The sequence below is a fragment of the Rhinopithecus roxellana genome, chromosome 19 (genome assembly GCF_007565055.1).
Source record: "Rhinopithecus roxellana isolate Shanxi Qingling chromosome 19, ASM756505v1, whole genome shotgun sequence".
NCBI lineage: Eukaryota > Metazoa > Chordata > Mammalia > Primates > Cercopithecidae > Rhinopithecus > Rhinopithecus roxellana.
The window spans coordinates 37159935-37220859 of record NC_044567.1 but is presented as its reverse complement, the minus strand read 5'-3'; the positions used below and the strand labels follow the sequence as shown (position 1 = coordinate 37220859).

Sequence of the window (60925 nt, the reverse complement as noted above, 5' to 3'; positions counted from 1 at the left end):
ACTGATCTGCCCCTGAGCTGAACATCCACCCCCTCAACCACCATTTTAATCCTCCCGTCATGTGAGGGAGGATGGGAGTCTGTGTGAACGTCTTTCTCACTCATGTTCAAAGATCATATCTGCCTGTCTCATCTGTCAAGAGTGTAGATTTTGTTGTGATGGTGGATTCAAAATAGAGGAAAAGTGTGGTCATTGCACTTGGCAAACAGCTTTTCATGTCAGGATGCTTCCGCCCCCGGCTCAGAGGTGGTCCAACTGTGTGAGGAATGCAGCTCAGTGCAGATGCCCGGTCTGCCACCCTCAGCCCTGCAGCTGCAGTGTTAGAATAGCCGTGCCATGGGCACACAGCATCGGTGATGTGGGTAATATGGAATAATAAATACTTAATTCACATGTACTTATAGAAAAAACTTTATACAATAAAAATAACCAATTGTTAGATTTACATCTTTTTCTGTCACTATATTTAAAAGGAATCAAGAATTTTCATGCAGCTTCCAGGTATTCTTGAGACTGGTAAATCGTTTCTTTTTGAAAAGTGCATTATTGCATAACAACACCTAGTTAAATATATTTTTATATTTTTATGTATTTATAAGCATATTTTAGCTGAAAAATATCAATAGTATACATAGCTTATAGCAGTTTGGAAATTGTTGATATATATGGTAATAATGCATTTTTAGGGATGATTTAAAATTATATTAGGATATTAGGAGCCCAAGATAGTGATCTAAATTGAGATCCTCTTGTCTAGTATCCTTTAAAATGGCAAAACATCAAATCTAGAAAACAGATAAGAAATGAATTTTAAAATAAAGATACAACAGACTTTCTATTTTTACAAAAATCATTATCGATTTTCAAAAATATAATTTGGAATTCAAGCTGTTAATTTAAAAAGTACTTATTTCATAATACAGTGAACAAAACTGGCTGTTAGAGAAAATGCCTCGTCTTGCTGTCCCCAAATCTTGCAGCTTTTCAAAGTTTCAGAATTTTGTAAACTGTTTTGAACAGCCCAGACTTTCTGAAAATGGGTATAGCCTTTCAAAGAATTAGAACTGACAAGCTTTTAAATGCCAATCTTATTTTATAAAGTGTTGACTTCTCACTGTAGACTAATAGCAAACAGTTTGTAAAGAAATGTAAATTAAAAATGTAAATAAATAAAATAGGTTTATTAGTTTTCAAAAAATTTATTTAAGAGGAAGGGGCAAGGTTGATTGGAGTAAGGAAGTATTTGAAAATGTATTTTGTGAAAGAAATCAATGCACGCGCGCACGCACACACACACACGGCCCTCAAAAGCAAAACTCCAACAATGCAGCTGTTGCTCCTTTGCAGCAACATTTACCTCACTTTGAGTGAGGGCCATACTGCTTGAAAGTGCAGTAACTTAAACACCTTGCCTATGTCTAGTGATTAAAAACTAAGTTCTACTCAGCTCATGTAATGCCCCTGAGCCCCACCAGACAGAGATTCTAGGTTATTCCTTGTGGGCAAATGTGTCCATGGATCACTGGATCAGAGACTGTTGAATCAGATGTGTGTCCCTCTCTACATGTCATGGTTCGTAGAGATCAAAGTTTTCCCTGAGAACTCCCTGGGGGATGTCATCTCCAGCTATGAGCTCCAGGGCAATGCTGTCTCGGATGAGGGTCTGGGGTAACCTGAGCTCCTGGAGAAAGCTGGGTGTACTTAAGAGCTCTATGAAGACTGTATGTGGTGGCAATGCTGTTGGGGTACCCCATGGGTAGCCTAGAAAAGAAGTACCATGTCCCATTGCAGGTGAAGGTGAATTAGGGCAGAGAGGCAATTGAAGTAGGCACTGAACAGAACATGATAGCTGAATCTGTTACAGCAAAATCTTTACCAGCTGTTGATTGGATGGGATCAGTAAGTTCTTTAATACTGGGTATTGGGTATACGGGCCTTAATGAAAGGATTACAATGCTAAGGTTGTAGGAATCCACTGTGAAGCACCATTTATTTCTTCCAGGCTTAAGCACAGGCAAGACTGAGCTGTCAAATGGAGAAACAGTGGAGAGAATCACCCTTTTATTAATTAGGTTTTACATATTAAATTTTAAACTTGAAGGTCCTGTACATCTGAATTGTGTCTCTCCCAAAATTACGTATTGAAGCCCTTACCCCCCATACCTCAGAATGTGCCCATATTTACAGATACAGTCTTTAAAGGGTGTAAGTTAAAATGAGACCATTAAGGTGGGCCCTAATCCAACATGACAGGTGTCGCTATAAAAGAAGACATTTGGAGACATAAAGAGACCTCAGTGCTGGGTGTGCTCATAGGAAGGGTCATCTCAGGTCAGGAGAGAGGCATCAGAGAAACCATATGCCCCACACCTCAGTCTTGGAATTCCAGCCTCCAGAACAGTGAGGAAATACTTTCGTATTGTTAAAGTCACCCAGGCTCTGGTAGCCCTAGCAAACTAACACATCTGGCTATAACTTACAGAGTCATATTAACTGTTTTAACTGGGGATCTGCAAGGTCCAATTTGTCTCATAGTCATAGTCATGTTAACTATTTTAACTGGGGACCTCCAAGGTCCAAGCCAATTTATAAGTGCCAAAGACTTAATTGAATCATATTTATTATTCAATGTGTTAGAGCATATTTTAGGGCAATGAGTATTATGCCTATGTGAACTTTAGGCAAAGCTACAGTTAAAATAAAGCATGTCCCTTTCTCCTCTATAGTTATTTTGCCAGGATTACAGGCATTGCAGTGTTTAGCCCAGGTATAACTGTAACTTGAGTCCCAGCATTGACTAAGTTCATGAAGCTTTATCAATTGGTGCAGTTTAGCATTTGTTAATCTGGAGCCCATGCTGTACAGGCACAAAAGACAATCAGGGCCCCTTTTATCGCTTTGTTATATAAATCCTTATAGCAAATTTTGTGTTTCCAATTGGATCAAGTTATGGACTTTTGTTTCATTACATATGTATGTTACTGGGAAGGGGTCCTGATCCAGACCCCAACAGAGAATTCTTGGATCTCGTGCAAGAAAGAATTTGAGGCAAATCCATAAAATGAAAGCAAGTTTATTAGAGAAAGTAAAGGAATAAAAGAATGGCCACTCCATAGGCAGAGCAGTGGCATGCGGTGCTCAACTGCTTGTACTTATTGTTACTTTTTGATTACATACTAAACAAGGGGTGGATTATCCATGCATCTTCCAGGAAAGGTGTGGGCAATTCCTGGAATTGAGGGTTCGTCCCCCTTTTAGACCATATAGGGTAACTTCCTGACATTGCCATGGCATTCCTAAACTGTCATGATGCTGGTGGGAGTGTCTTTTAGCATTCTAATACATCATAATTAGCGTACAATGAGCAGTGAGGAGAACCAGACATCACTTTCATCACCATCTTGGTTGTGGCTGGCTTCTTTACCACAACCTGTTTTATCAGCAAGGTCTTTGTGACCTGTATCTTGTGCTGACCTGCTATCTCATCCTGTGACTTAGAATGCCTACCTTCCTAGGAATGCAGCCCAGTAGGTCTCAGCCTCATTCAAGATTCTCCAGGCTTAAGGGTGGGGCCTAAATTACCCAGGACCTATTCAAGATGGAGTTGCTCTGGTTCAAACACCTCTGGTATTTATATTAAAATATATAGACTTTTATTTTGGTGTCTAGGCCTGCCCTCTCCCTCATTTCTGGGTGTCTGGCTGCCCAAAGCCGAGGTTTTGAGTTACTGTCTCTGGCTGACAACTCAAAGTGTGGACCTCCTAAGGGATTACAGGAGGCAGGGTGTGGGGTGGGGGTAACAGGCAGCTCAGCCTCTTTCCCAGGCTCTCCCATCCCCTCCCAGGGAGCCCTGGCAAATTGAGCTCATGTTGTCCATGGCTTGTGAGTGAGACCAGATCCAGGACTCGCTGATGGGCCACTTAACTGAACCTGGGCTGTATGCAAACATCCCAACGTGGAGGGCTCCAGCATCACAGTGAAGCCCCTGCCTTCGGCTGATCCCACCACCATCTGCAATCCTTCCCTTTTCTGCATGACGCAGCCTAGGGTCTCTGCTAATCCAAAGCACAGGTTTCAGCCATTCCCACCTTTAATTCCTCCTGGAAGAGCAGCAGCCCAGAAAATCAGCAACCTGGGGAGGACCAGGGTCAGCCAAGAGGCCACAAGGACAGCCAAGTTGCCTGCCAGTTCTTACCTAACGTGGAGATGAAAACCACCAATTCCAGAATAGCCCCCTGTGTGGCCCTGTGGCTCCCCCATGGCATCAGCAGCAGTGTGGGCACCATGAGAAGCCAGTGGCCACCAGGGCACATCCTCCAAGGAAACATCCTCCCCAGGCAGCTCCATCAGGTGTGACACCAGCAGAATTTGCCTGAATGTGTGACCTCAGCCACTTCCTCCTACCAACACCCATGCTTCAGGCCAGCCCGAAAGACCCGGCATGAGCTCAAAGCAGAGTGGGGGTGAAGAAGCCTCACAGGTGGACAGGTGAGGGGCAGGATTAAAATGAAGGATGTATGTGTGGGTGTGGGGGGTCAAGTGTGTCCCAGTGCTTCCCATGGAGCATGCAGTCCCCGAGTTACATGGAGCACACAGACCCCGAGTACCACAGAGCACAAGGACCCTGAGTTCCATGGAGCACAAAGGCCCTGAGTTCCACGGAGCCAGGAGAACTCAAGTTCCACAGAGTAAGAAGACTTTGATTTCCATGGAAAATGAAGACCGTGAGTTCCATGGAGCAAGAAGACCCTGAGTTCCACAGAGCATGCAGACTGCGGAGTTCAATGGAGCTCAACAAGATGATGCAGGAGATCAGCCAGGAGCAGGACACAAAGAGCTGCTGTGTGTGCACAGCATGTTTGGTGTTGGGAGCCTTTGGCGGTGGAGGTTGAAGGGGCATAAAACGCGGAGGCATTTGCTCAACAGGTTTTCAAAGAAGAGGGCATACAGCACTTCCGCACACTCAAAAGCACGCCGGGCAGAAGGTTATATGACAGCCTGCAGCTAGCTGGGCAACCAGAGGAGAGGCTTGCTGGCCTGTGCCCACCTGGGCGAAGTTTCAGACACTGGATAACCTTTTTCTGGAGCACTTCTCCCCTCCTCTTCTGTGGTGCTTCTCTTGTCTTTTCTTTCATGTTTGTGGGGCAGGGGAGATGATTCTGAAGAAATAAACAAAGATAAGAAAACTTAATGGCCAGGCATTTAACATCTTACTTTCTGAGCTTCTGCTAAAGATAGGTTGTGACTACTGACTTGAGTGATTCTTATTACGTTCATCTTAGAGAACACAGGATCATCACTTCCTAGAGCAAGTTACATAACAATGATATTAACACCAACAGGCACCACCACGCCTGGTTAATTTTTAAATTTATTTTGTAGAGACGAGGTCTCATTATATTGCCCAGGCTGGTCATGAACTCCTGGGCTCAAGCAATCCTTCCACCTCAACCTCCCAAAGTGCCGGGATTACAGACATGAGTTACTGTCCTGGCCTGGCAGTTCCTTATAAAGCTAAGTATACCCTTATATATAAACTGACAACTTATATTCACACAAAAACTTCCACGTAAATGTTTATCACAGCTTTATTCATAATTGCTAAAACTTGGAGGCAATCAAGATGCCTTTCAGTAGGTGAATGGATAAACTGCTGTGGATTCACACAATAAATTATTATTCCTTGATTTAAAACTGAGCTCACAAGCCATGAAAAGACACACAGGAAACTTAAATGCATATTATTAAGTGAAAGGAGCCCACTTGAATGCTATGTAGTATAGAATTCCAACCATATGATATTCTGTAAAATTCCATATGATATTCTATGGAAACAGTAAAGAGAGCAGTAGTTATCAGGGTTGTGGGAAGGGGAGGGTGAAAGAAAGGAACAAATAACTGAGGCACAAGGGATATTTTAAGACAGTGAAACTATTCTGTATGCTGCATTAATGATGGATACATGTCATATCATTACACATTTCTCAAAACTATAGAAGGTACAACACAGAGAGTGACCTCTAATGAATTTTAGTTAATAATAATGTTTCTACATTGTTCATCAACTGTAACAAATGTACCACAAGGCAAGGCTGTAAGGGTAGCAACAGGGCATTTGGGCAGGAGACTGGGTATATGGGAACTCCCTGTACTTTCCACTCATTTTTTCATGTATATCTAAAGCTCCTCTAACAAAAAGTCCAATAATTAAAATCCAAAGGACCATTAAGGGTAGAATGGATAAATAAATTACAGTATGTTTACACAATTGAATAAAATGAATAAACTTGCAAGTTAAATGTAATACCCATGGTGACACACACATACACACACACACATACACACACACTATAGAATATATACAAAAGGAAATGAGGAAATTAAAACATTTCATTACCAAAAATCAATTAAATACAAAAGAAGACAGTATGCAGGAAATGAAGAACACAAAAGCTGTAAGGCATATAAACAACAAACAGTATATGACAGAAATAAATCCCTCCTTATCAGTAAATACACAAAACCAAAAGTTGGTTTTTGAAAAGATGAACAAAACTGACAAAACTTTAGCTAGATTGACTAAGAAAAAGAGACTCAAAGCCAAAAATAAATTGGGACATTATTATGAATTCTACAGAAATAAAGAATTATAAGAGGTGTACTATAAAAAACTGTTTGCCAACAAATAGGACAGTCTAGATAAAACAGACAAATTCTTAGGTATACAAAACCTACCAGGACTGTATCATGAAAAAAACAGAAAATTAGAATAGACCCCATAACTATTAAGATTGAATCAGTCATCAAAAACTTTCTGACAAAGAAAGGCCCTGAACCAGATGGCTTCACTGGTGAATCTTACCAAACATTTAAATAACACTAATCCAACTCATCTAAAAAATTGAAAATGAGAGAACATTTCTAAACTCATTCTGTGAGGTCAGAATTACTCTGATACCAAAGCCACAAAAAAAAAGTAGACAAGAAAACTAGAGATCCATATCACTTCCCTGATGCATACCAATGCAGAAATCCTCAACAAAATACCAACAAACTAAATTCAGCAGCATATTAAAATAATTATACACTATGACCAAGTAGAATTTATTCCTGGAATACAAGGATGGTTGAACATTCAAACATCACTGCATTAACAGAATGGAGTGGCAAATCATGATTATCTCAACTGATGTAGAAAAAGTGTCCCTACAGGTTTTATTCTATGTAAATTTAAAAATCAACAAAGATGGTGAGGGGGTGAGATGGAATGCAGTGGGTGACAAATGAATCTTACTGCATTACAAATTATGAGTAACCCATATTGAAGAGTGTGGGGGGAAAAAGTCTTCACCTAAGTAACCTTGGAAAATATTGTTTTGACTGCATACTGTAAGACTCCAGAACTGTACACAAACATACTGTTGGCAAATTTGTTTCAGCATATGGGTTAGCAATTCTGAAACGATTTTCCCTGTTAGCAAATATATTTTAGGGGGCAGATCCTTCAGGAATGGCTTGGTGCTGTCCTGGTGGTAGTGAGTGAGTTCTTGCTCTATGAAACATGACAGCTGGTTGTTTGAAAGTGTGTGGCACCCACCTCTTTTCTTTCTTGCTCCACTTCCCCTTCCAACATGACTGGAGGCTTCCTAGGATCCTCACCAGAAACAGATGGTGGTGCCAGGCTGGTACAGCTTGCAGAATGATAAGCCAAATTAACCTCTTTTCTTCATAAATTACCCAGTCTCAGGTGTTCTTTTATAGCAACACAAAATAGACTAATACAGACATCAATGTGAATATTTAATATTGGAAATTTTTTTCATTCTCTATTTTGTCTGTATAGATAACATTAAAGAAGCCAAAGATATAGAATGCTACATCTCAGATACTGCATTTTCTAAAAAACATGAAGGTAAAAACTTCATTTTTTCAAGTACTAATCAATGATAGTTGTACTTTGCCCATTCTATGCAGAATACAGTTCCATGAACCATGGGGAGATGGAAAATAACCATGCCCCAGCCTTCCAGGGACTCATTCCACATTGTATTTTTGAGAGCCTTCTATGTTTTAAATAGTTTCCTGTTCAATTCTATGTATTGCTTATATTGCCCAGGCTGGTCTCTAACTCCTAGCTCAAGCTATCTGCCCACCTCAACCTCCCAAAGTGCTGGGATTACCGGTGTGAGCCACTATGCCTGGCAAGAGTTTTCAAACTGTGGTAAAATTCAAGTTACAGAGACCTTTGGGAAACTCCTCATTCTAGGTATTTGAAACTTCCAGATAGCTAAGATTAAAAATTTTTATGTACTAACTTGTTTCTAAGTGTATGCTTTTACATTTAAACAAACTAAAAACATGAGCTTTATAAAAAAATTTCAGCCATTTCCAAATTCTCTTCCACACTTGTTTAGAAACATGCATGACAGAGCTTTGGTCAGACTGTGCAAACTGTGTGTTCTGTTTTTAAAATATTACTTAACTTGTACACCTCCACACATTGGCCTGGCACATCACTGCCATTTCCAAAACGTTCCTGTGCTTCATCAATTTCCATAGCTGTCTGAAGTAGAGCAGCCCAAGTGACAGGAAATGAAGTTGTCTAGCTCTGAGTCCTTACCAGGAGGACTTCTGGGATCCAGAGTCTTTGCATGGGGCAGATGATGTATTCTTAGAGGCCATTCATTTTTTCCACTGTAGCTGCTGGTGCCAGTTTCCACTCCACTGCCTGCGGGCAGGCTGATCTTGTAAGCCCTCACGGATGGATCTGGGGTCAGTGCCTGGAACCCCATGCCAAAGAGGACTGGAAGGTCCCATTCAGGAGGGAATCTGCTGACTTATTACTGGCATCCAAGCATCTCCCAGCATGGCTGTTCCTACTTGTAATAAGGTGATGTCAAATGCTCCAGAGCAGTGCTCCGCTTCCCATGAACACGCCTGTTCACTCTGGGAGCTTCTGAGTCAGTGAGCTCTCTCCTTACATCCCGATACACTGTTGTTTGCAAAAATACATTTTTATAGGCACAGTATTTGTGTTTTGGATTTGCACCTACGTCAGTAGGCATTAATTTGTTTAAAAGGATAATTTAACAGTTTCAGGAAGCTGAACATCTTTAAATTCTTTCAATTATTTCTAGTTTTATTGCATTATGACCCAGAAATGTGATGTACACAATTTTTGTTCTTGTATATTCACTAAGGATTCTTTTCGTTTTCAGAGTATGACCAAAAGTATTTTTATTTGTTTGCACGTCTGTTGGCTCAGTTTCTAAAAAGTTCATTCTGTTGCCATGTTCTTTTGAGTATATACATACAGGTTAGTTATGTTTACAATTTCCTGTGCTTTTTATTTTTTTTTAAACAAGCTTTTCTGGCCCTTCATTCTCTCAGACTTTTCCTTCCATGCCTTATGCTGTAGATAGAGTCTATGATCTAAGTCTGTCAGTTAAGATTGTTTTCAGCTCTGGAGACCAGAAAATCTGACCCACATAGCAAGAACAAGCAAGGGTAGGAGATGAGGCTGAAGAGGCAGGCACCAGGTTGTCAAACTTTTATTCTACTGCAATGAGTAGACAGTGGTACGGTTTACACAGGGATGGTGGTCTGCCTATACCATATTTTAACATTTTCAAGAGATCACTCTGGATGCTTGAGTGGAGGCTGGACTGTAGGAGGGCAAGACAGGATGCAGGCAGGTTGGAGGATCTTTGGCAGTTGACCAGTAGGAGAGGAAGACTGAAACCGGTTGTGGAAATGGCGACGGTGAATCAGGATGCTGGTTGCAATCAGAGCCACAGGACTTGCTGTGTGGTTGCATGGGGGTTGTGAAAGAAGGGAAAAAAGTCAGGGATGACTCTTGGTGCTCCCCTCAGGGAAGAGGCCCCAAGCCTAGTGGTTATGAACAGATGGATGGTATTTAAATCCATGAGACTGTGTGGGATCATTCTGAGAGGATCATTAGAGATCTGGTGGAGGAGGAGCAGGAGGATGAAGATAAAGGTGAGAGGGAATCTAGGAGGGAAAGTCTTTAAAATCCAGAAGAAAGTGTTTCAAGGAGGAACTCCTCAATTGTATCATCTGTGTCAAATGCAGTTAAATGACTGAGATAAAAGGTGTTTCAACAAAATACCCGGACAAAAGCTAGAAAGGAGTAGGTTCAAGAGAGGGCATGAGGTAAGGTACTTGCATGGAGCAGAGAAACAGAATGGTAAATGGAGAGAAACCTGGGGTCAAAGGTCTATCTGCTTAACGCACAGCATTAAGGAATGCTTGTGTGTGGACACTAGCAAAAAATCAGTACAGAGAACCCCAGAATTCTGCGGTCATAGCCTGAAAGGACTCCTCAGCTCCAAATTTATGTGAAGTTACAGCTTCTATCTTTAAATTAAATGGGACTTTTTTTGCCATCTATTTCATAATACAGGATGTGACACAGAATATATCCCAAATTGTTACTTTCCTGGGAGAACACATCTTAATTTTTAATATCTAAATTGCATAGCAGCTATTTATCTCACAAAACATTTTCCAGTCTGGGTGCTGTCAGTGGCTCACGCATGTAATTCCAGCACTTTGGGAGGCCAAGCTGGGAAAAATTGCTTGAGCCTAGAAGTTCGAGACCAGCCTGGGCAATGTGGAGAGATGTAGTTTTTACAAAAAAATTAAAAATTAACAGGCATGGTGGAGCACACCTGTGGTCTCAGCTACTGGGGAGGCTGAAGCAGGTGGATTACTGGAGCCCCTATGGTGGTGCAGTTTGGGCAAAAGAGCAAGAACCTGTCTCAAATTGTTCGGCTGATGGTTGTAGAGATAAAGTTTGAGCTTTCAAAATTACAACATTTTAAACTAAATAGTTTGCTGGAAAAGCCACATGTTGCTTCCAGAAACAACTGGTAGACCATCACGATCATGACGGTCACTTCGAAAGCCTTGGTGTGTTGACAAAGGAGAGGTTCACGTGTGATGTTGCTGGTCTCAGGTCACTGCTACTGCATACAAGGCAACTGCATGGTAACAAGCACATCAAACGTGGGTGACCAAGTGGTAACATTTAAGCATTTTACATCCTAACTTATGTGCAACTTAAACCTACTGTCACACTGTGAGTTAGGAAATTGGTAGGTTTTTCTATTGACTTGCTGTGCCCTAAAATTTTTCCTATTTTAAATAATGGGAAACAAGTTCTCAGTTTTTTTCTCAGAGAAAGTCTGACATTTCAGGCACAGATATGTCTGATAGTTATTACCAGCAGAATAGTTTCCAGCCTTTTCATCGTAAAATTTTAATTACTTACCTTGGAGATTACTTTACTTCGTTCCTTCCAAATCCGGTAGTAAAATGGGTGCTCCAGAAAGATGTAGCACCGATATTCTACTACTTTGCTGGTACCTGCACAGACCTGGGTCTTGAGCAGCGTGCAGCCACGACGTACAGGGACGTCATCAGAATGGAAAAGGGACCCAGGTGGTGCCGCAAGCGCAGTGCTGGGGCGCTGAAGGGCAGCCTACGCACGGCGGGTGGGAGGCCCGCGGGCCTCGCCCTGGCTCGGGCCTGTGTTCGTGGGGCAGAAAGGCCCCAACAGGACAAGGAGGCCCCGACCCAGGTTGTTGGAGCCGGCGAAGCGGGGGTGAAGCCCCAAGGGGCGTAAGGGTTCTCACACGTGCGGCTGAGCTTCCCGTCTGCATGGTGAGGGGCTGGACCTTTCCGTCGTGATTTTCTCCCATTATGCCAGGCGCCTAGCGGGCCCTGGGGCAGCGGGACGGGTGCTGGCGTTCAGCCAGCCCGGGGTCCTGGAGGCCTGCCGGCGGATTCGCAGCAGCCAGATGGACTGGGACGGCGAAAAGGAGTCTCTGCTTCCAGGTTCCCAGTGATTGCTATGTTCATTACAAGCAGTAAACTGCTGACTTCAGACACCGCCCGCGGAGCTCTGCGCGCAGCCCTCAAACAGCCAGCCCCGCCGGCTAGGCGCACCGCGCATGCCTCAGGGGGCGGTGCGGGGCGGACGGGTCGGGACGGGGCGGAGCGGAGGTGACGGGGCGGGGTGGAGGGGCGGGGACTGGGCGGAGCTGGGCGGAGGGGGCGGGGCGGGGGACTGAGGGGCGGGAGGCGGGGGCGGAGGGGGCGGAGGGGGCGAGACGAGGCGTGGTGGGGTGGAGGGTAGGGGACGGGACGGGCTCGCTTGGCGGTGGGGACTTGCCCAGCGCTGAATCAAAATCGCATCTAAGTTATTTTCTAGCTCTGACATCGTATACATCACTGCATATGTGAATAACATGTCAAATATTGTATAAACCAATATTGACTTTTCTTCTTCTCTGGAAGTACTATATAAATAAAATATGTACATCGTATCTAATATCAGAATATTCAAATCCCATATTGAAAAGATTATAAATTGATCGTAATGCTATAATTCTATTTAGCAACAGTGCGTTCCTTCTCAGTCTTCACTTTTAAAATATCTAAGAGGCTCGATGTCTTGAGGCTTTTTCTTTTTAAACCCAATTATCCTTTTTCACATTTATTAGTTTAGTACTTTGGTTTTAATAAAAAGGTGGGGTTACAAAAAATCTGAATTATTCTGCAGTGTTTCAGGCAACAGAGGCTGAAAACAGCACCGTTAAGGCGGGGGGACAATTCTTATACTCTGTGAGTCTTCTTGTTTAATTTTCATTAAATTTCCAGAGTAATAAGCGTAGGATAGCTAAAGTTTGTCTTTGCGTGGTAGATTAGTTAACCTTTACTGAATTCACAATATGGCATCAGAGATTTAATCTGCATTTCCTAATTCTTATAAATTAAAGCTGAAGTTTAAGCTTATTCGCACATGAGAAATACCACTTGCCCTGAATAAATGATGTTTTTAGAAGTGAGCATTCCTGATCTACCTGTTTGTTAAGAATTGTCTGCTTTTTTCAGCTGCTACTCTGCTAAGACAGAGGTAGCCCCTGAGCTATCTTATCAGTTCAATGGTTTGCAGATAGCCCTGTATTGTGGGGGGGAAATAAACATGGTTTTCAAAAAAGAAGGAGAACATTTCTATAACGTTGAGATTTTTAGTAATCAGGACTATTGGTGTCAGATGGTTGTTGGGACAAATGACATCATAAAAAATACAAAATTTAAAATTATGTTTGTTTTCAGATTTCTTAGTAGTAAAGGGGCTATGTTTTCACTCAGGCTTATATGACGATCACATTTCTCAGACCAGCAGCTATCTGCTAGCATTCTGTCCTGGACTTTGGGTGCATCTGTGCCCAAAGATGACAGTGGCTGCGCCTGTCATCCAATGAATAGCTCATTGTTGACTCCTCTCCATCAGTATAAGCATGGATGTGGGTGACTGCATGGTAGAGGGGGCCGGGGTAGCCAGGGACCAGAAGTTAGTGAACCATTGGGTAAGATGTATAACTGTTACTCAGGCTCATAAGTTTTCAACCTTTTCAGATAATAACAAGAAAGTCCACCCTTACCAGTGTCAGTCTCTGTTTTAAGTGTTATTCATACATTACCTCATTTAATTCTCATACCAACGCTATGAGAAACTGAGGCTCAGAGTGTAAATAGGCTACTGAGGTCACATTGCTGGTGGATCTGACTCGATCTCAGGCCACCTTGGCTCCTAAGTATGTATTCTCACTCTATTGCCTCTGGAACAGGAAGGAATATATGGATACTGTAAATTGTTAAAGAACAAGTTGAAAGAATTTTATTTCTGGCAACATGGGCTGACAAGGACCAGAAAACAACAAAAACTTCTGGAATACATATCAAGAACCATTTAAAAAATGTATCAATGAGCTGCAAAATAATTAAGAGTTCTCAAAGGCAAAAAAGTTAAAATTAAAAAGTGAAAGTAGAAACCCAAAAAAGTAATTAGATGCCATTTTTCACCCTTAAGATAGTTGCCAAGTGTCATACTGAAACTCTCTTTTCATAGTCTGGGATAAGGATGGGGCAGCAGAATAGCGGACAAAGTTTAGATCCTGTCCAAGGTAGGAGCATTAGGAGAAGACCTCAGAAAGTAGGACACCAAAAAGATAGGCTTAGTGTAGGAGGGAACTATGAATCAACCTGTCTGCCTCCCGTGTCTCCTGCCCGCTCAATCCCTGCAGCCCCTGGAACAGCAGCAGGATTGTCCATCCTGAGGGAAAACATGTCTCCTGAGAGTGGGTATACATTAACATATAACCATGGACAGCCCTTTCACTGGTGGCTTCACACACAAGCTGTATAATCTAAAAAGTCTCAAACTGCAAATTTAAAGTACCATGAGGTTTTTAATGCCTTCCAGGTGCCTGGCAAAAGCAAAATGGAAGACAGCTTCAAGGAATGTAAGTTCTTAATCAAAAATTACAAACATGTATAATGGGCAAGAGCCAGCAGAAACAACGGACAGAGGAAACAACCTACAGAGACTTAAGATATTAGAGTCACCAAACATCACATAAAGTGTGTCTTACACATAAAGAAACAAGGGGATTAAAGAGCATGAGTATGAAAATAATCAAGAAGATTGGGAAAAAGTACCAAATAGAAATCTAGATTTGAAAAATACCGTAATTGAAATGGAAAGTTTAATGGATTAGAGTCACAGCCAACTAGATACTACCAAAAAGAGAATAATGGATATGAAGAAATAAATACATTTTTAGACTTGTAAAGACTTAAGACTTTCTTACCTGGAGACTTGCTCTACAAGAAAAATTAAAGGATGTCTTTTAGGCAGTAAGAAGGATACCATATTGAAATCTAGATCTGCACAAAGGAATGAAGAGCACTGGAAATAGTAACAACATGGACAAATATGTGATTTGTTATTATTACTTAAGCCTCTTTAAAATATAATTGTTTAAACAAAAATAGTACAGTAATATGGAATTTACGACATATGTAAAATAAAATGGATGAGTGATAGCTTAAAGACTAGGAGGGAAGAAATATACTGATGTAAGTTTCTTATACTAAAGTGATATATTACCACTTGAAGGTAGACTGTGATCAGTTGAAGACATGTAGTATAAACCCTAAAGCAACCACTAAAATAACAAACCAAAGAATTGTAACTGGTGAGGAAAAAACAAACAATCTCATTAAAAAATGGGCTAAGGACATGAATAGACAATTCTCAAAAGAAGATATACTAATGGCCAACGAACATATGAAAAAATGCTCGACCCTACTAATTATCAGGGAAATGCAAATCAAAACCACAACATGATACCACCTTAATCCTGCAAGAATGACCATAAGAAAAAAACCAAAAAATTAAAATAGATGTTGTTGTGGATGTGGTGAAAAGGGAACACTTTTACACTGTTGGGAGGAATGTAAACTAATACAACCACTATGGAAAACAGTGTGGAGATTCCTTAAAGAACTATAAGTAGATCTACCACTTGATCCAGCAATCCCACTTCTGTTTATCTATCCAGAGGAAAGGAAATCATTACACAAAAAAGATACTTGCACATGCATGTTTATAGCAGCACAATTCACAATTGCAAAAATAAGGAATCAGCCCAAATGCTCATCAATCAACGAGTGAATAAAGAAAATGTGATATATATACATATATGTGTGTGTGTGTGTGTGTGCACGTATATATATATGAAATACTACTTAGCCACAAAAAGGAATGAAATAATGGCATTTGCAGCAACCTGGATGGAATTGGAGACCATTATTCCAAGTGAAGTAACTCGGGAATGGAAAACCAAACATTGTATGTTCTTACTCATAAGTGAGAGCTAAGCTATGCGGATGCAAAGGCATAAGAATGATACAATGGACTTTGGGGACCTGGGGGAAGGGTGAGAGGGGGTCAAGGGATAAAAGAATACACATTAGGTACAGTGTACACTGCTCTGGTGATCGATGCACAAAAATCTCAGATGTTGCCACTAAAAAACTTATTCATGTACCAAACACCGCCTGTTCCCCACAAAAACCTATTGAAATAAAAATAAAGAAGGGTAAAGAGGAACCAGAAAAAGAAATTGAAAAGCAACCAGTAAAGGAGAGTATGATGTTCACAAAGCCAAAGAAAAACATTATTTCACGAAAATGGTGGCCAACGTTATCAAATGCTGCTGAAAGTTGACATGAGACCTGATAATCAGCCATTGGATTTAGTAAAGTGGCTAGCCCTGATGACCTCACAAGAGTCTTTTGGGTGAAGTGATCAGGAGAAAGCTTGACTGAAAGGGATTTCTGAGAGAACAAAGTAGAGGGGTTGAATGCAGTAAGCACAGACAACAATTTCAAGAAGCTTCACTCAAAAAAGAAATGGAGAAAAGGTAAGTAGTTATAGAGGAAGTAGAGTCAAGATCGCTGTGTTTAATGTTTTATAAGATGAGAAAAACTAATAGTATGTTTGCGTGCCAATGGAAATTATCCACAGAGAGGGCAAAATTGATAATGTAGGAAATATGGGGAAGTATTTCTGGAATAATGTCCTTGGGTTGGAAGTTAGAAAAATAAATATTGGGAGCTGGGGTGTAACCGGAGGGGCGGGACCTTCTCCAAGGTAGAGTTGAGGTTCTGAGCGAGTCTTGTGTTTTAGCTTTAGTGTCTTTTCCTCGTCCCTGCTCGGGGAGTGTAAGGCAGATCGGCCGGCTTTGCTCCAGGCCTCAGGAATATAAGTTTAGGGGCGCGAACCTGGGTGGGACGGGGCAGTTTTTCCAGCAGGCCGTAAGAGAAAATTTTTGGTTCGAGGAAGACAACCACCCTTTTTAAGGAGAAAACTGCACCGTGCCCTGCCTCATTTCTACGCGGTGCCCAGTAGGGGTGTATGTGGACCAGTCAATGACCGCCCAAGATCTCTTAGTAGACAACTCAAATATGGTTAGGTGACGTTGTGGGTGTCTTTGACCCTGGACTTAAGCAAAAAGCGTGGTCGTGGGCGTAGCTACGAGGTGATTGGTGGGTTCCAGGGCCTGCGTGCCCCTCGACGTGAGCAGTGATTGGCGGTGCCGGATAACAGATCCTCCTCCTGGCCACTCAGTGGCAGGGGACTTGCTACTTCCGGGTCAGGGGCGTCTGGCGTGGAGAGTTTGGGGATCTACAGCAACCAAAGGCTTTTCCCTGACTTCATGTGACTGCGGCCGGCGAGCGAGTGAGTCGTGCGTGAGGAATAAGAGGCAAGGCTTTTCCGAGATTGTCTCAGCGATGGCGCTTCGGTCGCGGTTCTGGGGGTTCTCCGTTTGCAGGAACCCTGGGTGCAGGTTCGCGGCCCTCTCAACCAGCTCCAAGCCGGCGGCGAAACCTGAAGTGCACCCTGTGGAAAATGAAGCTGTCGCCCCAGAGTTCACCAATCGAAACCCCCGGAACCTGGAGCTTCTATCTGTAGCTAGGAAAGAGCGGGGCTGGCGGACGGTGTGGCCCTCCCGTGAGTTCTGGCACAGGTTGCGAGTTATAAAGACTCAGCATCATGTAGAAGCACTTGGGGAGCATCAAAATGGCAAGGTTGTGGTTTCAGCATCCACCCGTGAATGGGCTATTAAAAAGCACCTTTATAGTACCAGAAATGTGGTGGCTTGTGAGAGTATAGGACGAGTACTGGCACAGAGATGCTTAGAGGCGGGAATCAACTTCATGGTCTACCAACCAACCCCATGGGAGGCAGCCTCAGACTCGATGAAACAACTACGAAGTGCCATGACAGAAGGTGGTGTGGTTCCACGGGAACCTCGGAGAATCTATGAATAAATGAATAAATGGAAGCATTAATTGTTTTGAACATGTAAATATAAAACTGTCAGCCACTACAGCCATCAAAAGAGACCATCTGGAAGAACAGCCAGCTTGGAAGTTTTACAGCAGTAATGTTGCAGTGGAATATTATTTTAGTTAAGGTCATCCTCCTCCCCTTTCTGTTTTTTTCAATCAAGAACTGCATTCTGCCCCCGTCTTGGGCTTCAGAAGCATCTAAGAAAAGCAGTCGTCAATAATAATTAACTTTCAAAGGGCAAGTCAGAAGTTGTTTATAAATTACAAAATAAAGGCATGTTATGAACTCTTAAAAAAAAAGAAAAATAAATATTGACTTTAGATGATAAATCATTCCATTCATCCATAGTAAGTGGCATATGAATATATGAGCACAAATGCAAGTGGATGGATAGATGTGTTCTTGCCAACTCTTAAGGTTACTTTCATGAAATAAGGCAGCATGGTACTTTTTCTCCACTTAAAAATTTACAACAGTTAATAATGTCATATAGAATTATGTGGAATTCTTGAAATATTCAGTGATTAAAAGAATATTTACTGAAACATATGTTTTGCCACATATTTTTCTACACACTGGAGGTAAACCAGAGACAAGTTTCATACTTTTGTAAAGTGAGGACAAACAGATATATATCACAGGGCATACAGCAAAGCCAGCTTTCATAGGGAAGTGAGGAGTCAAGTTCAGAGACAGCAGGCCCCTGGTCCACCATTCTCTCAATATCTACAGAACTGGGGTTGTAGGGGGGATGGTTGGAGGTCCTCTAGTGACTAATTTGAACTTGCCATTCCAGATTTATCTCTCATTCAGTCTTTGACTACATACTTAGCTTCCGTGACTGCAAATCTAACCACCCCAGTACAAAAGTACACTGACATTCCCATGTGTACTGGTCTGTTTGTTTGTTTGTTTATTTTATACTAACTCCTTAGCCTCAAAGCCCTATTCCCCTTCTCATAGCTTACCATTATTTTAAGACCCTACACAAATAACACCTCTTCAGAACCTTTCTTCAAATAAATGTATAATCTTAAGGTTTACAATTAAAAAAAAAAAAAGACTTGTAGCTGTTTAACAAGAGAGATAAAATGAGGTAAAATGGAATGATAAAAGTATTTGATTAATTCAAAGGAAAATGGAAAAAGGAAATAAAAAATGGATGAGATAAATAGAAAACATATGCAAGATGAGTGGCTCAACCTAATCATATCAGTAATCACGTTAAATGTAAACAGTCTAAATACCCCAACTAAAAGGCAGAGAGTGTCATTAAAAAACTAAGACCCAACTATATTCTGCGTATAAGAAATGCACTATAAATATAAAGACAAATACGTTAAAAGTATAAAGATGGAAAAAGATATATCATGCTAACACTAGTCAAAAGAAATTTAGAGTGGCTATATTAATATCAAAATAGATTTCAGAGCAAAGAATTATTTCTAGGAATTAAAGGTTGTTTCATACTGACAATGTGGTCAGTGAAGAAGATATAACAATCCTAAATGTTTTTGTTCCTAATAAAGCTTCAAAATGAATAAAATAAAAACTAATAAAACATCAGCCAGGGGCAGTGGCTCAAGCCTGTAATCCCAGCACTTTGGGAGGCCGAGACGGGCAGATCACGAGGTCAGGAAATCGAGGCCATCCTGGCTAACACGGTGAAACCCCCGTCTCTACTTAAAAAAAATACAAAAAACTAGCCGGGCGACATGGCGGGCGCCTGTAGTCCCAGCTACTCGGGAGGCTGAGGCAGGAGAATGGCGTAAACCCGGGAGGCGGAGCTTGCAGTGAGCTGAGATCCGGCCACTGCACTCCAGCCTGGGCGACAGAGCGAGACTCCGTCTCAAAAACAAACAAACAAACAAACAAACAAAAATCAAAGAGAAATAGATAAATGCACAACTCTTAGATATTTTAGTAGCCCTCTCTCAATAATTAATAGAACAAATGGGCAGAAAATCAATAAGAATACAGTAGATTTGGCCAGGTGCAGTGGCTCATGCCTGTAATCCCAGCACTTTGGGAGGCCAAGGTGGGCAGATTACCTGAGGTCAGGAGTTTGAGATCAGCCTGGCCAACATGGCAAAACCCCGTCTCTACTAAAAATACAAAAATTAGCCAGGCATGTGGCAAGTGCCTGTAATCCCAACTACTTGGGAAGCTGAGGCAGGGAGAATTACTCAAACCCAGGAGGCAGAAGTTGCAGTGAGCCGAGATTGCGCCACTGCACTCTAAGCTGGGCTACAGAGTGAGACTCCATCTCAAAACAAAACCAAACAAAACAAAGAATATGTTAGATTTGAACAACACCATGAACTAACTTGACTTGATTGATATTTGTAGAACACTTCACTCTATGATAGCAGAATACAGAATTTTCCCAAGTGCACATGGAACACTTACTAAGCTAGACCACATTGTGACCTATTTTTAAAAGTCTCAATAAATTCAAAAGTATTCATCATAAGCAGTATGTGCTCTGTGAAACATACTGCATATGACAAATTAGAATTAAATTGGAAATCAGTAACAGAAAGATCCTTGAAAATCCCCGAATATCTGACATCTAATACACTTCTAAATAACCCATAGGTCAAAGGAGAAATCTAAAGGGAAATTAGAAAGCAATTCAAAGTGAATGAAAATAGAAAACAATATAGAATATATGGGCTGTCACTAAAACAGTACCTAGGGGAAAATTTATGTCATGAAATATTATATTAGAAAAGAAGAGAGCTCAAATCAGTGACTTCGGTTTTCAATTTAAGATGGAAAAATAAAAGCAAATTAAATCCAAAGTAAGCAGAAAAAAGGAATAATAAAGATCAAAGTGGGAATCAATGAAAGAAAATAGGTTAAAGGAAAATCAATGAATCCCAAAGCTTGTTCTTTGGGAAAATCAATAGCATTGATACATTTTCAGCCAGATTGATTAGAGAAAAAACAGAGAGAAAATTACCAGTAGAAGGTATGAGAGAGGTGACATCACTAAAGATTCTACAGTTATAAAGGGGTGGTAAAATAACATTAGGAATACTTTTATGCCAATTAAATTCAGCACCATGGATAAAATTGACAAATTCCTTGAAAGACACAAATTACCAAAGTTCACCAAAGAAGAAATAGATAACCTGAATAGCCCTGTATCTATTAAAGAATTTGTTTTTTACACTTGATCTTAGGTAAAATTTGTTTTTTCACTTGATCTTAGGTAAAAGTCCTAGAAGTGATGAAAATTGTTGTTTTAAAACCTCCCTATAGGCTAGGCACAGTGGCTTATGCCTGTAATCCCAGCACCTTGGGAGGCTGATGTGAGCAGATCACTTGAGGTCAGGAGTTCAAGACCAGCTTGGCCAACATGGTGAAAACCCATCTCTACTAAAAATACAAAAATTATCTGCGTGTGGTGGCAGGTGCCTGTAATCTCAGCTACTTGGGAGGCTGAGGCAGGAAAATTGCTTGAACCTGGGATGGGGAGGTTGCAGTGAGCTGAGATCATACCTCTGCACTCCAACCTGGGTGACAGAGCGAGACTCTCCCTCAAAATAATAATAATACTAATAAAAAAGAGTCAGGATCCATGGCTCACACCTGTAATCCCAGCACTTTGGGAGGCCAAGGCGGGCGGATCACGAGGTCAGGACGAGGAGATTGAGACCATCCTGCCTAACACAGTGAAACCCCGTCTCTACCAAAAATACAAAAAATTAGCCAGGAGTGGTGGCATGTGCCTATAATACCAGCTACTTGGGAGGCTGAGGCAGGAAAATCGCTTGAACCTGGGAGGCAGAGACTGCAGTGAGCTGACATTGTGCCACTGCACTCCAGCCTGGGTGATAGACCGAGACTGTCTCAAAAAAGTAAAAAATAAAAAAAATTTTTAAAAAACCTCCCTATAAAGAAATTCAGGCCCAGATGGTGACAGTAGTGAATTTTACCGAACATTTAAGGAAGAAGTAATAACAATACTTCACAAACTCTTCCAAAAAACTGAAGAGGAGGAAATACTTCCCAACTCATTCTATGAAGTCAGCATTACCCTGATGCCAAAATTATCCTTGTACCCTTGCCAGACGAGGATATTAGAAGAAAAGAAAACTATAGACCAATATTCCTCATGAACATAAGGCAAGAATTCTATGCAAAAGTTTAGCAAATGGAATCCTAAATATAATAGAAATGTAACACATCATAATCAAGTGGTATTTATCCTAGGAATGCAGGGTTGATTTAAGAATAAAAAATAAATCAATGTAATTTACCACATAAACAAACTAAAAAATTATGTGATCACCGTAATCAATACAGAAAAAGCATTTGGCAAAATCCAACATCCATTTTTGATAAAAGCTGAGGAAAACTAGGAATAGAGGGAACTCCCTCAAGCTGATGAAGGGCAATTCCAAAAATCCTTCAGCTAGCATCACACCTGATTGTGGAAGACTGAATACTTTCCCCTTCACATCAGGAACACACTGGGGATGCCTGCCCTCACCACCTCTATCCAGCACTGTATTGGAGGCTCTAGACAGTGCAATCAGCCAAGAAACAGAAATAAAGGACATTCAGGTGGGAAAGAAAGACATCAATGGTCATTACTCATGGATGACATCATTGTCTATGTAGGATACTCAGTAGAATCTACAAGAAGTTAATAAGTGGGTTTATCAAGGTTTCAGGATATATTAATGTACAGAAATCATTTAATGACAGTTTTGTAACTCAAAATTAAAATGTAATGTGTATGTTATTGGTTGGATTTAGCCATCCCAAAATGTATACATATTGCAAAATATATTGTATACTATGAATAGATAAAATTTGTATTTGTGAAGTAAAAAAATAAAATAAAGAAATTAAAATGAAAAATTAACAACATTTACAATAGCCTGAAAAATGTAAAGTACTTAGGAACAAATCTGACAAAAATGTAAAAGGCCAGTACACTGAAAACTACAAAATATTGCTATGATAAATTAAAGAAGCCATAAATAAATGAGGAGATATATCTTGTTCTTGAGTGAGAAGACTCAATATTGGTAAGATGTTACACTCTTAAAACACAAATTCAATATAGATTCACTACAATCCCAATCAAAATCCCAGCAGGCTATTTATTTGTGTCTAAATCCATTTCATCAAAGACCTGGAACCCACAACAATCTGCCAATCCATTTGGGAAATAAGAGTTATCCCTGGTATGTCTGAAAAGCACCATCAGTTTCCCAGGTCACCAGAAACAAAAGTCTTAACTGGCTCTGAGTAATGGACATCAGATTACCCTGGTTTCAGTATAACATACAGTCAAGTTCAGCTGAAAATGAAGCTGTCCACAACCACTGCTTTATGTTGGCTTTGGGGCCTGGCAACAACCATTTTACTTTCTGTCTGTATGAATTTGATTATTCTAGGTATCCATGTAATTGGAATATTATAGTATTTGTCTTTTTGTGACTGGTTTATTTCACTGAACACAATATCCTGAAGATTCATCTATGTTGCTGCATGTATCAACTTTCCTTCCTTTTAAAAACTGAATAATATCCCATTGTATGGATATACCACATTTTGCTTATCCATTCATCTGTCAATGAACACTTAACATGGCTTCCACCTTTTGGTTATTCTGAATAATACTGCTATGAACAGGTCTCTTTATGTGTTTCGTTCTATTGTTTTGAGTATATACCCAAAAGTGGCATTGCTGCATCCTATGTTAATTCTGTGTATAGTTTTCTGAGGAGCCATCAAACTTTTCCACAGTGGCTGTACCATTTTACATTCCCACCAACAATGCCTGGGAGTTTCAATTTCTCCACATCCTTGCCAATGCTTATTATTTTCTGTTATGTTTTATTCTTGGATAATAGTTATTCTAACATGTGTGAAGTGGTATAACACCATGGTTTAGATTTGCATTGCCTGATGACTAATGATTTCAAGTGTCTTTCCACGTGCTTTTTGTATATCTTCTTTGGAGAAATGTCTTCTCAAGTCCTTTGCCCATATTTAAATCAAGTTGTTTAAGTTATTATAAGGATCAAATAAAATAGTGTACTTAGTACCCTGACTGGATCATAATAAACACTCCACAAAATGTTAAAATATCAAGTTTTTTTGTTGTTGTCATTGAGTTGAATGATTTCTTTAACTGAAGTTTATCTGTACAGATAAGCCACAAATCCCAAGAAAACAGACTGATGAATTATCACAAAGTGAACATATTTGGGACACCAGCTCTTAGATCAAGAAATAAAAAAATTACCAGAGCTCCCATGCAAACACTAAGATAATCACTATGCTGACTTGTAACACTATAGGTTCATTTTGCTGGTTTTGGAGCTTCATGGAAATGAAATAGTGCAGCACACGTTCATTTGTATCAGGCTTCTTTCACTCAGCATTATGTTGGTGAAATTCACCAACTGTGTGTGGCAGTTACTAATCTATTTTCATTACCATAAAAACTCTATTGTATATTATATATTTGTCCATTCTTCTGTGATTAACACTGGGCTGTTATGAAGAGTGCCTCTATCAGGATGCATTTCTTTTGGGTTTTCACATTGGAGTGGGAATTCAGGATCATAGGGGTGCTCACCTTTAGCAGTATTCCCAAAGAATTTTCCCAAGTAGCTGTGCTATTTCACATTTCCACCAGCACTGTATAAATGTTTCAGATACTTCATATTCTCACCAACACTTGGTATTAACAGTCTTCTTAATTTTAGCCATGCTGGTCGGTGTGTATTGGCTTCTCATTGTGGATAACATTTGTCAGATGGTTTATAAGGTTGGGCATTTTTATATGCTTTCTAGCCATTTGGATGATCATTTGTCTTTCCTTACTTCCTTTTCCTTTTTTCTTTTCTTTCTTTCTTTTTTTTTTTTTTTTTTTTTTTTTTGAGATGGAGTCTTGCTCTGCCACCCAGGCTGGAGTGCAGTGGCCGGATCTCAGCTCACTACAAGCTCCGCCTCCCGGGTTTACGCCATTCTCCTGCCTCAGCCTCCTGAGTAGCTGGGACTACAGGTGCCCACCTCGTCGCCCGGCTAGTTTTTTGTATTTTTAAGTAGAGACAGGGTTTCACCGTATTAGCCAGGATGGTCTCGATCTCCTGACCTCGTGATCCGCCCGTCTCAGCCTCCCAAAGTGCTGGGATTACAGGCTTGAGCCACCGTGCCCAGCCCTTTCTTTTTTTAAAAAATGAAGTTCCTATTCCTTTCTCTTGTTCATTTGTGTGTTGGATTCTTTCTTTTATTTGTAGAAATTCTCCTTACACTCTGGACGTGAGTCCTTTGCTGTTATATTTGTGACAAATATATTTCCCATTTGTGACTTATCTTTTCCCTCTCTTATTGAATTTCTTAGTTTTACTATCATCCAATGTATTGATCTTCTCATTTTGGGGTAGTTTTTTTTTCTATTGAAGAAATCTTTACCTGCCTTCTGAGGAGCTTTTAAAATCTACATATGCTTACTAAACTCCTGTAGCTGGAGTCAGGCCAAATGTTGGTCTTGCTAAAGACCAACCTGAAAAATGATATATATTTTATGCTAGAAAAAGAACTAGGCACTTTCATGATGTTATTGTCTATTTTGTGAGAAAATATCATCATCATTTTCCCAGGCCAGGATGTGATATGTGTGCAGAAAAATGCCATAGCTTCCCAACATCGGGAGCTCTTCCTGCATTGGGGAGGTGGGCCTGACGCCACAATGGGGTCGGGTGGGTGCTAATTCCCAACTCCACAGGTGCAGGACTTGGAAAACGGAGGAGAGCCAGGTCAGAGCTGTGGTCCTGCAATGGACTGAGGATATAGAAGAGTCTGTTTGTATTGCCATGGGGGTCCAGGGACTGCAAGAGGTGGGAGAGGAGCAGATAGAAGACAGATCCTGTGTGAGGAACAGCAGAGCATGAGGGGTGAGGCCCCAAGGAAAGGGCAAGAAGGGAGGGACATTTTGCTTAGCAGCTCAGTATTACAGGCATCTAGAGGTGAGGGCAGAACCACTGACTCAAAATGTACTGTCTCTGGCATTTGTTATTTTGGTGCAAAGACTGGAAGAAAGTTCTGAACTGTACAGATCCCACCCAGGAATGGCAGACACGGCAAAGCTTGTGGATGGGCAGTCAGGGCTGTCCTGTGGGCAAGGGCTCCAGGGCATGTGAGCCACGCTGGAGCTGTGGATAGGGCCAGGCCTCCCAGGAGGGGCCCACACCAGCCTTTCTCTCTCACTCTTTCTGAATCAAGAATGTTGAACACACAATGAAAAGCCCAACTTACAAAAAGAAAGTATTTGCCTGATTGAAGGGGTGGCCTGACCCTCCACACCTGTGGGTATTTCTCATCAGGTGGTAGAAGAGACTGAGAAAAGAAATAAGACAGAGGCAAAGTATAGAAAAAGAAAATTGGGCTCAGGGGACCGGCACTCAGCATACGGTGGACCCGCACTGGCACTGGTCTCTGAGTTCCCTCAGTAATTATTGATCACTATCTCTACCATCTCGGAGAGGGGAATACGGCAGGACTATAGGGTAATGGCGGGGAAAGGGTCAGCAGGAAAACATGTAAGCAAAGATCTCTGTGTCATAAATAAGTTTAAGGAAAGGTCCTGTGCCTTGATGTGCACGTAGGCCAGATTTATGTTTGACTTTACACAAACATCTCGGTGCATTAAGGAGCAGTATTGCCACCAGCATGTCTCACCTCCGGCCATAAGGCAGTTTTCTCCTATCTCAGTAAATAGAACGTATGATACCGAGACATGCCATTCCCAGGGACGAGCAGGAGACAGATGCCTTCGTCTTAACTCAACTGCAAAAAGGCCTTCCTGTTTTACTAATCTTCCTCAGCACAGACCCTTTATGGGTGTCAGGCTGGCGGACGGTCAGGTCTTTCCCTTCCCATGAGGCCATATCTCAGGCTATCACATGGGGAGAAACCTTGGACAATATGCCTTGTTCTTGTCCAAGAAACAAGCCAAATGCCTTGGCTTTCGTAGGCAGAGGTCCCTGCAGCCTTCCGCAGTGTATTGTGTCCCTGGGTACTTGAGATTAGAGAATGGTGATGACTTTTAACAAGCATACTGCCTTCAAGCACTTTTTTAACAAAGCACATCCTGCACAGCCCTTAATCCATTAAACCTTGAGTCAATACAGCACATGTCTCTGCAAGCAGAGTTGGGCCTAGGGTTGCAGATTAAAAGCATCTCAAGGCAGAAGAATTTCTCTTAGTACAGAACAAAATGGAGTCTCTTGTGTCTACTTCTTTCTACGGTACACACAGTCACAGTCTGATCTCTCTTTCTCCCACACCTGATGAAGTTAGAACTGGTATTATAAGTAGTTTGCTGATCTATATATTGTGACAGAAAGCAGATCAGTGGTTGCTTGGGATGGAGCATGGCAGGAAAGGCAGGAGAAGGGATCACAAAGGAGCACAAGAAAATCTATGGGGGATGGACATGCTCGCTGTCTTGATAATGGTGATGGTTTCACGGGTGCACAAGTCCTTCTGTTATATGTCAATCACCCCTCGTTGAAGCTGTTATGCATCCTCCCAACACATGCGCACGCACGCACACACACACACACAGTTGTAATGAAGTGGTTCAAGATACCCTTGAGTTGCACAAGTACATGCTCTCCAAGCCGCCCATTTGGCTCTTCCAAGCATCCCAGTCACGAGGGAGAAAGACCAACATTTGGCCTGACTCCAGCTGCAGCATGGCTGCTGACACTACTTCAGGTTCAAAGTTCCGGGACTCCATGAAGCCCCAACTTGAGGAGAGAGGCTGCCAGAGGTACAGAGAAGGAAAGACTACTAACCCCACATCTGTCTCACCCCCTGACTACTACACACAGGCAATCACTGGAGCTTCTGACTTGAACTTCAAAATCTGTGGACCCAAGACAGGAGACATCCCTCCAAACCCCTCTCCCCACATTCATGGGAAAAGTGGCAATTGAGAGTGGAGGAGAGGATTAAAATACTAAGGGAATTAAACACATCTGAGGGTCCTCAGTTCATTGCTGAGAACGGCTGTTGGAATGATAACCACGCACCTTAGAGAACAAGAATTGTGGGTAATTTTCCTTTCTCCAAACAGTGTGTTTCTTGACTAGTTTCTTACTGCAGGAGGCTTTAAAGCTCTGTAGAATATCTTCAGTAATAAGCAACAAAACGAAAAATAAAAAACAATGGTAACTGTCACAGCTAACAGATTGCTATTAGCAAAGATTTTCAGCAAGGTGTAAAAATCAACAGGCTGCATTTTTACCTAATGATCCCTGCAGTCTATGAAGAGGTGCCTTCAAGGTAGTGAAGACATTGACCTGCCATCATGGGATATTCCTGCCCTGGTCCAGGAGACCTGAGCTGACCCCGTCCACTTCAGCTCCTCTGTGAAGTGATCGACTCTGGTGCTGATCACTTGTTCCCTCTGGTAATCGACAACTGTTGCCAGGCAGCTGACCAAGGATATTGCTGAGGACCAGACAGGGGCAAACAGGCTCCCACCCTGGGACCATTAGCACAGGGCTCTCACCATCTGAGCACCAGCTCCAGAGAAAAAGGAGAAAGAGTTGGTAATGTTACCGGGAGGTGTGAGGTCTTCAGTTCTTGTCTTCTTGGAGGAAAGAATTCAGCCAAGAAGTAAGTAGTGACAGTGAAGCAGCTGCAGAGTTCATTTAAAGAGAGAGTACACTCTGAAAGCCAAGTCAGAGTGGGCTGCTTGGAAAAAGAGACAGCGCTGATCGGCTGGGGAAGCTCCCTTATGAGGGTCTTATATGATTATTCATGAAAGGGGTTGTGAAGGGGTGTTACTAGCAAGCATGTTTTGGGTGGTCTCCTGGGCGCACATGCTCTGTGGTGATACCTGCTAGTACACATATCACATGTCTTATTAATGTCTGAAATCACCACCCAGGGGTATGTTTTTTACCATTATAGTGAGAAAATGTTACCTTTAGGGCAAGCCAATTTGAAGCGTGCATGCTCGTTATTAGGGAAAGTCCCTACTGAAGTTATCTCCTGTCAGGGTCAGATAAGTCCCAGTTTGGACCAGAGAAGCTGAACCTCAAGTCAATTTGTGGACTTGGGTGACTGAGGGTCTGAGGAGTGAATTATTTGCTTCACAGTAAAATCTAAAACATTCATGCAGTACACGAGTCGATGCATCTTCAACACAGGAGTGTCCAGCCTGGCAAACCAGGGGCCACCCTAGGGAAAGATCCAATGACATCACAATCTTTAAACAGGAACGAGAGGAACAAGGCTTGTGGACATCTCTCTGAGGGCATTAGTTTCCAAATATTTGAGCAAGGCCTCCTTTGCAAATCTGGGTGATGGTTATCAAGATAGGGACAAGCAGTATCCAGCAACAGGTGTATTTTATAAAAATTAGTTATGTAAACATGCTTGTAAAACTTAAAACCCCACAGCAATGTATTTGAAAAGTAAACATCTCTCATTATTACACCCACTAGAGATAACTAGAGATGGCTAAACAAAAAGCTTGGTGCGTGTTTTGTGGACACTGACTGCCGGAACCTTCCAAGTGTATTTGGCTTCTGATTTGGATAGGGAGAGTCAAGCACCGAGCTTGACTCAGGAGGGAGAGCACTATCCAAATGAATGTAGCTCCAGTATGAATAGCAAGAGTTTATATAGACAGGGACTCACCTAAAAAGTTATCTGATTTTATTCAATTATTGAACATGATAGTAAAAGTTTGGATAACAAATGATAGCTGTAAAAACACACATGATCATTTCCGCTCCTGCCTCCTTCTTTCTCGACAAGATGGCCACACCGGTGGTATCAGCAAGTGCTCCTCCGGCCACGCTAGCCGCAGCCCCGGTGGCGGCACCAGCATCGGCCTCCGCCTCAGTCCCAGCGCCAACGCCAGCACCGGCTGCGGCTCTGGTTCCCGCTGCGGCTCCAGCGGCATCCTCAGACCCTGCGGCAGCAGCGGCTACAACTGCCGCTCCTGGCCAGACCCCGGCCTCAGCGCAAGCTCCAGCGCAGACCCCAGCGCCCGCTCGCTGTGGTCCTGCTCTCCCAGGGCCCTTCCCCGGCGGCCGCGTGGTCAGGCTGCACCCAGTCATTTTGGCCTCCATTGTGGACAGCTACGAGAGACGCAATGAGGGTGCTGCCCGAGTTATCGGGACCCTGTTGGGAACTGTCGACAAGCACTCAGTGGAGGTTACCAATTGCTTTTCAGTGCCACACAATGAGTCAGAAGATGAAGTGGCTGTTGACATGGAATTTGCTAAGAACATGTATGAACTGCATAAAAAAGTTTATCCAAATGAGCTCATCCTGGGCTGGTACGCTACAGGCCATGACATCACAGAGCACTCTGTGCTAATCCATGAGTACTACAGCCGAGAGGCCCCGAACCCCATCCACCTCACTGTGGACACAAGTCTCCAGAACAGCCGCATGAGCATCAAAGCCTATGTCAGTACTTTAATGGGTGTCCCTGGGAGGACCATGGGAGTGATGTTCACACCTCTGACAGTGAAATACGCATACTACGACACTGAACGCATCTGAGTTGACCTGATCATGAAGACCTGCTTTAGCCCCAACAGAGTGATTGGACTCTCAAGTGACTTGCAGCAAGTAGGAGGGGCATCAGCTCGCATCCAGGATGCCCTGAGCACAGTGTTGCAATATGCAGAGGATGTACTGTCTGGAAAGGTGTCAGCTGACAATACTGTGGGCCGCTTCCTGATGAGCCTGGTTAACCAAGTACCCAAAATAGTTCCCGATGACTTCGAGACCATGCTCAACAGCAACATCAATGACCTGCTGATGGTGACCTACCTGGCCAACCTCACACAGTCACAGATTGCCCTCAGTGAAAAACTTGTAAACCTGTGAATGGACGCCAAGCAGTATGCCTGCTGGTATAGGTCTTAAACCCAGGACTCAGAAGTGAAGGAGAAATGGGTTTTTTGTGGTCTTGAGTCACACTGAGACAGTCAACTGTGTGTGACTCTAATAAACATAGCCTACCTTTTGTAAAAAATAAAACACACACACACACACACACACACACATGCTGAGAACACAAACTGCTTCTAATATTCATAAACCAGTAAGTATCTGAAACAGGTCTCAATCAATTTAGAAGTGTATTTTGCCAAGGTTAGGGACAGTTGGAAGGAAAAAACACAGAATCATAGAAACAATCTGTAGTCTGTGCCTTTCTCCAAAGATGATGTTGAGGCTTCAATATTTAAAGGGGAAGAGAGTGCTGGAGGGGAAAGAGGAAGGGTGAGCTTAGGAGCAAAAGCAAAGTCAGCTTCTCTCTTGACTCAGCTTTCAGCTTAACTTTCTCCTTTTGGCAGAGTGATATGGGGTCCCAAGTTTCTATTTTCCTTTCACACATTTGAAACTAGACTTGATTTTGCTTAGAAGTGTGACATATATTTATACTTATAAACAAAATCAAAGCTAGTTTTCAATTGCCCATTTTCAGAGAATGAGAAAGCCCAAGAGCTCATGACTCCTTCCCATTTCCTTGGGTTATGGATAACAGGACCCTGGCCAAGTTCTGCAGAGCCTAGGGACAGTGGATGAGAGAATGCTGTTTCTAAGCACGATTTGGTTGCTGTCAGATCCCTGCTCCTAAACTTACTAGGAGGTGACTGGTCAACAAAAAGAGTCAAACTCTAAAATATTTGAAGAGATTTATTCTGAGTCAAATATAAGGGACAAATGGCCCATGACACAGCCCACAGGAGACCCTGAGGACATGTGCCCAAGATGGTCAGGGCACAGCCCAGTTTTACACATTTTAAGGAGACATGAAACATCAGTCAATACATGTAAGGTATATATTGTTTCAGTCTGGAACGGCAGGATAACTCAAAGTGGGGACTTCCAGGTTATAGGTAGATTTTAAAATTTTCTGATTGGCAATTGGTTGAAAGAGTTAGTATCAGTAGAAAGGAATGTCTGGGTTAAGATAAGGGGTTGGAGAAACCTAGATATTATCATGCAGATAAAGCCTCCAGGTAGCAGGCTTCAGAGAAAATAGATGTTTTTTGTTTTTGTTTTTTGCTCTTTTTTTTTTTTTTTTTTTTTTTGAGATGGAGTCTTGCTCTTTTCGCCCAGGCTGGAGTGCTATGGCATGATCTCGGCTTACCACAACCTCTGCCTCCCTGGTTCAAGCGATTCTCCTGCCTCAGCCTCCTGAGTAGCTGGGATTACAGGCGTGTGCCATCATGGCTGGCTACTTTTGTATTTTATAGTAGAGACAGCATTTCTTCATGTTGGCCAGGCTAGTCTCGAACTTCCGACCTCAGGTGATCCACCCATCTCGGCCTCCCAAAGTGCTGGGATTACAGGTGTGAGCCACTGTGCCCGGCTGAAAATAGACGTTAAATGTTTCTGATCAGACTCTTAGGTCTGATGTTGATGTCTTAAGGTCTGTGTTGATGTTAATGCTGGAGAAATATAATGAGACATGTCCATCATGGCCTAAAGTAGATTTTCAGGTTCACTCCAGAATCCCTATGCACGAGAGGAGGGGTACATTCAGATGGTTGAGAATTTTATTTTTGGTTTACATTCTTCCCCTTATGGCTAATATTTGCCAGAGTCAACATCAATGGCTACTAATTTTTTTTTCCCATAGCACTGCTTGGGTGGCATGGCTGCCTGCCCTGTGTCCATCCTGTCCTTCAGTGAGACTCCCTATAGTGGAGGGACTTAAAGTGAAAAGACTTACAGACAAGTAAGTGTTCTAGGCTGGATAGGAATGGACTCGGACAGGCATTCATTACCCTTTAAAAGATTTATTTAAAGTAAAGAGCCAAAAGCAAAAAGCCAATGGTGAGTTTACAAAAATTGACTTTTCTTTAACTTCTATGCATTGAGCTACTATAATCTTGGTTTTAATTACAGACTTATGGTGATTAACTATACAAAACATAAGCATTTTTCTAAAAAATAAATTTATATATCTAAATATATATATCTGCAAAACTTATAACTGGGAGTAGTATACCCAGGAGGCTTGGTCATGAGGTAACTTTATCCTCTTAATAATTATTTTCTTTTAATTCCAGGAAGCAGTACATTTTTTATGGTTGGGGTGGATAAAAAGGTGCCACATAATAGCTGAGAAAGCAAAGTTCTTTGTTTTACAAGCTGTTTAGGCACCTGTGTACCCTCCTTGATTTGGAGGGTCTGAGCTAACTGTATCCCTCAAAACCAGCCCTTACAATCTCATGCACTCATCTCTTCTGCAACAGTCTCTGGGCCTAGAGGGAGGGTCTTTGCATAGTTGTAGCAGTAGGACATTTGCAATGAAAAACATATTGGGTCCAGTGGGATGCCAAATGAGGGAGATTTGCATCTCTAGTCTTCACAACGCCATGATTCTTGTTGCGTTTGAAAAGAGACAAGGAGAGATAAATAACGTTAATATTTTGACCATCAGAAGAGTATTTGTGTGCCAAAAGAGAAAAAATACCTTATTTTATTAGGTCGCTAACTGAAAATATGAAAAACATGATAATCTTACACTCATTAGAAGATTATTGTAACTATGAAAATTTTCAGGACTCTCAGAATTATCTTGGCTATATGGGGTCTTCTTTGATTCTGTATGAAATTTAAAGTATATTTTTCTAACTCTGTGAAGAATGTCAGTGGTAGTTTGATGGGAATAGTATTGAATCTATAAATTACTTTGGAGATTATGGCCATTTTTATAGTATTGATTTTTCCTATCCATGAGGATGGAATGTTTTTCCATTTGTTTACGTCCTCTTATTTCCTTGAGCAGTGGTTTGTAGTTCTCCTTGAAGAGGTTCTTCACATCCCTTATTAACTGTATTTCTATGTATTTTATTCATTTCTTTAGCAATTGTGAATGGGAGTTCATTCATGATTTGTCTCTCTGCTTGTCTATTGTTGGTGTAAAGGAATGCTTGTGATTTTTGGACATTGATTTTGTATCATGAGACTTTGTTGAAGTTTCTTAACAGTTTAAGGGGTTTGGAGGCCAAGATTATGGCGTTTTCTAAATATAACAGCATATTGTCTGCAATCAGAGACAATTTGACTTCCTCTCCTCCTATATGAATACCCTTCATTTCTTCCTCTTGCCTGATTGCCCTTGCCAGAACTTCCAATACTGTGTTGAATAGAAATGGTGAGAGAGGGCTTCCTTGTTTTGTACCAGTTTTCAAAGGCAATGCTTCCAACTTTTGCCCATTGACTGTGATATTGGCTGTAGGCTTGTCATAAATAGCTCTTATTATTTTGAGATATCTTCCATCAATACTTAGTTTATTGAGAGTTTTTAACATGAAGGGGTTTTGAATTTTATCAAAGGCCATTTCTGCATCTATTGAGATAATCACATTATTTTTGTCTTTGGTTCTGTTTATGTGATGGATTATGTTTATTTGTGAATGCTGAAACAGTCTTGCATCCCAGGGATGAAGCTGACTTGATTGTGGTGGATAAGTGTTTTGATGTGGTGCTGAATTCAGTTTGCTAGTGTTTTATTGAAGATTTATGCATCAATGTTCATCAGGGATATTGGCCTGAAGTTTGTGTGTGTGTGTGTGTGTGTCCCTGGTTTTGGTATCACGATGATGCTGGCTTCATAAAATGAGATAAGGGGAAGTCACTCCTTTCCAATTGTTTGGAATAGCAAAAAGAACAAAGCTGGAGGCATCACACTACCTGACTTCAAACTATACTACAAGGCTACAGTAACCAACACAGTATGGTACTGGTGCCAAAACAGACCTATAGACTAATGAAACAGAACAGAGACCTCAGAAATCACACCACACATATACATCCATATGATCTTCAACAAACCTGACAAAAACAAGCAATAGGGAAAGAATCTCCTATTCAATAAATAGTGCTGGGAAAATTCACTAGACATATGCAGAAAATTGAAACTGGAACCTTTCCTTAAACCTTAAACTTAAGACTTAAAACCTCAAACATAAGACTTAAATGTCAAGCCCCAAACCATAAAAGCCCTAGAAGAAAACCTAGGCAATACCATTCAGGACATAGGCGTGAGCGAAGACTTCATGATGAAAATGCAAAAAGCAACTGCAATCGAAGCCAAGATTGACAAATGACATCTACTTAAACTAAAGAGCTTCTGCACCACAAAAGAAACTATCATCAGCGTGAGTAGGCAAATGACAGAATGGGATAAAAGTTTGCAATCTATCCATCTGACAAAGGTCTAATATCCAGAATTTACAAGGAAATTAAACACATTTACAAGAAGAAAACAAACAACCCAATAAAAAAAGTGGGCAAAGGACATGATGGGCTAGAAGCCATCATCCTTAGCAAACTGAAACAGGAATAGAAAACCAAACAGTACATGTTTTCACTCATAAGGGGGGAGTTGAACAATAAGAACACATGGACACAGGGAGCAGAAAAGCACACACCAGGGCCTGTTGGGCAGTTGGGGGTGAGGGGAGGGAACTCAGAGGATGGGTCAATAGGTAGAGCAAACCACCATGGCACATGTATACCTATTTAACAAACCTGCACATTCTGCACATGTATTCTGGAACTTAAAGTAAAATAAAATAAAATAAAACAAAATAGAAAAATTTTATGATTCAATTTGTACTCAAGAAAATAAAAGCCAGAGCTGACATTTAGTAACAAGTATTAATGTTTTCCCTTGAAACAATCCCCCTCTCTCTCTTCCTCTCTCTCTGTAGCTCTCCTTTTTTTTTAAAGAGAAGTCATAGTAAGAACAATTTGTGTGAAAAATAAATTTTAGGCTTATGGTTGGCTTGTGATATGGCTTGACCCTATGTACTCACCCAAATCTCATCTTGAATTGTAATCCCTCCCAGTGGGAGGTGATTGTATCATGGGAGTTGTTTCACCCATGCTGTTTTCATGATAGTGAGTTATCATGAAATCTGATGATTGTATAAGTGTTTGACATTGTATCCTTTACACACACACAAAGTCTCTCCTGCCACATCGTGAAGAAGATGCCTACTTTCCTTTCCATCATAACTAAGTTTTCTGAGGCCTCCTCAGCTATGCAGAACTGTCAATTAAACTTCTTTGGTTTATAAATTACCCAGTCTCAGGTAATATCTTTATAGCAGTGTGAGAAGGGACTAGTACGGCCTGAGTATTCACTTAAAGTGCAGAAACAATTACTTGGCCATACAGGCTCCTGTTAAGTTGGGTTTGTTGGAATTTTACCTAAAATTAAGTTATTCTAGTCAAAGCCTGGGTAAAATAACCAGTGTCTCCATTTGTCCCATTTTACAATAAAAGATGTACTTACTTAAGCAAATAACTATATTGTTACCTAATCAGAATCACAGCTTTCAAAGTTTAGATAACCTAGAGAAAAATAAATTTGCTCACAAAAACACACTTTACCCAATTCTTCTAAACTATAAATAACTCAAAATAAAAACATTTGCTTGACTCTTCTTTAGTAAGAGCAGTGGCTATCAAACACAATGTCGTTTGTTCATCTTGGAACTGTTATCCACAAGCCAAACAGCTCCTGTTAGATGGGAATGGCCTATCAAGCACTGTAGAATATGTTGCAGTTCCTCACATAGTTACAGTCAGTCCTATGGGAAAACAGAGGCTCTTTGCTTATGAGTATTATTCTCCTTGCATTCCTCAGGTAGCAAGATGCTGTATCAAAAGTATTTGGGTCCCCAGCAGGGATTTGGGCCAAAGGACTCAGGACCTTTGTTTGATCTTCATCTGACTTGTCTCAACATTGCCCCAGGCAATATCATCCTCCTCATTATAACTTTTGCCTTTTGATTAAAAACATTTTCTATCTGGGGCAAATCATGAATAAGTATCCAAACATATCTATGATTATTCTGGGGCAGGTGTTTGTTTTCCTTCCTTTCAAACATTTTCTTATTTCCCTGAACATTTATCAAGCATTTGTACGAGACCTGAGGGACAGCAAATTTGATAAGGCTTCTCTTTCATATGGTTGTGTGGAAACGATGTTACCCAGAGTACCAATGAGAAAGGGGCCCTTTCAAAACCTAAATTTTTATTTGCATGAGTCCAAGCCACATTCTGAAAAGCCTGCTGGAGGAACAAAGAGGTTTCTGAAAAGTTCAATGCACGCTCAACCCTCCAATGCCAAGGCAGCCTTGACACAACCTCACCTGCACCGAGCCCCAGTCCCAGCCCAGTTCCGTTGGTTCCCTGACATTCGTTACAGCCGAAAGACTCAGGGAGTCAGTCCACCGAGGAACATAGAAGAGGATGTCCCTCAAAGACAAGGCAGGAGGTGCAGAGGAAACGCCACACCGCACCTGTCCTAGGAGACAAGGCCAGTCACGGCCACCTACCGCTCATTCTCGGCAATCCACCCACCCATGAGGTGAAACGTGGAGACCAAGGTAGCTTCCCTGTCTGGGACACGCATGGAAGCCAAGAGCTCCAGGGTCATCAGACCTGCCCAATGAAGCAGAAACAGGTTTGGAGAGAGAAACAATCATGAGCGGATCTCCACGAAGTGTCTCCCTGATGGACTAGGAAGTGATCTTCGTGGAAGACAGTCAGCCAGACCGAGAAGCAGCTAGACCCTTCAGAAACAAGAGAGACAGAGCAAGAGGGAGGACAGAGCAGGGGCCAGAGCCCAGGCCGGTTACAGCACTGTGCCACCGCCACGGGCATGAAGGGGCGGGGTGCCAAACGGGTGACTTGTCCGGAGAGGCCAGCGTTCCAGGGACAGCGATTGTTGCCATCTCCCATTCCCGGCCTCCTCTTCAAGACTGCAATGTGGTGTGGCTTCATTTCTCCGAGAAGAGCCGTGAAAAGATACCATCATCTTCTTTGACGTGGGTCTGCTCCTCTCCTGCAGGACGATGAGCTCCTGCCTGGCTTTTGTCCTTGCCTGGAGTGTGGTCATCTTGATCCTCGAAAAGAGGCCGCTCAGGATGAGGATGAGATTTCAATTGCTCCGGGAGCGACACTTCTCCTCCCGTGCGTGGTGGAGGCCTTCGCGAAGCCAAACCGGAACGGCCGGGAAAACGATTGACAACCGGCCACGTGGCCCAGGCAGAGACGCAGAAAGAGGCTCACCGAAGACCGGCCGACATGCAAGAAAGACATCGCTTTCTGGCGCCCAGGGCACATACGTTAAAAACACACACACGCACACGGGCACCCACACACACACACACGCAAACCGACGGAGAGAGGGAAAGAAACAGAGGGTGAGAGACATAGAGAGAGGAGAGAATTTGAGACACACACATACATACACACACACATAGAGTCATACAGCAGCGGCACCGAAACACAACCACCCCACTGCCCCAGGAAACCCCTGAGGCTGCGGGGTTCTGCTGTGGACGAGAAGGACCCTCGGGTGAGAAAGCAGCCCATGGGCACGTAGGCAGACCTGTCTTCGAGATCACGGAGCACGACTTTTGGGAAGGCTCACCCGAACACCGTCCCGGCAGGCGTGAGGTGGGGTTTCAGCGCCGCTTCTCTTGGACTGGACTAGTGGTTTCGTCATCCTGGTCGGCCCTTTTCGACTACTGGCAGCCAGTGGTGTTCCTGTCGATCCCGTGGAGATGTCTGGCAGGAGCCTCATTGCCTCGACACCCAAGCACTGCCACGGAGGGCTCCTGCTTTGCCAAGCCTCGGGGACCGGTGTCTAAGACAACCGTGGGAATCACTGTGAGGGGAGCATAGGCTCGCACCTCCCACATGTGCATTGGCGGATCCGACTCGCGCTACCCTCCTGGTAGTCAGGCTGTATCCCCTTTAAATAATGGCGGCTGCGCGGCGGCGGGGGTCTCCTGCTGCAGCTGTTGCGACGGCTGGATCCGTGGTCCAGTAGGGGGCAGTGTGGGAGAGGGGGCCGCGCGCATCCCAGGGCCAAACCCCCAAGAGTCCTGTCTTCAGGACCTCCTTGAGCCGACTTTCACTGGTGGAGGGGGAGCCTCAGGGCTGACGTAACAGTGTGGGAAATTCCCCGGGTCCATGTAGTATTTATACCAAGCAATGCAGACTTGCCTTGAAGTTAATTTACCACTCCTCAAACCACCTGCATTTTCTCTTCAGTTCTAATGATGGTTTCATTTTATAGTGCAATTTTCATTCAATCACACTGATAACATTCCCTTTCACGTGGCAGGACATCTGAATACGTCTCTCAAGTTTACTATCCAGCTGAAAGCAGAAAAATAATCAGAGGGAAAGTCTTCTAATGTTGCTTGGAATATTAGCATGTTCTAAGTCCGTTCCACATAACCCCGGATGTGTTCTGTTAGACACATCTCAGGGATGTCTGAAATGAAGGCTGCCTGATGAGAGAAAAAGTTACTTTATACAAAAAAATATTAGCCAGGAGTGGTGATGCACACCTGTAATCCCAGATACTGGGGAGGAGGCTGAAGCAGAATTGCCTGAATCAGGGAGGTGGAGGTTGCAGTGAGCCGAGATCACACCATTGCGCTCCAGACTGGGAGACAGAGAAAGACCCTGTCCCCCCTCCCCTCACTCAAAAAAAAAGAAAAGAAAAGGCAAGGAAAGAGAAAAAGAAAAAAGGGAACTTAACTGTAAAAGTTCAGAGCTTTAATCAAAATACATTGTATTGGGGCCTATGAGCGTGCTTCAACTGAAGTATAACATACTCCCTTTTGTGCCACTGCACTCCAGCCTGGGTGACAGAGCAAGACACCATCTCAAAAATAATAAATAAATAAATAAACAAACAAACAACATCTTCCCTTTTATCCAGCTGATATTTTACTCACAAAATACAACTAACCAGATAGGAACTACTTTTAGTTCCCCCACTATCAGATTCTCAGATCTGCGTGAATTGGCACCTACATAATCTTTTCCTTCCCCTCCAAAGAGGAAGTATCCCAGTTCCTATTAAACACTAACTGGGCCAACAGCCTGGTCTTCTCACAGCCTCTCAAATACTTTTGTCCTGCAGTTTTCTTTCTCTTTTTCCTCTCCGTTTTTTTTTTTTTTTTTTTTTTGAGACTGAGTCTTGCTCTGTCACCCAGGCTGGAGTGCAGTGGCAAGATCTTGGCTCACTGTAACCTCTGCCTCCTGGGTTCAAGCTATTCTTGTGCCTCAACCTCCCGAGTAGCTGAGATTACAGGCGCCCGCCAGCATGCCCAGCTAATTTTCGTATTGTTTGATAGAGACGGGGTTTCACCATGTTGGCCAGGTTGGTCTCAAACTCCTGACCTCAGGTGATCCACCTGCCTCGGCCTCCCAAAGTGCAGGATTACTGGCATGAGCCACCGGCACCCAGCCTTGTCCTGCAGTTTTCTTACTAAGTCACTATCATCAGTTTAAAAACATCCTCTATGTCTTCCATCTTTAGTAACAAAGAAACAAAATCCCTTCCTATATCTTGCATCTGCTTCAAGCTACTGACCCACATCTGGCCTTCCAGCAAAACATTTCAAGAGCAGTCTACACGCTATCACCCCTTCCTATCTCCACATTCACTCTGGTTGTTGGCTGTTTTGTTTTCACATGGGGTCTCACTCTGTCACCCCAGAGGTGGGGCCTGGTAGGAGGTGTTTGGATTGTGGAGGTGGATCCCTCATAAATGACTTAATGCTTGGTGATCAGTGAATTATCGTTCTGGTGGTTCAGGAGAGATCTGGTTGTTTAAGAGTGTGACACCTACCCTGTCTCCCTCCCTCTCTTGCCATGTGAATTGTGACATCCCCTTCTTCCACTATGATTGTAAGCTCCCTGAGGCCTCACCTAAAGCAAATGCCAGCACCATGCTTACTGTACAGTCTTCAGGGACCCTGAGCCAAAATAAAATTCTTTTCCTTATAAATTATACAGTCTCAAGTATTCATTTATAGCAATTAAACACACACACACACACACACACAAAGATGAACCAAACCGGCATATAAGCCTTAGGCAAATACTTCTCAAAAAATTTACAGGAGTTTTCTCACTTATCGATTGCACTGAAATAGTCAGAAGTCATAACTTGCTTTAGTCTTGGCTCTCCCCCTAAGTAGATGTGAAAGTATTGTTTTGTTTTTCCTTTTTTGACACTGGGACTCACTCTGTCATCCAAGCTAGAGCACAGTGGCACAATCACAGCTCACTGCAGCCTCTACCTGCTGTGCTCAAGTTATCCTCCTGCCTCATCCCTCCACATAGTTAGGACTACAGTTATGCACCACCACATCCAGCTAATTTTTGCATTTTTATAGAGACTGGGTTTTACTATGTTGGCCAGGCTGGTTTCCAACTCCTGGGCTCAAGTAATCTGTCCACCTCAGCCTCCCAAAGTGCTGGGATTACAGGCCTGAGCCACCACACCCAGCCTTCTTCTTTCCCTAGATATACAATGCAAAAATAATTGGATGCATACTACTATCCAACAGAACTTTCCTGAAGATAAAATGGTTAGAACAGGGGTTTCCAAACTGTTGTCCCTGGTACAGCAGCATCAGCATGCTCTGGGAACTTCTCAGAAATGCAAATTCTAGCCCCGACCTGACTTACTGAATCAGAAACCCTGGAGAAGGGCCCAGCAACAAATTATCCAGGTGATTTTAACGTATACTGAAGAACCACGAATTTAGATGAAAACATTCTGCAGGGAGATGTGGGGGAGGGAACTAGAGGCTAAATAAATGCCAAAATATGTTATCATTGCCTTGTATGACAAAGTCATGTTTAACCTTGCTAGTGAGCAGTGGTCAATAGGTAAAATTCCCATGCCAGATGTTTCATCAAACAGCTTGTGTTTTTTCTTAATACTGTCATCCTTCTGGTGTCCAAGGGAAAGTGGTTCCAGGACACCCCCACAGACACCTAAATTCACAGATGCTCCAGATCCTCATATAAAATGGCACAGCATTTACATACAGCCTAAACACATCCTCCTGTATACTTCGAATCATCTCTAGATTACTCATAATACTTAATATAATGTAAATGCTATCCAAATAGTTGTATATTAACATTTGTATTTTTAAAATTGTTGTATATTTTAATACTTTCCATCCAGGGTTCAATGATTAATGGATGCAGAATCCACAGACACAGAGGGCCAACTGTATCATAAAGAGAACACCTTAAAACATGAAATATATGTGCAGAAGGGGGCGGAGCAAGATGGCCGAATAGGAACAGCTCCAGTCTCCAACTCCCAGCGCGAGCGACACAGAAGACCGGTGATTTCTGCATTTTCAACTGAGGTACTGGGGTCATCTCACTAGGGAGTGCCGGACAATCAGTGCTGGTCAGCTGCTGCAGCCTGACCAGCGAGAGCTGAAGCAGGGCGAGGCATCGCCTCACCTGGAAGCGCAAGGGGGAAGGGGATCCGTTTTCCTAGCCAGGGGAACTGAGACACACAACACCTGGAAAATCGGGTAACTCCCACCCCAATACTGCGCTGTAAGCATACAGGCACACCAGGAGAATATATCCCACACCTGGCCGGGAGGGTCCCACGCCCACGAAGCCTCCCTCACTGCTAACACAGCAGTCTGCCACGATCTATCCGCAAGGCAGCAGCGAGGCTGGGGGAGGGGCGCCCGCCATTGCTGAGGCTTAAGTAGGTAAACAAAGCCGCTGGGAAGCTCGAACTGGGTGGAGCTCACAGCAGCTCAAGGAAGCCTGCCTGTCTCTGTAGTCTCCACCTCTGGGGACAGCGCACAGCTGAAGACCAACAGGGGAAGTAGCGGGAGCCTGTACAGACGCGAACGACTCTGTCTGACAGCTTTGGGGAGAGCCGTGGATCTCCCAACGCGGAGGTTGAGATCTGAGAACGGACAGCCTGCCTGCTCAGGTGTGTCCCTGACCCCTGAGTAGCCTAGCTGGGAGAAATCCCCCACTAGGGGCAGTCTGACACCCCACACCTCACAGGGTGGAGTACACCCCTGAGAGGACACTTCCAAAGGAAGAATCAGACAGGTACACTCGCTGTTCAGCAATATCCTATCTTCGGCAACCTCTGCTGCTGATACCCAGGCAAACAGGGTCTGGAGTGGACCTCAAGCAATCTCCAACAGACCAACAGACAGTCCTTCTGACTGTCAGAAGGAAAACTATCAAACAGGAAGGACACCTATACCAAAACCCCATCAGTACGTCACCACCATCAAAGACCAGAGACAGATAAAACCACAAAGATGGGGAAGAAGCAGGGCAGAAAAGCTGGAAATTCAAAAAATAAGAGCGCATCTCCTCCTGCAAAGGAGCGCAGCCCATCGCCAGCAACGGATCAAAGCTGGTCAGAGAATGACTTGGACGAGAGGAGAGAAGAAGGCTTCAGTCCATCAAACTTCTCAGAGCTAAAGGAGGAATTACGTACCCAGCGCAAAGAAACTAAAAATCTTGAAAAAAGAGTGGAAGAATTGACAGCTAGACTAATTAATGCAGAGAAGATCATAAACGAAATGACAGAGATGAAAACCATGACAAGAGAAATACGTGACAAATGCACAAGCTTCAGTAACCGACTCGATCAACTGGAAGAAAGAGTATCAGCGATTGAGGATCAAATGAATGAAATGAAGCGAGAAGAGAAACCAAAAGAAAAAAGAAGAAAAAGAAATGAGCAAAGCCTGCAAGAAGTATGGGATTACGTAAAAAGACCAAATCTACGTCTGATTGGGGTGCCTGAAAGTGAGGGGGAAAATGGAACCAAGTTGGAAAACACTCTTCCGGATATCATCCAGGAGAACTTCCCCAACCTAGTAGGGCAGGACAACATTCAAATTCAGGAAATACAGAGAACGCCACAAAGATACTCCTCCAGAAGAGCAACTCCAAGACACATAATTGCCAGATTCACCAAAGTTGAAATGAAGGAAAAAAATCTTAAGGGCAGCCAGAGAGAAAGGTCGGGTTACCCACAAAGGGAAGCCCATCAGACTAACAGCAGATCTCTCTGCAGAAACTCTACAAGCCAGAAGAGAGTGGGGGCCAATATTCAACGTTCTTAAAGAAAAGAATTTTCAACCCAGAATTTCATATCCAGCCAAACTAAGTTTCATAAGTGAAGGAGAAATAAAATCCTTTACAGATAAGCAAATGCTTAGAGATTTTGTCACCACCAGGCCTGCCTTACAAGAGACCCTGAAGGAAGCCCTAAACATGGAAAGGAACAACAGGTACCAGCCATCGCAAAAACATGCCAAAATGTAAAGACCATCGAGGCTAGGAAGAAACTGCATCAACTAACGAGCAAAATAACCAGTTAATATCATAATGGCAGGATCAAGTTCACACATAACAATATTAACCTTAAATGTTAATGGACTAAATGCTCCAATTAAAAGACACAGACTGGCAAACTGGATAAAGAGTCAAGACCCATCAGTCTGCTGTATTCAGGAGACCCATCTCACATGCAGAGACATACATAGGCTCAAAATAAAGGGATGGAGGAAGATCTACCAAGCAAATGGAGAACAAAAAAAAGCAGGGGTTGCAATCCTTGTCTCTGATAAAACAGACTTTAAACCATCAAAGATCAAAAGAGACAAAGAGGGCCATTACATAATGGTAAAGGGATCAATTCAATAGGAAGAGCTAACTCTCCTAAATATATATGCACCCAATACAGAAGCACCCAGATTCATAAAGCAAGTCCTTAGAGACTTACAAAGAGACTTAGACTCCCATACAATAATAATGGGAGACTTCAACACTCCACTGTCAACATTAGACAGATCAATGAGACAGAAAGTTAACAAGGATATCCAGGAATTGAACTCATCTCTGCACCAAGCGGACCTAATAGACATCTACAGAACTCTCGACCCCAAATCAACAGAATATACATTCTTCTCAGCACCACATCGCACTTATTCCAAAATTGACCACATAATTGGAAGTAAAGCACTCCTCAGCAAATGTAAAAGAACAGAAATTATAACAAACTGTCTCTCAGACCACAGTGCAATCAAACTAGAACTCAGGACTAAGAAACTCAATCAAAACCGCTCAACTACATGGAAACTGAACAACCTGCTCCTGAATGACTACTGGGTACATAACGAAATGAAAGCGGAAGTAAAGATGTTCTTTGAAACCAATGAGAACAAAGATACAACATACCAGAATCTCTGGGACACATTTAAAGCAGTGTGTAGAGGGAAATTTATAGCACTAAATGCCCACAAGAGAAAGCAGGAAAGATCTAAAATTGACACTCTAACATCACAATTAAAAGAACTAGAGAGGCAAGAGCAAACACATTCAAAAGCTAGCAGAAGGCAAGAAATAACTAAGATCAGAGCCGAACTGAAGGAGATAGAGACACAAAAAACCCTCCAAAAAATCAATGAATCCAGGAGTTGGTTTTTTGAAAAGATCAACAAAATTGACAGACCGCTAGCAAGGCTAATAAAGAAGAAAAGAGAGAGGAATCAAATAGATGCAATAAAAAATGATAAAGGGGATATCACCACGGACCCCACAGAAATACAAACTACCATCAGAGAATACTATAAACACCTCTACGCAAATCAACTAGAAAATCTAGAAGAAATGGATAATTTCCTGGACACTTACACTCTCCCAAGGCTAAACCAGGAAGAAGTTGAATCCCTGAATAGACCAATAGCAGGCTCTGAAATTGAGGCAACAATTAATAGCCTACCCACCAAAAAAAGTCCAGGACCAGATGGATTCACAGCTGAATTCTACCAGAGGTACAAGGAGGAGCTGGTACCATTCCTTCTGAAACTATTCCAATCAATAGAGAAAGAGGGAATCCTCCCTAACTCATTTTATGAGGCCAACATCATCCTGATACCAAAGCCTGGCAGAGACACAACAAAAAAAGAGAATTTTAGACCAATATCCCTGATGAACATTGATGCAAAAATTCTCAATAAAATACTGGCAAACCGGATTCAGCAGCACATCAAAAAGCTTATCCACCATGATCAAGTGGGCTTCATCCCTGGGATGCAAGGCTGGTTCAACATTCGCAAATCAATAAACGTAATCCAGCATATAAACAGAACCAAAGACAAGAACCACATGATTGTCTCAATAGATGCAGAAAAGGCTTTTGACAAAATTCAACAGCCCTTCATGCTAAAAACGCTCAATAAATTCGGTATTGATGGAACGTACCTCAAAATAATAAGAGCTATTTATGACAAACCCACAGCTAATATCATACTGAATGGGCAAAAACTGGAAAAATTCCCTTTGAAAACTGGCACAAGACAGGGATGCCCTCTCTCACCACTCCTATTCAACATAGTGTTGGAAGTTCTGGCTAGGGCAATCAGGCAAGAGAAAGAAATCAAGGGTATCCAGTTAGGAAAAGAAGAAGTCAAATTGTCCCTGTTTGCAGATGACATGATTGTATATTTAGAAAACCCCATCATCTCAGCCCAAAATCTCCTTAAGCTGATAAGGAACTTCAGCAAAGTCTCAGGATACAAAATTAATGTGCAAAAATCACAAGCATTCTTATACACCAGTAACAGACAAGCAGAGAGCCAAATCACGAATGAACTTCCATTCACAATTGCTTCAAAGAGAATAAAATACCTAGGAATCCAGCTTACAAGGGATGTAAAGGACCTCTTCAAGGAGAACTACAAACCACTGCTCAGTGAAATAAAAGAGGACACAAACAAATGGAAGAACATACCATGCTCATGGATAGGAAGAATCAATATCGTGAAAATGGCCATACTGCCCAAGGTTATTTATAGATTCAATGCCATCCCCATCAAGCTACCAATGACTTTCTTCACAGAATTGGAAAAAACTGCTTGAAAGTTCATATGGAACCAAAAAAGAGCCCGCATTGCCAAGACAATCCTAAGTCAAAAGGACAAAGCTGGAGGCGTCACGCTACCTGACTTCAAACTATACTACAAGGCTACAGTAACCAAAACAGCATGGTACTGGTACCAAAACAGAGATATAGACCAATGGAACAGAACAGAGTCCTCAGAAATAATACCGCACATCTACAGCCATCTGATCTTTGACAAACCTGAGAGAAACAAGAAATGGGGAAAGGATTCCCTATTTAATAAATGGTGCTGGGAAAATTGGCTAGCCATAAGTAGAAAGCTGAAACTGGATCCTTTCCTTACCCCTTATACGAAGATTAATTCAAGATGGATTAGAGACTTAAATGTTAGACCTAATACCATAAAAACCCTAGAAGAAAATCTAGGTAGTACCATTCAGGACATAGGCATGGGCAAGGACTTCATGTCTAAAACACCAAAAGCAACGGCAGCAAAAGCCAAAATTGACAAATGGGATCTAATTAAACTAAAGAGCTTTTGCACAGCAAAAGAAACTACCATCAGAGTGAACAGGCAACCTACAGAATGGGAGAAAATTTTTGCAACCTACTCATCTGACAAAGGGCTAATATCCAGAATCTACAAAGAACTCAAACAAATATACGAGAAAAAAACAAACAACCCCATCAAAAAGTGGGGAAAGGATATGAACAGACATTTCTCAAAAGAAGATATTCATACAGCCAACAGACACATGAAAAAATGCTCATCATCACTCGCCATCAGAGAAATGCAAATCAAAACCACAATGAGATACCATCTCACACCAGTTAGAATGGCAATCATTAAGAAGTCAGGAAACAACAGGTGTTGGAGAGGATGTGGAGAAATAGGAACACTTTTACACTGTTGGTGGGATTGTAAACTAGTTCAACCATTATGGAAAACAGTATGGCAATTCCTCAAGGATCTAGAACTAGATGTACCATATGACCCAGCCATCCCACTACTGGGTATATACCCAAAGGATTATAAATTATTCTACTACAAAGACACATGTACACGTATGTTTATTGCGGCACTATTCACAATAGCAAAGACTTGGAATCAACCCAAATGTCCATCTGTGACAGACTGGATTAAGAAAATGTGGCACATATACACCATGGAATACTATGCAGCCATAAAGAAGGATGAGTTTGCGTCCTTTGTAGGGACATGGATGCAGCTGGAAACCATCATTCTTAGCAAACTATCACAAGAAGAGAAAACCAAACACCGCATGTTCTCACTCATAGGTGGGAACTGAACAATGAGATCACTTGGACTCGGGAAGGGGAACATCACGCACTGGGGCCTATCATGGGGAGGGGGGAGGGGGGAGGAGGGAGGGATTGCATTGGTGAGTTATGCATGATATAAATGATGAATTGATGGGTGCTGACGAGTTGATGGGTGCAGCACACCAACATGGCATAAGTATACATATGTAACAAACCTGCACGTTATGCACATGTACCCTAGAACTTAAAGTATAATAAAAAAGAAAAAGAAAAGAAAAAGAAATATATGTGCAAAGAGGGAAAGCAGAGAAAAAGATGGGGTACGTCATCTTAGAAAATACAAATTCATTTCGATATTTAAGTATCTAATTCCTCCTAAAAGCCTAAGTGATACAATGATGTAGTGGCATTTAATGAGTTTTTTTCTTTAAGGTTTCAAAATCAAGCTCAAATGCTGTGCATTGTGGCCATTCACCATTATTTAAGAAAACCTTTAATAAGGTTTATATTATACTGATGAAGGTTTAAAAAAATCTTCAGGAAGGGCTGATTTACAAAATGGAACTCTGTCTAGGGTCTGAGCCATTTTTCTCATACCTATCCCATTCTCTCTCCGTAACAGCAGTGGGAGGAGTGATAGCTCGCAGGTTAAGACTGACATGCAGGTGTTGACAACTAATGCACTGAACTGTGGAAGTTCTGGGAAGCCGTTTTCTCCTTTTAAATATAAAATTCGCTGGGCATGGTGACTCATACCTGTAATGGCAGCACTTTGGGAGGCCACGGAAGGAACACTTGAGCCCAGGAGTTTGAGACTAATCTGGGCAATATACAGACTCCCCATGGCTACACATTTTATTTTTTTAAATTAGCACAGGATGGTGGTGCATGCCTGTAGTCCCAGCTACTTGGGAGGCTAAGGTGGGAGGAATGCATGAGCCCAGTAGGCAGAAGAGATTGCAGTGAGCCAAGATCCTGCCATTGTATTCTGGCCTGGGCAACAGAGCAAGACCAAAAAAAAAAATAAAATATTATCAAAAATTTAATATTTAATGCACGTGTCCCATGGAAATATGCAAGACAGGAAAACTGACATTCCAAAATCAGCATAACTGAAAGAGACTAATTATATGATGCCTGTGCATGTATGTTTAATAAACATTTAACATTCTCTAAACTTGTTTTGCAAAATGTTAGAAATACAAAGAAAGAGGTCATATAGTGCAGTGGTCTCCAATCTTTTTGGTACCAGGGACCAATTCCATGGAAGACAATTTTTCCATGGATGGTTTGTGGGGCTAGGGGATGGGACGTTTTCAGGATGAAACTGTTCCACCTCAGATCGTCAGGCATTACATTCTCATAAGAAGCGCACAACCTAGATTCCTCACATGCACAGTTCCCAATAGGGTTCATGCTCCTATGAGAATCTAATGCCACCGCTGCTCTAGCAAGAGGTGGAGCTCATGTGGCAATACTCGCCTACCTGCCACTCACCTCCTGCCATGCAGCCAGGGGGGAGTTGGGGACCCCGATATAGTGTGTATACCATATTAAAATAATTAAAACAGATTTAGATTGTGCTGTCCTTTTAAATTTTAATAAAATAGATTAATTTCATATTACGTAGACAGCAAGTCAATCCACTCATCTGTGATAAAATTTTGGAAATATTTTCTATAAAATGTTTCATATTTGGTTGGAAATGGATCCAGTATAACATGACTTCCACAGATACAGCATTCACATCCTCACTCCCATTCTTATTAATTTTGAGAAATTTTAAAAATACAGAAAAGTACAAAAAATAAGACTAGATATCCATATACCACAATCCAGAATCAATCAGTATCTCCTCATATTTACTTGAAGTCTTTTGAAACAGAAGCGGATGTTCATATAAAAAATTGAAGTCCCCTTTAACCAATACCCACCACACCTTCCACACTCATTACTTTCCCTTCTCCACTCTTCACAGGTGACCACTATCAAGAGTTTGGTCTGTATCCTTGCAATCCATTTCAAAAACATGTACATACATATATGCATCCATTACCAATAGATAGTACTGAGTTTTGTGAGGGAGCTTTTAATTCAAATTTACAAAATGTCATTGTACTATCTGCATGGCTCTGCAACTTGATTCCCCCTCAACAATTTTGGGTTCTTTCTGTTAATATAAGTGGATTTCATTTGTTGCATTTTACAGATACATATTATTCCATAAGAATTTCCCATATTGTTCATGATGGGCTTTTTCAATTGTTTTAATTTTTGGCTACTACCAATCAAGCCGCAGTAAACATCCTAGTACGTATTTCCTGAGCATTCATGCTCACAAGTAGAACTGCTAAGTATTTCTGAAGTTGTTACAAGCAATGTTTCCCTATTCCCAAGGTCATGTGCATTTTAGTATACAGCTTTTTCATATTTCTGTTTTTAATCTCTGGATTTATTCTTGTGTATAGTTCATGGTCTATTTTTTCCCTCTTGGAGAACAAGTTACCTCCACTTAAATTAATAGTTTCATTATTTCCTCACTTCCTGATGCTGTTTGTATCATATTCCAATTTCTAATAAGTGCATAAGTCTTTCTCTGAAATCTCTTCTGCTCTGTTGAATCAATGCCACAGGAGTCTTAGTTGTAGATGACCATGTTATCTATTTTTGTCTGTTCCTTTCCAATATTTACACTCATTTTTCCTGTTATTGGCAAAGATCTCCAGATCTATGGTGTAGCAATAAAAAACAGGCATTCATTTTCTGTTGTCATTTTTAGTGAAAATGTGCCTAAACTTTTACCATTATCTCTGCTGTAGGTTTCTTTGTTGGACACAAGCTTTTTATCATACTTGTGTCTTTGTCTTCTGTACAAATTTTCTGGTGTCCCTTGAGTTTTTAGTATTTGTTAAAGTTAACCTCATTTGTGGTGCTTTTTTTTAGAAGGATTATTTCTGGTGCATGATGAGGTGCAAATTTCTGAGGAAAGCTTTCCCACTTTCAAGGCATTCATGGAGTTTTTAGTGAGTATGAATTTTCCAGTGTCTAATGTCGTGTGACTTCTTGCTGAAAGCTTTCCCACAGTCTCTCCACTGATAAGGCTTCTTACCTGTGTGTATTCTCAAATGCACAGCAAGCGTTGAGAACTGAGAGAAAGCTTTCTCACATTCATTACAACCATAGGACTTCTCACCAGTATGGCTTCTCACATGCACCGTGAGAGATGAGCTCTGAGAGAAGGCTTTTCCACATTCATTACATTCATAGCGTTTCTCTCCAATGTGAATGTTCTGATGTTTTATGAGGTACTTCTTCTAACCAAAGGCTGTTCCACATTCACTGCATTTAAAAGGCTTCTCTCCAATATGCATTTTGTCATGCTCAGTAAGGTTGGATTTGCCACTAAAGGGTTTTCCACATTCCTTACATACATAGGGCTTCTCTCCTGGGTGAGTTCTCTGGTGTCTGATGAGGTTTGTCTTCTGAATGAAAGCTTTCCTGAAATGTTTACACTCAAAAGATTTTTCTCCAGTGTGAATTTTCTGGTGTGTAAGGAGGTTTTCATTCTGGCTAAAGGATTTTCCACATTCAATACATTGGAAAAGCTTCTCGCCGGTATGGGAGTTCTGATGTTTAATGACATACTCCTTTTGGCGAAAGGCTTTCCCACACTTGTTATATTCAAAAGGTTTCTCTCTCATGTGAAAATGCTCATGCTCAGTGAGGTTTGACTTGTGGCTGAACACTTTCCCACATACCTTACAGGCAAAGGGATTTTCCCCACTGTAAATTCTCTGCCGGCTGAGGTGTGACATGTGAATGGAAGCTTTCCCATACTCACAAGGTTTCTCTCCAGTACAAATTTCTTGATGGATGAGGATTTACTTTTGGCTTAAGATATTTCCACATCTCTTATATTTATAAGGCTTCTCTATGTGTGACCTCCTAAATGCAGAGTAAGGGATATGGTTTGAGAGGAAATGTTATCACATTCAGTACATTCAATGCTTTCTCTCCAGAAAAATTTTCTGTTATTCAATAAAGTATTGCTATCTTCACTGGTTTGTCTCCAGCACGAATTTGCTGCTTCTCAGTGAGGGTTGTCATCTAGCTAAGGGCTTGTCAACACTCCTTAGTCGCACAGGGTTTCTCTTCAGCATGACTTCTACGTTCGATGAAATGCGACATGTGAGTAAAATTTCCCCCACATTCAGTAAATTCATAGGGCTTCTCTCCAGTATGAACACTCTGGTATGAGATGAGGTACAAATGTTTTAAACCAGAGGCATTTACACTTAAAGAGGGTTAATACCGTAAGGAGTAAGCTGTGGTAGAGAAGTTCCCAACTAACTCCCTTGATGATTCTTTCCTACACAAGCTCCCTCATGATTTCAATCCAGGTTGTGATTCAAACTCAAAACTTCGAAAAGGTGTGACCTTAAAAGAAACAAGGTCTGAGAACAGAGGAAGTATTTTTTCTTATATTCAATGCTCTTTTCCTCAGTCTTTACTGGAGATGGATCAACATGTCCCCCAAGTCGTTACCCATGCTGAAGTACAGTGGTGCGATCTCAGCTCACAGCAACTTCCATCTCCTGGGTTCAAGCCATTCTCCTGCCTCAACCTCCCATGTAACTGAGACTACAGGCATGCACCACCACACCTGGTTAAATAATGCTCATATTTAAAAGAAAGAGAATAGATCAACCAACAAGTGCTTCCTCCCAAAACCCCATGAAAATGATAAGAAAGGGGAAAGTGGTACAAACTCACAAGAAAAGAAATATAGAAGAGCCACTGGTACACAACAACAGATATTAACAGATTTTTCAGTAATGGAAAGGATATGGAAGATTTCAGTGCACAGCTGAGTTATCTGAGGAAATTCAAATAATGGAAATGTACTGCAGAAGAGAATGTCAGTGATTTGTACCACAAAATATCAGAAAGACTCAGAAAATGAAGGGAATTAGATTTTTCAAAAGGAATAAAGGATGGTGGCTGAAAAAAAGTGTAAGGAGCAGTTGAAGACGAAATGTCCTCTCATGAGAAAAAAGGACTGGTCACACCTTTATAAGAAATGGAAGTTTATCCTTGCAGAATTTTAATCAGAGCTCAGGGGCATTCAGGAAATGAGATGACAGGAATGAGCTTCTATACGGAAATCAGAGATTAAACCTACATATATGGTAAGACCTGCAGCACCATTCTGCAGATGAAGACAAAAGATGCTGGCAACGAGGTATATACACCTACGGGCAGGATACAAGAGGATCCTTCTCTGGGGGAACTGAAAAGCCCACAATGAACCTCATTAGCAGCCTGGCCAACATGGTGAAAACCCATCTCTACTAAAAATACAAACAATTAGCCCGGGGTGGTGGTGTGCACGTGTAGTCCCAGCTGCTTGGGAGGCTGAGACATGAGAATTGCTCGAACCTGGGAGGCAGAGGTTGCAGTGAGCTGAGATCACACCACTGCACTCCAACTCCAGCCTGGGTGACACAGCAAGTCTTACAAAAACAAAACAAAACAAACAAACAAAACCTAATTTATATGCCCCTCCAAGATGATAAGTGCCACTTTTATTCATATTTCATCAGCTAAAACAAAGGACTTGGCCATGGCTGAGTTCACTGGAGTCAGACAGTATAATCCTTCTGCAAGACGGAGACCAATTTTTTTTTGTTATTTGAATATTTCCTCCAATGAGTTTTCTTTTCTTTGCTTTGTTTTTTTTTTGTTGTTGTTGTTGTTTTGTTTTGTTTTTGGAACTTCTTTTACTCAGCTTTTTGTTTCCTTGGTGTATTGTCTGAATTTGTCATTGAAACTTCTACCATGAAATGACACTTTTCATTTGTGATCCTATTTTATTGGCCAAGCGAGCACCTAGCCATGAATGAGTTTGCTAGGGTGAGGCAGGCTATGCCTTCTGGAACAAGGTGTCTTCTTGTTCCAGAGACAAATGGTTCACTAAGCATTTCACTTTTCAGTCACTGAAGCCTACCAGATACGAGCACTCAGGCAGAGAAGAGCTTATGATCACCTTTTAGTGAGCTGTTAACAAATATTCCACTAATTCCACTAACATGAAAGACATCAAAATCAAGAGAAAAAAACTATGAGGAAATAAAGGCAAGGCCCAGCAAACAACACTAAAACCAATCAGGAATAGGTAGAAGATATTTTGTCAGTTAAACAATAACAGGATTTTGTAAGCAAGAAATGGAAAGGAAAGTTCCCTTAGAAATTAAGACTGTGAGAGAGGGACAAAAAAAAAAAAAAAAAAAAAAAAAAAAAAGATAAAGGTGAGCGTATCCACATTCATCAATAAGGCAGCTTGTCCCAGAAGGCATCCCCTGCCTCACCCTAGCAAACTCAGTCATGGCTAGGTGCTTGCTTGACCAATAAAATAGGATCACAAATGAAAAGTGTCATTTCATGGTAGAAGTTTCAATGACAAATTCAGACGATACACCAAGGAAACAAAAAGCTGAGTAAAAGAAGTTCCAAAAAAAAAAAAAAAAAAAAAACCACAAAACAAAAACACAAAAACAAAGAAAAGAAAACTCATTGGAGGAAATATTCAAAGAACAAAAAAACTGCCTCTACTGTAAGTCAAAGGGCCCACTTGAGTAAGAATAAGACCCATACCTAGACACATTACCGTACATTTCAAAACAGAAAATACGGAGGCTATAAGTGTTCTCAGAAAGAAAGAACAAGGCTGGACATGGTGGCTCACACCTGTAACCCCAACACTTTTGGAGGCCAAGGTGGGAGAATCACTTGAGCCCAGGAATTTAAGACCAGGCTTGACAACATAGTGAGACCCCATCTCTACAGAAAAAAAGAAAAAGTAAAGAGTTTCTGAGACCAAAAAGTCTAAGAACAGCTGCTCAAAATATTCATTCAACAAATACTTGTCTCCTTACCATGTGCATAGCACAGTTCTAGGCTCTAGGGATAAACAGTATTGAACAAAATTAATATCTTCTGCTGTCATCAAGTTTACATTCTAGTGGAAATAAGAATAGAGATGGTTTGTTAAAAAGCAATCCAGGTAGAGTGGCTCCTGCTTGTAATCCCAACACTTTGGGAAGATGAAGCAGGCAGATCACTTGAGGTCAGGAGTTCGAGACCAGCCAGGCCAACATGGTGAAACCCTGTCTCCACTAAAAATAAAAACTTAGCCATGGCAAGGTGTGGTGGCTCATGCCTGTAATCTCAAGGCTTTGGGAGGCTGAAGTGGCAGATCACCTGAGGTAAGGAGTTCAAGACCAGCCTGGCCAACATGGTGAATCCCATCTCTACTAAAAATACAAAAAACAAACAAAAAAAATTAGCTAGTCTTTGTAGCAGGTGCCTGTAATCCCAGCTACTTGGGAGGCTAAGGTGGGAGAATCACTTGAACCCAGGAGGGGGAGGTTGCAGTGAGCTGAGATCACAGCAGTGGACTCCAGCCTGGGTGACAGAGTGAGACTCCATCTCAAATTAAAAAAAAAAAAGTTTTAAGTGCTATGGAAAAAAAATTAGGGAAGCAGTAAATAGTTTCAATTTCAGATAGAATGATCTCTGACAATGCAAGAATCATGTCAAGACATAAAGAGAATTAAGACAATGATTCTTACAGGTATATGGGGGGACGGCTTTCTTTCTTTTGTCTTCCTTCTTTTCTTTTCTTCTCTTTTCTCTTTTCTTTTCTTTTATTTTCCTTTCTTTTCCTTTCTTTTCCTTTCTTTTCCTTCCTTCCTTCCTTCCTTCCTTCCTTCCTTCCTTCCTTCCTTCCTTCCTTCCTTCCTTCCTTCCTTCCTTCCTTCCTTCTTTCCTTCCTTCCTTTCTCTCTCTCTCTCTCTCTCTCTCTCTCTCTCTCTCTCTCTTTCTTTCTTTCTTTCTTTTTCGACAGAATTTTGCTCTTGTTGCCCAGGCTGTAGTACAATAGCACCATCTTGGCTCATTGCAACCTCCACCTCCCAGGTTCAAGTGATTCTCCTGCCTCAGCTACTCTCTCAAGTAACTGGGATTACAGGCACACACCACCGGGTTCAAGCGATTCTCCTGTCTCAGCTACTCTCCCGAGTTGTTGGCATTACAGGCGTATGCTACGACACCCAGGTACTTTTGTATTTTTAGCAGAGATGAGATTTCACCATGTTGGTCAGGCTGGTCTCGAGCTCCTGACCTCAGGTATCCACCTGCCTTGGCCTCCCAAAGTGCTGGGATTACAGGCGTGAGCCACCACATGCGGCCTGGAGGAAAAGCTTTCTAAGTAGAAATTAAACAAGTTCACAGGCCCGGAAGAAGATCCTGCCGAGCCTCAGTGACACTGATACTTATCAAATATGGTGTCCTTCATGTCCTTCTTTGGCTTAGCCTGACCCCCTCCTATGTTTCTTTTTATTTACTTTTTAAGAGACAGGGTCTCACTGTTGCCCAGGTTGGAGCACAGTGGTACAGTCATAGCTCAGTACAGCATTGAATTCCTGGGCTCAAAGTGATAGTTCTACCCCAGGTTCCTGAGTAGCTAGGAACACAGGCATAGGCCACCATGCCCTACTATTTTTAAAAACTTTTTGAATAGATGGGGGTCTCATTATGTGACCCAGGCTAGTCTCCAACTCCCGACCTCAAATCAAGCAATCCTCCTACCTTCCCATCTACCTAAATGCTGGGATTTCAGGTGTGAGCTGATATACCTGGTGCTTATCTTTTAACATTTTTTAGAATCTATACATCTTCCTGGAAGTGGCTCCCAGAATGTGCTCTCTTTATTTTGGAGATGGAGTCTTGCTCTGTCCCCCAGACTGGAATGCAGTGGCACCATTTCAGCTCACTGCAACCTCCACCTCCCAGGATCAGGTGATTCTCCTGCCTCAGTCTCCCAAGTAGCTGGGATTACAGATGCATGCCACCACGGCCAGCCAATTTTTGTATTTTTAGTAGAGATGGGGTTTTGCTATGTTGGCCAGGGTGGTCTTGAACTCCTGACCTCAGATGATCTGCCAGCCTTGACCTCCCAAAGTGCTGGGATTACAAGTACGAGCCACCACACCCGACCAGAAAGAAAAGTTTAGATTTTTAAGATATAGCAACCAGATGCAAAGCTTGAAAATTGATTACATCCCGGAATTTTAAAAATGATGAAAGGCATTCTGGGGACAATTGGAAAAATCTGAACAGAGACTGAATCGTCTATAATATTAGGACAATATGGTTAATCTTGTAAGGTGTGATAATGGCATTTTGTTATACGGGGAACACCTTTTTTTTTTTTTTTTTTTTTTTCTTTTTGAGACGGAATCTCGCTCTGTTGCCGAAGCTGTAGGGCAGTGCTGCGATCTCAACTCACTGCAACCTCGGCCCCTGGATTCAAGTGATTCTCCTGCCTCAGCCTCCCAAGTAGCTGGCATTACAGGCATGTGCCACCACATCTGACTAATGTTTGTATTTTTAGTAGAGACAGGGTTTCACTATGTTGGCCAGGCTTGTCTCAAACTCCTGACATCTGGTGATCTGCCGACCTCCATCTCACAAGGTTCTGGGATTAGAGGCATGAAACACTACGCCTGACTGGGAGCTCCTTTTTTTGGTAGAAAAGATATGTTTAATTTCTTAGGAGTGAAACATCATGATGCCTCAGCACAAAAAATAAATGCATGGATACGGACATATAAAAGCATGGCAAAATATTAATTATTGAATCCACATGATGGGTACATAAGAGATTGTTTTCCTATTCTTTCAGCATTTGTTATGTTTAAAAATGTTCATATGAAATAATAATTGAATGGCTGGGCATGGTGGCTCACACCTGTAATCCCAGCACTTTGGGGCCAAGAGTTTGAGACCAGCCTGGCCAACATGGCGAAACCCCATCTCAACTAAAAATACAAAAAATTAGCGGGTGTGGTGGCTCATGCCTGTAGTCCCAGCTACTTAAGAGGCTGAGGTGGGAGAATCACTTGAACGCAGGAGATGGAGGTTGTAGTGAGCCCAGATTGCACCACTGCACTCCAGCCTGGGTGACAGAGCAAGACTATGTCTCAAAGAAAAAACAATTTGTATGTTGTTTTTCTTTTTTCTTTTTTTTGAGATGGAGTCTCACTCTGTGGCACTGGCTGGAGTACAGTGACACAGTCTCGGTGCAGTGCAACCTCCGCCTCCCAGGTTTAAGTGATTCTCCTGCCTCAGCCTCCCAAGTAGCTGGGACGATAAGTGTGTGCCACCATGCCCAGTTAATTTTTGTATTTTTAGTAGAGACAGGGTTTCACCATGTTGGCCAGGATGGTCTCCATCTCTTGACCTTGTGATCTGCCCACTTTGGCCTCCTAAAGTGTTGGGATTACAGGCATAAGCCAACTCACCTGGCCTTTAAATATTATTTATACAATGATCATATTTATAATATCATAGTTTATTATTGTTGTCACTTAATTGATGAGTTTATTATTATATTATAATATGGGTTTATAATATGACTGGTTTTCATTCATTTACTCATTCAAATATGCTTTGAAAACAATGTGCAAATTCTTTTTTTTAAAAAAAATTATATGTCACAGGATGGTGTTGTATGTCATGTACATAAATTGGTAACCAAAGCCTGCAGCTAAGAAAGGGATCAAGGACCCTCCCTTTCTTTTCTTTTCTTTTCTTTTCTTTTCTTTTCTTTTCTTTTCTTTTCTTCTCTTCTCTTTTCTTTTCTTTTCTTCTCTTCTCTTTCATTCATTCATTCTTTCTTTCTTTATTTCTCTCATTCCTTTTGAGATGGAATTTCACTCTTGTTGTGCAGGCTGGAGTGCAATGGCACAATCTCATCTCACTGCAACCTCTGCCTTCCTGTTTCAAGAGATTCTCTTGCCTCAGCCTCCCAAGTAGCTGGGATTACAGGCATGTGTCACCACCACACCCAGCTACTTTTTGTATTATTAGTAGAGATGGGGTTTTACCATGTTGGCCAGCCTGGTCTGGAACTTCTGACTTCAGGTGATCCCCCGCCTCGGCCTCCCAAAGTCCTGGGATTACAGGCATGAGCAACCGCATTTGGTCAAGAACCCTACTTTCTAGTGTCAGGGAACTGTGGCATGGGGCTACTGGAGGAACCATTTTTTCAGAATGTGTGGGCATCTCTCCTCCAGCCCCAACCCCACAATGCTGGCTCTAAGGAAAGGCCTAGAGGAAGACCGATCTGGCCTGTTGTGGGAGCCAGGGGAGCTGCTTCCCTTTTTCAAGCCAAGGGAGGCAGGCCTCTGGGAAACCCTTGTCGAGGTGGCAGGATGTGGGCTCTATAAGCTCCTGGCTTGTTTAAGAACCAGTGAGCCCTTTAATTCAGTTGGATGCCGCAGTGTCCAGGGTGTGGGTGAACAGCCCTGGGGTGAGCTACTTGGTGAGGGCTGTGGGTAGAGAGAGGGCAAGACCCATCTTCGTGTCCCCTGGCCTGGAGTTTCAGTCCCAGCTGGGACGTAAAATTGATTCTGCATATGCCGATGGTCCTAATAGTTTGCTTCCAAGGATAGGTGAGTTCAGGAGCCTGTGACCACCGCTGAGTGGAACATCTGAGGCATGTAGCAGGATGCTGTGAGCTGGGACAGGAAGATACAAGCCAAGAGTCTAAAAGGACAATCAATGGCTATGGGAGGTACACAGGAGGGGGCTCTCCTTAGAGTGCCTATTGGAAGCACCACTGGTCAGCATCAAGCCCATGCATAGTGCATTGCTGCTGGATAGGAGAGAATGTCTCCTTGCTGGGTCAAATGGGACAACAACTGTCTTTTACTTCTTCCTCAGGCCCCAATACGGGTCTCATTCTGGTAATATTGAGGGAGAAGAAAGGATGATGGAAATGATCACCAGAACTGTAAGTAGACAAAGTCCAGGTCTAATCTTGCCTAGGGAAGAGGACGAGGACTTCGAGTTTGGTATACTAAGAGCAAAACTTTCATAGCACTTACTTCCTGTGTCTGGCACTCTTCTAAGCACCTTAATCATATGGACTCATTTAACTCTGGCAATGTTCCTATGAGGTAGCTACTATCATTATCCCCATTTTACAGATGGTGAAACTGGGGCACAGAGGTTGAGTAACATGCCCAAAACTCTCAGTTAGTAAGTGGCAGAGCTAGGATTCCAATCCAGGCAGCCAGCTTTCAGAATCTGTAGGTTTTCACTGAATAAGAATTAATCCAAAGGATTGAAATAAGGCTACTTAAAACAACAACAAAAACAACAATAAAAATGAGAAAACAAAAAATGGCCAAGAAGTTATAGAACCAGAATGAAATATCATTAAGGGTGTGCTACTATCTAACAGGAAAGGGGGTTTGATGGAACATAATTAGTGACAGGTTTTAGATACTGATATGTGCTTTGGCTGTGTCCCCACCCAAATATCGAACTGTAGCTCCCGTAATTCCCATGTGTCATGGGAAGGACTCGGTGGGAGGTAACTGGATCATGAGGGCGGGTCTTTTCCTGCTGTTCCTGTTATAGTGACTAAGTCTCACGTGATCTGATGGTTTCATAATGGGGAGTTCCCCTGCACATACTCTCTCTTGCTTGCCTGCTGCCATTCAAGATGTGACTTTGCTCCTCTGCTTTCCACTATGATTGTGAGGCCTCCCCAGCCATGTGGAACTGTGAGTCAATTAAACCTCTTTCCTTTATAAATTACCTAGTCTCAGGTATGTCTTTATTAGCAGTATGAGACCAGGCTAACACAGATAAAACAATATTCACCCTCAGTGAGTTGAGACTCCTTGGTGAGCCACTTTCTCACAGCTTTCTCTGTTTCTTCCTATGAGCTGTGACGTAAGCACTGTTATTATCTTCATTTTACAGACAAGGAAACCGAGTTTTAGAGAGTTTAAATGATGTGCCCAAGGTCACCCACCTACAAGTGGTGAAGTTGGGTGTTTGAAGCAAGTTCTTTTGACTTTAGAACCTAAGCTTTGTATCTCTTCCTCATGGAGGTGTCAGTATGAAGCTAACATACATGTTACCATTTTTGGTCTAGTTGGCCTATGGAGGAAGACACAGTGTAGAGCTATGATATGAGGGAGAAAGGTAAGAAGATTCATGAAACAGGTGCATGTGACATTTTGAGTGGGTGGATGATAGACTCAAAGTTACAACTCCTC

The 60925-nt window shown here is 42.1% G+C and overlaps 4 pseudogenes across 3 annotated transcripts; 2 read left to right on the top strand and 2 right to left on the bottom strand.

Moving 5' to 3' along the window:
* Positions 1 to 3072: 3072 nt before the first annotated feature.
* LOC104659126 lies at positions 3073 to 12244 on the bottom strand (annotated as a pseudogene). The gene is made up of 3 exons (XR_004055161.1): positions 12193 to 12244; positions 11294 to 11765; positions 3073 to 5159 (listed from the first exon to the last, which is right to left on the bottom strand). The product of XR_004055161.1 is annotated as an uncharacterized protein C17orf51-like (transcript).
* Positions 12245 to 17047: 4803 nt separating this feature from the next.
* LOC104674367 lies at positions 17048 to 17809 on the top strand (annotated as a pseudogene). Its single transcript, XR_004055089.1, has one exon. The product of XR_004055089.1 is annotated as a 39S ribosomal protein L18, mitochondrial pseudogene (transcript).
* An 11700-nt stretch (positions 17810 to 29509) lies between these two features.
* Positions 29510 to 30770, top strand: LOC115894915 (annotated as a pseudogene). Its single transcript, XR_004055153.1, has one exon. The product of XR_004055153.1 is annotated as a eukaryotic translation initiation factor 3 subunit F-like (transcript).
* A 20039-nt stretch (positions 30771 to 50809) lies between these two features.
* Positions 50810 to 51664, bottom strand: LOC104677905 (annotated as a pseudogene).
* Between the last annotated feature and the right edge of the window lie 9261 nt (positions 51665 to 60925).